The sequence below is a fragment of the Coptis chinensis genome, chromosome 3, assembly GCF_015680905.1.
Source record: "Coptis chinensis isolate HL-2020 chromosome 3, ASM1568090v1, whole genome shotgun sequence".
Taxonomy (NCBI): Eukaryota; Viridiplantae; Streptophyta; class Magnoliopsida; order Ranunculales; family Ranunculaceae; genus Coptis; species Coptis chinensis.
The window spans coordinates 42,671,060-42,743,148 of record NC_141458.1 but is presented as its reverse complement, the minus strand read 5'-3'; the positions used below and the strand labels follow the sequence as shown (position 1 = coordinate 42,743,148).

General features: G+C 36.2%; 3 protein-coding genes and 1 long non-coding RNA gene across 8 annotated transcripts; 1 reads left to right on the top strand and 3 right to left on the bottom strand.

Moving 5' to 3' along the window:
• Positions 1 to 12,680: 12,680 nt before the first annotated feature.
• LOC147509697 (uncharacterized) lies at positions 12,681 to 17,925 on the bottom strand. The gene is made up of 6 exons (XM_086599245.1): positions 17,768 to 17,925; positions 17,357 to 17,683; positions 17,171 to 17,247; positions 14,540 to 15,194; positions 13,981 to 14,162; positions 12,681 to 12,999 (listed from the first exon to the last, which is right to left on the bottom strand). Exons 1-6 carry the CDS (start codon positions 17,832 to 17,834, stop codon positions 12,985 to 12,987), a joined length of 1,323 nt encoding a protein of 440 aa, XP_086455371.1. The 5' UTR covers positions 17,835 to 17,925; the 3' UTR covers positions 12,681 to 12,984.
• A 1,247-nt stretch (positions 17,926 to 19,172) lies between these two features.
• LOC147509696 (AUGMIN subunit 1-like) lies at positions 19,173 to 23,482 on the top strand. Of its 2 annotated transcripts, XM_086601935.1 has the most exons (8): positions 19,173 to 19,313; positions 19,391 to 19,677; positions 19,771 to 19,903; positions 20,074 to 20,208; positions 20,319 to 20,442; positions 20,853 to 20,990; positions 21,117 to 21,220; positions 22,845 to 23,482. In XM_086601935.1, the coding sequence occupies exons 1-8, from the start codon at positions 19,303 to 19,305 to the stop codon at positions 22,915 to 22,917; spliced, it is 1,005 nt and encodes a 334-aa protein (XP_086458061.1). In that variant the 5' UTR covers positions 19,173 to 19,302; the 3' UTR covers positions 22,918 to 23,482. The 2 variants fall into 2 exon arrangements, with proteins under 2 accessions (XP_086458061.1, XP_086458062.1); XM_086601936.1 differs by lacking the exon at positions 22,845 to 23,482 and having other exon boundaries at positions 21,117 to 21,338.
• On the bottom strand, positions 21,183 to 23,893 carry LOC147509695 (uncharacterized). The gene is made up of 2 exons (XR_015218585.1): positions 23,587 to 23,893; positions 21,183 to 22,344 (listed from the first exon to the last, which is right to left on the bottom strand). It is a non-coding gene; the product is annotated as an uncharacterized LOC147509695 (long non-coding RNA).
• Positions 23,894 to 25,874: 1,981 nt separating this feature from the next.
• On the bottom strand, positions 25,875 to 39,571 carry LOC147509694 (calmodulin-binding protein 60 B-like). 4 transcript variants are annotated; one of them, XR_015218584.1, is made up of 9 exons: positions 39,228 to 39,571; positions 39,084 to 39,159; positions 36,365 to 36,423; positions 32,236 to 32,729; positions 31,168 to 31,328; positions 30,850 to 31,053; positions 29,091 to 29,322; positions 26,332 to 27,245; positions 25,875 to 26,180 (listed from the first exon to the last, which is right to left on the bottom strand). XR_015218584.1 is itself a non-coding variant. In XM_086601934.1 (8 exons), exons 1-8 carry the CDS (start codon positions 39,317 to 39,319, stop codon positions 26,659 to 26,661), a joined length of 1,905 nt encoding a protein of 634 aa, XP_086458060.1. In that variant the 5' UTR covers positions 39,320 to 39,571; the 3' UTR covers positions 26,294 to 26,658. The 4 variants fall into 4 exon arrangements, 2 of the variants coding, with proteins under 2 accessions (XP_086458060.1, XP_086458058.1); XR_015218583.1 differs by having other exon boundaries at positions 32,236 to 32,732; positions 39,228 to 39,483; XM_086601934.1 differs by lacking the exon at positions 25,875 to 26,180 and having other exon boundaries at positions 26,294 to 27,245.
• Positions 39,572 to 72,089: the final 32,518 nt, after the last annotated feature.

Sequence of the window (72,089 nt, the reverse complement as noted above, 5' to 3'; positions counted from 1 at the left end):
GCTTTGATGGTGATAGGTTGATCACATGCACGGCTGTACGCATTGCTTCTACCCAGTAGGTTCTAGGTAGCTTAGAGTGAGATAGCATGCATCTCATCCTCTCTACAATGGTACGGTTCATTCTCTCTGCTATTCCATTCTGTTGCGGTGTCTTGGGAACGTTCTACTCATGACGAATCTCATGACTCTGGCAATACTCTTCAAACGGCCCAATGTACTCACCCCCATTATCTGAGCGAATACACTTCAACAACTTCCCAGTCTCTCTTTCCACCATGCTATGAAATTTCTCAAACACGCCAAGTACTTCATCCTTGGTCTTCAAACTATAGGCCCATATCTTTCTTGACACATCATCAATGAAGGTCACGAAGTATGAAGCTCCCCCATGGGACTTCACTTTTATAGGACCATATAAGTCTGTGTGCACTACTTCAAGGACATTGTCCTTTCTGTGAGACAGGAATCTTTGGAAAGACACCCTATGTTGCTTTCCTACCAAACAATGAGTACATGTATTTAAATGTGTACCTTTAATGTCTGGCAAGGCCTTTTGCTTAGCAAAAACTTCCATCCCTTTTATGCCCATATGACACAGTCTCTTGTGCCATAGTTTGGAGGAAGCTTCTTCTCCTACCGCATTCACTTCTGCTTTACACAGACTAGCTTGTGCTTTGTAAAGAGAGCAAGTTTTCTTCCCTCTAGCTGCTACAATGGAATCTCTGCTCAGTTTCCATGCCCCGTTACCAAATGAGTTTACAAAGCCATCGTCATCTAATTTCCCAGCCGAAATTAGGCTTAACCGTATGTGGTAAGTGCTCAAAAAGTACAATTTAACCCTCAATTATGCCTCTTGTTTAGCCATCTTAGTGGACTAATAGTGTTTGTAAGTTATGTTTTATGATTCTACAGGAGAAAAAGTGAGTTTTGTGGAATATTAGAGAAAAAGGGGTAAAATGGAGCAATTCGGAGCATTAAAGATCACATGGGAAGCTCGTGGACAATCATGGAGAAGGCCAAGGAATTGAAGCTATTAAAGATGCGACTTGGACCTATTTTAAAGCCTATTTGGAAGCCCAAGGCAAAAGGATTCGTTTCTTGGACCAAAACCCGCAAAAGAGGAAAGAAAAATAGACCAAAGGTGGAAAAATAGAGTCTCGCGTTTGAAACGCGACTATCGTGCGTCCAAACGTGACCCATGCATTTGGGACGCATGGATCGAAGGCCCGTGACGCATTGATCAAGTCCGGGGCGATGAATAGTGCATCCGACGCATGAATCGAATCATTTCTTGTAGCCAATTCCTTTTCAGTTTTGGAGATGAAGTTGGACTCTGAAAGAAGTCTATTTGTATTAGGAAACAAATGACGGTTTGGAATGCTTCTAGAGCTCATTGTAACCCCTATAAATAGAGGACCTAAGTGCCTCATGTAGAGGACCAATTCACTTATATTCTTGTCTCCAGAACTTGAGGTAGAGAAAGACTAATTTATTAAGACTCAGCTAGTTAAAACCGATCTTTTATTATTAATCTCTCTCTGCCTCAAGTTCTGGAGACAAGAATATAAGTGAATTGGCTAGTTGAGTCTTAATAAATTAGTCTTTCTAGTCTTATGTTCTTCGACTCTTCTTCTCGTTCTTCGTGTTCTTCCTTCTTTATGGAAAGCTAATCTTCTCCTTCAAGGGAGGAGATGAAGCCAGTACTTAAGGTTTAATGATTCTTCTGGTTCATGGTGTTCTTCAATCAGGTTAGTTCTTTATGTTTGTAGTTATTAGTTCCATTGCCCACACCAAGGGATGGAAGTATAGAATAGGGTTTATGTTTTGCAATATTAATATCATGCTAGTGTTCTTTACTTTTCTTCTAGTAGTATAGTTCTTTAGAATTAGGGAAGTATTCTTTGTGTTGCCTTAGAAGGGGTAGCTCAGGGAGTGGCTCACCCTAGGGAAGTATTCTTTGTGTTTGTCTTAAGTGGTGATTCATTGAATGGCATACTATTAGGAAGTACTCCTTGATGTTGCTCTTGGTAATACATTGAATGGTCACCCGAGCTTACATAAAAAGAAAGAAGATATTAATAACATAAACATAAGAACAACCTTAAGTAGAGTTAATTGTTAACGATGTTTAGATCCAAGGGCATCGGACTTGCTCGATTGCCTAATTGTAGTCTACTTGTAAGAACAACCATGAAGCGTAATGTCATAGATTAAAAGTATTGGTAGATTCTAATCTCTTGAATTCCCTCTCTTATAAATTCCCAATAGTTTAGTTAATTTAGTTTAGTTTAGCATTAGAATCTAAATCTCTATAATCATAGTTTTTAATCCCTTAAACCCCCTTCCAGTCCTGTCATTCACATAACATACACTTAAAAGTGGAACGATACCCTACTCATCCTTTACTTATTGAGGGATAATTAGGTTTTGATACGCTTCTTTTTGTTCAACAACCATCATCTATCTACACCATCCATACACATCTACACACACAAAAAGAGGCAAGGTCAAATGGCGCCGCTGCCGGGGATATAATTAATTGTAGCCCTAGAAAGAGACTAGTCAAATGGCGCCGCTACCGTTTTAAGTTGTTTATGTTTAACATTTTCTTTCAAGATTAGAAGTTTGGATCTTGAGGTAATTTTTAGCCGCATCATCCAACCTTTTAAGAAAGAAAGAAGCTTGAAGGACATCTCGAAGACAAGATCTACCATCCAGGTTAGTCGAATCTTCATTCTTTTTATTGCTTTCTTAGTATAGTTGCATCATAGTTTAGTTTTATTACTTTCTACTATAATTGCATTTAGGACCTTTTCAACAATTAAAGTTGTAAGCCAACACAGCGAAACATGAAACTCTAGTGTTTTTTGTCTAAATCTTGACAAACGGACTATCATCTGTGGGCAATGGTACTTAAGTAATCCAAGTGATTCACCATAACCCTAGAAGAGACAGCTTTAGACAACGAGCGAGATACTAGCTGCAAAGCCCAACGCAAAGTTGAAGGAAAGTAGTTTTACATTTTAGTATAATTTAGAATAGTTGCATATTATTCAAGCATTGTAGGATAGTTTTTCGTCATTTTCGCATAACATTTTCTAGTGTATGCCCCGTCGTCCATATCATCGTCCAGTAAGAACACAACAGTGGACAAGGTTTAACAACCGACTCACAAGAATACTAGACGAGATTGAAACAATGGCCGCAAGCAATGATGGAGGTGTTATGAACCCAAATAATCCTAAAAGCTATCCCACCCATGCAAAAGACAACAGAGGAAGAAGGCCGAAAGTGATTTCTATTCACCAATCATTGGAGACCCACCTAGCGATTGTTTTTCTAGAGATAGAAGCTAACCAGTTTGAACTTAGAGCATCGGAATCTCTATGCTTCCAAAGTTTAATGGTTCGCACAATGTTCAAATTTTTATGTTCACATGAACAAATTTCTATCATCCTCGAAACTTTCAAGAACGAGAATATCGGGGATGAGAGTATCAAGTTAATTCTTTTTCCACTCTCTCTCGGTAAAAGCATCCGAATGGTTAACTGCCGCAAAATGATCAATTCAATCAACAACCGGGAGAAGTTGAGAACAAAGTTTATGAACAAGTTCTACCCACCCCCGTAAGACATGATGCCATGCAGCCAAGCCATCAACAATTTCAAAGGGAAGGTGGTGAAGAATATCATCAAAGCTAGGAGAAATTCAATAATCTGCTAGTCTCATGTTCACATTATGGTTATGATAAGAGCACACTGGCTCATTTTTTCTTTCGAGGACTTTCTACTATGAACAAGCAGATGATACAGTCAATGCATCAAGGTAAGTTTACATCATTGGATGGAGAGGAAGCCTACAAATTTCTTGAGAATTTAGCTAAAGACACTCAACAATGGAGTACTAGCAACGAGGATGTAGCTAGAGTGGAGGGGGTGCCGAAGAAATTTGGCAACCAAATTCAAGAAGACCCAAATCAAGCAATGCTATCAATTATGGCAAGCCTATCAATAGGACTTGAAAATCTGAACAAGAAGTTTGATCAGTTCTCCATGAATCCTCCAAAACGAAACAATTTCCAAGCTAAACCTCAGCCATCCAAGCCTTGTTATGCAATTTGTGAGCTATGTTCTAATGAAGGCCACACCAATGAAGAGTGTTCGTACTATCTAGATACTAATGCAGAGGCATGTAGTATCAACTCTTTAGGAAGAAATAACCAGTTCAATCAGGGACATAATTATTGGAAGCCACAAAATACAAATCAGAGAAATTTTCCTCCGTGATTCCGAGAATCGACCAAATCGGTTCGAATAACCAAGATCGGTTTAAAACCGCCAAAGAACCATACAGAAATCAACAGTCATACCAGAACTAGCAATACCAAACCAACACAAACAGAGAGTTAGTACCAAATCTTATGAGTGGATATATTGCCCCTACGCCTCAGTCGAGCAAGGCAGTTACCCCACATCTGGAAGATGCTATCACCACCATTATCAATGAGCTGAAACAAACAAATCAAATAACTCAGAAGTTGGAGAATAACTTTAGTGTCATTCAAGGCCAGATAAGGCAAATCGCTGCCGCCTTGACAGAGAGATCAAAAGGAGCATTACCAAGCCAGCCAGAGCCAAATCCGAAAGGAAGAGGTGTCTTGCAGGTGGATAACCAGGAGATTACTCAGTCGAATGCCCAAGTTAATGCTATCACCACTCTGAGGTCAGGCAAGAAAGTTGATAACAAGATTGTCTATGAACCAGGAAAAGATTCTGTGGAGCCTAAGGTAACTTATGTCCCCACCATCCCACCCAGTTCTAACATTCCAGATATATCTATTGTTGTGCCACCCACTGAAGTAATTGTTGAGAGAGAAGCTGAAGGAACTACTGTGAAAGTAAGTAAGAAGAAGCCATCACTAGTGACTCCACCTGTCACTCCACTATTTGTTACCAAGCCAACCGAAGCCGAAAGAAGAGAACCGATATTGAAGAATCCGCTAGCACCATTTCCTTCGAAACTAGTGAATACCAGAAAGGATGACCAGTACAAGGAGATTTGCGATGTATTTCAGAATTTGCATATGAATATCCCATTTCTAACCGCCATCAAGCAAGTTCCCTCGTATGCCAAATTCGTGAAAAATCTAGTGAAAAAGAAGACCAACATTCCGAAAGAAGCTTTTATCGCTCAACGATGTTCATCATACCTACAAAATCAAGCGGTTGTGAAACTGAAAGATCCTGGAAGTCTAACTGTTACATGCAGAATTGGAGATTCTTTGGAAGAGCAAGCTTTATTAGATTTGGGTGCCAGTGTGAATATTTTTCCATATTTCGTCTACGAGAAGTTAGGCTTGAAGGATCTTAAACCAATTGATGTTACTTTACAATTTGCAGATAGATCAGTAAAGATACCTAAAGGAATCATTGAAGACGTCATAGTCAAGATCGAAGATTTCTATTATCCGGTTGATTTCATAGTACCGACACAACTCCTACATCATTAGGCGCACCATTCTTGCCCACCGCGCAAATGCACTCATCAACCGTCGAAACGGTAATATGACGCTATCCTTTGGTAATATGAGAGTCGAAACCAATATTTTCCATAATGCTACGGCAACCAACCACGGGAGGTGTGTCTTTGTGAAACGAGGTTTGTATGATTGAAGCGTTAGCACGGGATTATCGACTCATTCATATCCCGGCGACGAAGTTGTTGAAAGCTCGGCGACTTCGGACCGCGTGAGGAACTTAGTGTTGAGGCAATGCCCGATGGACCATATAAAAAGCTTAAGAAGGAGCCCTAAGCTAGAATTGAAGCTTTTGCCGTCTACACTCAAGTATGTTTTCTTGGGAGATTTGGGAACCTACCCAGTAGTCATTGCATCATATTTGACTGAGGAGCAGGAATCTAGGTTAGTAGCACTTTTAAAGGAACACAAGTCAGCTATAGGTTGGACAATTGATGATATCAAGGGGATCAGCCCTATGATAGTTCAACATAGGATTCATCTGGAAGAGGATTCCAAGACTTCTAAGCAAGAGGTTGTCAAACTCCTTGACGCCGACATTATCTACCCTATTTCTGATAGTCGATGGGTTAGTCCAGTTCAAGTTGTGCCGAAGAAGTCCGGAACCACAGTAATCGAGAATGAGAACAATGAGTTGATTCCAACCAGGATTCAGACTGGATGGAGAGTTTGCATCGATTACAGGAAGTTGAATAGCGCATCGAGGAAAGATCATTTTCCATTGCCTTTCATCGATCAGATATTAGAAAGATTAGCTGGACAAGCTTACTACTACTTTCTTGATGGTTACTTAGGATACTTTCAGATCCATATTCACCCTGAGGACCAAGAGAAGACATTCACATGTCATTTTGAGGATTGTCTGCATCATCTCTCCTTAGTCCTTAAACGTTGTTGTGATACCAACTTAGTTCTGAACTGGGAAACGTGTCACTTCATGGTAAAGGAAGGGATACTGCTGGAAGGAATTCTAGTAGATCGAGCGAAAATGTCTACAGGAAGTAAGCATGTTGTCGAAAGATCAGTTTTGAGATGGAAACCTAAGTATTCCCCACCTGTTAGTTTATGGGATTTACTCCCTATTGACCTTCAAAGGAAGATTATTTCTATGGCTCGTGCAGGGTTCGGTAAAAGTCCATTTGCACATAAGAGGAGAGTGCGTAAGCTAGGTTGCTTTGTAAGAATTGCCATTCAAACTTGTCCCGGTTACACCCATTAAGAGAAAATTGTTGGTACAAGGTATACTTTTGTCAATCACATCTTTGAGAGAGATCGGAAGAATTCCTACAAAGTGGAACCTAGTGGGTGGGAGTACTAGTCTTGAGGATCTGACTATAAAGGACTCAAAAGTCTTGAGGATCTGACTTTAAAAGACTCACATTATGTCTTGGGAATCTGACATAAAAAGACCTAAAAATTTGTTTCTTGAACTAATTCTGATATTCGGCATCAATGGTAATATCCTACCTTTTTCTCATCCATTTCATTTACTTCTTTATACATTGAGGTCAATGCATGCATAAGTAGGGGGAGGGTGTACTTAAGAAATGAATTTTGAAAATTAGTTTTCAAAAAGCTAAAATATTTTTGGTTTCTATATCAGTAACATGAGAAAAATGAATTTTAATGATGAGTCTGGGATATATATTCTATACTGCTTAGTGTTGAGTTTGACAGATAGTTAATATTATTGATTTCATTACCGCTTAGACTATTTATTATGCTTGGACATAGTTCTTATTGATAGAATTCTTTATCAAGGCACCACCATAGTACTTTGTCAGTTTTGTGTACTTTTGCTAGAAGAGAGATTTAAACCGCTAGTAAACTAGAAGTAGAATTTTTAGACTTAGCCCGTGAGACTTGAGCTTTATACCCATTCTTTGGAGAGTTATTATGAAAAATTCGAGTCTTAGTGACTCAACATCTTTCAGTTCTTTATGTCGTTGTAATATAGTCTCATTATTCGTTGATTTGGTTAATCACGAAGTGACATCAACTGGGGAGATAGCCATTAGGTCTTGTAGTATATTCAAATAGAGTATCATCTTGATAAGTCAAGTAGTGAACCCATTCAAAGATTTATCCCACCTAGTAGGACCATCATGTTAAACCCTTTTGAGCCTTACAATAAGCCATTTTCTTTCATAAAACCCTTTACCCGTCACCCAACTCCGGACAATGAGTATAGCCAAAATCTTTATCACCATACCCATATGTTTTTAGAGAATACGAGGGGCACAAAGAGGGAAGAAAGACCACAAAAGGAAGATTACAAGGAAATATCGAGAGATACAATGAAGTCCATCATTCCGTTCAAAGTGAAAGAAGCTAGTGGAAAACAAGCATATCCAAGACTAATCAAGGATATACCACGAGCTTTAACTAAAAAAAAAAGTTGAACGTAATGGATGGAAAAGCTAAGACAAAGGAAGAATTTTCTCGCAATACGTAATTTGAAGAAATCTTCCAAAGAAAGAAGCAAAACCCTTAGTGTTTTTCAGAAACAACCTTAGAATCCTTTTTACCTTTCCTTCATAAACCAATACCCAAGCCAAGTTACAACCCATGACTTATCACTACAGTATGGTACGAAGTCTAGAATAGGTGAGAGGATGCTAAAGTGAAGGACCTGACACTTCATATGTGATTGACATTCTTTCCATGAGACTACTTTCATTCAAAAGTCTGTTTTTCAAGGTAGTATGTGGGATGTTCGTATGCATTATTCTTTTCCCCACATACATGAGGTAAAATAGTAGACCATCTTCTGAGAGATTCTTTGTTGAGAGTATAACCGGTGAAGATTGAAAGTCGAGATTATCTGTCTAAAGGTAAACTAAGGATTCCGTTTCTTGGATAGGAGAGTATAAGAGATTGACTAAGTACACACATAAGCCTTGATTGAGAATTTTGTCAATTTTTACTATCTCCCATCATAATCTATGAGTCTTTGCAAAGAATGTAGTCAAAGAATGGAGACCGCCTCATTGGAGTAAGCACTAAGTGGGTAAGGAATTTCCCTCTCTGAAAAATACCATCATTCTTGAACATGCTATTGATTGATTTTGTGGGTATATCACCTGAAAACCCTCACGAGACTATAACTCGTCCTTTTTGGGGAACTTAAAGGTTTAAAGCCTTGTTGCATATGGCAAATGCAATCGCGATGCCTGCGAAAGTGAGTTAGGATTTTATTTTTTAGGATGTAATTTTGATCACTTATCTATTTTGTTTTATCTTATTTGCTAAGAGACTAGCAAAAGGCTAGTTGGGAGTTGTGTATGTCAGGGACATGTCTTACATCCTTGAGTGTCAAGGTGTAGCCGACATTGGTTTCTACATGAACATCTCCAATGCCTATAATCTTCGAGACACCACTATTACCCATCCTCACTTCACCATATTCACCACACCACAACCGGTAGTGAAAAAAATCCCCGTCGCGGTTGTGACATGATAGGATGCTCTTGTATCTATCACCCACTCTGTATCCTGACATGAGGTACTAAAACAACACACACCATAATCTGACACAATTCCCACTAGATCGTCGACTAGTGCAGTAGTATCTCTGCCTGTATGTTTCCGTTCTTTTGCACCATGTCTTCATGTACACAGTTATTCTTCTCATCCCTCTTCAGTGTTCTGCACTCATATCTGAAGTGGCCCTTGGTGGCACAATAGTAACATTGCCTATCTGCCTTAGGAGTTCTAGCTTCACCCTTAGATTTACTTCTGTCATCACCTCTAGAACGAGATTGTTTTCTGCTTTTACCTCTCCCCCGTTTCTATGTGAAAAGGATCTCTGAGTGAGAGGAGCTGCCTTTTGAACTCCTTCTAGTCTACTCATTCAACAAAGACATGGTAGCCATCTTCATGGTAACAATTCCATCCTTGGCTGCTCCGTGTAGAGAGACTGCTAATGTCTCCCAACTTTCGGGTAGAGAGCCTAATAGAAACAAAGCCTCAACTTCATCTCCCAAATCAATCTTCATCAAATGCATCTGATTGATGGTATTCTCTGTAATTCGTTAAGATGCTCAGACATTGAAGAACCTTCTTGGTACTTCCGTGTTGGCAAACTTCTTAACGACCGAAAGACTTTGTTTCCACCCGACTTCCTCTCATAAAGGTTTTCGAGTTTCTTCCACAAGCTGAAGGTTGTAGTCTCTTGGGACAAATGGTGAAAGACACCGCCGCCAATCCACCGTCGAATGTATCCAATCGCTTCGTCAAGCTTTTTCCACTCGGCCTCATCAGTTTTTTCTGGTTTTACTCCCCCATTCTCAATGGGTAGTGTCAAGTCCTTGCAGTATAGCAAGTCTTCCATCTTGGCTTTCCAAATAGTGTAGTTTTTCCTATTCAGACTAGTCATGCGAGTGTTCATGGACTTGTCCATCTCTACAAGTTATTTAACTCAAATCTTCTCTCAAGAGTTTTGTCAAACACCTTCCAACCAAGATTTGGATAACACCCTAGGCTAATCTAACCAAGGCTCTGATACCACTTGTTGGGGTTTATACCAATACCAATCGATTCCCCACTACATTACATAACTTGTATTTGAACACAATTCAACTCCGCACAAATTCTAAATATCAACTACAACCTATATTAACATGCCCAACTCGCTAAACAACTATTAACAACAGATAATAATGTAAAGCAGTAAAAGCAAACCACAACACAAAGATTTACCGTGGTTCGGCCAATGATGCCTATTTCCACAAGAGCTAGTTCTTTATAAAGTGGGAAGGAAGATTACAATCTCTCCTTTCAGTCTCTCACCTTACTAGATCACTATTATCTCTTTACAGGGTTATCTCTATGTAAAGGTTATCTTTCTCAATCTTGATAGCTTTCAAGATTGGGTTTTCTCTTTCTAGTTGCTTACTTGCATTAGTCCAGGTTTTCCAAAACCTTGATTTTGTTTTTATAGGAAAAAACAAATTTCGCGGTTACTGTAGCGAAGCCCACGAAATTAGACTTGGGCGCGGGTCGTGCTCGGGTCAAGACCAATCTGAGCGCAGGTCGCGCTAACAGTATTGGAGGTCTTTTACGGCATGGGCGTGGGTCGCGCCTTGGTCAAGGCCAATCTGGGTGCAGGTCGCGCTCTGACATCTCAACACAGAATGAATTCCTTTCCTCCTCATGTGAGGGATACAACCAACAAAGACTACTTTAGGATTTAGGTGTTGATATTAGGGTGCAAATGGATATTTGAATATTCGAATTTGTATTTGAAAAATTAGATATGATCTAAAAATTCCGTATTTCATATATTGTATTTGGATAATTTTCTTGTTTTCTTGTGTCTAAATGGATTCGGATACGGATACGAATTTGGATACTGCCATATCCGCATCCGATAATATTTGATCTGATCTAAAAGGCTAATATTTATTGTAAATTATTAATTTATTCACTCTTTATATTATAAAATATTATAAAAAAAATCATAAACTAATGACATAAATCATAATTAACAAAAAAATTATATTAAAATGACAAATTAGGTATAAATATACAATATTTTATCATGTTAAAATAAATTAAAAAAAACTAAATCTAACTACTTTAAAGAGAATAGCTCGGTGAACAGTGGATTTTATATGGGTTCAATTATTACGATTAAGGTCAAAAGAGTCTTATGTAATAATATTGGTAATGGAGGGGTAAAACCGTCAATTTCTACAGTAAAATTCAGACGTTTTTTCTTATTTTAGCACATTGCCATTAGTTTTTCAAAAAACTACAAAATTGCCACTGACCGAAAATTGGATTTTTGTGGTTGCCCGGCCCAAACCAGCTGACCGCACATGTGATGTAGCACATTGCCATCAGTTTTGTAAACAACTACGATAATGCCACTGACCGAAAAAACTGACCGCACACGTGGCGTAGACACGTGCAAGTGTACTAGTAAATTTTAATTAATATTAATTTTTAGATGGAATATTCGATTAGGATATCCAAAATTGGATTCCAATTCTGACCGCAATAAAAAAATTCGGATTCGGATTGGATACAGCTATATCCAATTCCAAAGCTATCCGTCTGCAAACTCTGCACCCCTAGTTCATATCTTTTGAGGCGCAATCAAAAGTCAAGTCTTTTTAGTATGACAAATTGCTAAGTTCAATCAGGCATTTGCAGTCTTCCATTTTGACAATCGAAGGCTAGCCTGGGCTTAGAGCCTTAGACAGAACAAGAAAGTCATATTACTGATCGTAGATTTTTTAACGATATATATATATATATAGGGAGGGATCAATATACCATGGTTTTCATACCATGGCCTACAACTTCACCTACAAGACGAACTAGAACCTAATTTTTTGCGGATATATCCAACAAACCATAAAAATCACCTCTACAAAATTTCAGTTCATTTGATGATGTTTAACAATGTCAAAATATGATTGCAAAATCGAAAAATTTGAGTCGTTAAAAAAAATTTAAAGTTGTCAACAATTTTTAAATAGGTTAGATATTTCCAAATGAGCCGAATTTTTGTGAAAATCTATCCATAGTTAGGACTTAGGAGATTATATCTACAAAATATTAGCTTTTAACTCATCTAGTAAAGAAGCCTAGTATAAACCATGGTATAAAAAAGCATGGTAAACTCTCTCTCTCTCTCTATTTAAAGTTGTCAACAATTTTTAAATAGGTTAGATATTTTCAAATGAGCCGAATTTTTGTGGAAAATCTATCCATAGTTAGGACTTAGGAGATCATATCTACAAAATATTAGCTTTTAACTCATCTTGTAAAGAAGCCTAGTATAAACCATGGTATAACAACAAACCATGGTAATCTCTCTCTCTCTCTCTGACTTTATGGTATACTCTCTCTCTCTATATATATATATATATATATGACTTTATGGTATAGACCGTTTGAACTTTGATGCACTATTTTAAGGCTCGGTGCATGATGCCACACAATCTTAAAATTCTCACCGGTTAAAACACAGAGGTCTGAATGTTTACAGTGTCAAATGATGAGACTGAGACGGCCATTGAACAAGCAAAACCGTATCAGAAAGAAAAAGTTAATAATGCTACCATCTATCGATTATTATCGAGAGCTATAGATAATAGAGTCTAACTCACTCACTTCAACAGAGCCTTGAGAATGTCCGATGAGAGATCCAGTTCAATTAAACTTAGTTTGTCCTCCATTGGAATTGAATTTATACCATCAGAAGAACTTAAAGTTAATACACTACCAGATACTAAAATTAGAAACATGGACACTATCCACGGTGCCAGATTGCAAATAAACACTAATCTGCAATGAGTTAAGATGCGTGTGAAAACAAAAGAATGATTCAAAGGAGAAGTACAAGGAATGCTACTAAGATCATGAAGTTTCAACAAGCTTTGCTATGTCGGCCTCATGCTGCATCTAGGAGATCATATACAGGATTGCACCACGCTCTAATCACATTGTGACTGAAATTGTAAAATCAGGAAAAACATAAGAGGACAATCAATCTTTATATTGTCGATCTCCTTAAGTAACTGTAATGAGAACCATGAGAGATTTACATTATTCTATCACGGAGATTATAAGAGATTCAGTTCAATCAGTGTAGAAAGCATTAACAATGCATGATTTTCAACAAGAAGGAGCTGGAGGCCGGGCTTCTCAAATCCCTGATTACTTAAAACGGTGTGAGTACAACCAGATTGTGGTTCTGGACCTTTCGACTAAAATTAGCTAATACTGAAAATACAAGGCAACCAGATTTCCACATGTCAAGATATGATCTTATTCTTGATACCCCAGGTGGCCAGGTCAATATGTAACCCCTACAATTAGATTCGATTACTGACATTCAATCGGGTTTCTTTTTTAGCATAAATGAGATCAACAGAGTGGTTGATGAAAGAGTAATTGAATCTACTGCATGCAAGTATTTAACTATACAAGGAAATAAAAAGATTACTTACAAACACAACTACTAGTTGAAGAGTGATAACAAAGTGTCTTACAGCTACTCTGCTACTGTATATAGAGTTGAGTTTATAAATTTGTGCCTTCTCCACTGAAAGCCGGAATATTTTCACTTGAACGAATAACAACTGAATGTCCACTACGAAATTTTGACAGACTAAGCACAAGTTAAGATGAAGCAAAGATATCTCTAGGAGAAGATTTCAACTGCCTGTTTTTAGAGCAGGAGTTTATGTTCGCATCTAAGCTTAAGTCAATTACCACACAAACATATAGTAATACAAACAGAGGAAGTAGCTACTGCAATCCAGCAAAGGATAAGTTAACAATTTTAGTGTTGTTGATCTTGATGACTGTCTATAAGCGTAATTGTATTGTGTGTCAAAGAATTTAAGATGAAGTTTTTTTTATGGCTACTTGAGCAAATTACATTGATATGTTGAGAAAAATTACGATTAAGTTTAAGATGAAGTTACCTGCTTGACAACTGCACTGAGGTCATCATCTGTAGAGCTGCAACTGCTGGGTTGCAACAAGTTATCTGTTTCCATGTGGTTTATAGGTTGCTCATCCATAAGATTATGGCCACTTAGCATGAAGTTCTCATCAATGTAAGTTGTCAACTCCTCATTGAGAATATTACTACTCTCAAATTGCCCTACAAGATGCAAGAACTGAATTAAGACCTAAAAGAAGGTCCAATAATAGTCAGAAAAATAAGGAAACCTTCCTCGAGCTTAAAACATTTTACATCGACAAATATTTTTTAGCTCTGCATTGACAAGGACGATTTCATATATTCATATCAAAAGCACCAAAAATTCATGAGGAAAGTACATATCATGTAAATTAATTTGACACAAAGATTCCAATTTAAATTATTGTGTTAAATAACACAAAGAAATGCAAGCTTAGGCAGCCAAGGATATCAACAGACACATCATGTTCCATAATCATTAGTCAAGCAAGGTAAAGGACTTCCAATCATTCTCTAGTATTAATGTGCACAAAGTTTCTAAGTGCTAAAGAAAGTACCTGGAATAAAATTCTCAATAGCTTCTGACTGAGGATGGGCAGGTATGCTCATTTCAGCTGGAATGACAGCATTAGGAATCAGTTCCCGGTAAAATGAGTTATCAAATCCTAAGGACTCCCCAGAAGGTTGTATGTTGGATGTACATCCAAATATTGGATAACCGCTTGGAGGATGCTCACTTCTAACGTTATAATTCTGAACACTTGATGAAAGCTCCGTGTATTTATTGGTTGGGATGATTCTTGAAGGAAAACCTTGATATCTTAACCCGCTATGTTGTACATGATCCATCTTTAGTGAATTTGAAGTCACGCCTCCAAAAGTAGGAACCTGCATCCTTTGATGGGTATGGTGCATTGCTGGTAAAGATTGGTGATATGGAAGTGGATAAATGTTCTGCTGATTAAAACAATGTGGCGGGAGCTTTGGATTGACAACTGAACTGCCGCAGGTTTCAATATTTTGTAAAGGATGGTTGAATTTAATCATCATGTCACTACTGCAACCATTTCCTTTGAAACCCTGATGAGTTACAGCACTACACCTTTGGTTGTTGAAAGGTAAACGAGTAGTACTTGATAGATGTTCTTCGATCCCAGTAGAAACAGTGTTGTCGGTTAGACTTTTGCTCTTCTTTAACCCATTTCTGAATTTCTATTACAAAAATAAATAAATAAAAGCAAGAGAGAATCAATAGTAGTTCACTATGCACATCCTGAAAAGAAATGTCTGTTTGTGGAAAATTGTAGATGATAGTCAAGAAAATTATGTGTGATGTAATAAAAGGTAATCAACCTAAGGAGACAGAGAAAAAACTGTACCACATGTATGTAAGTTGGGGCTGGCCAAAGATGTATTCCATGGCCAGAGTTTGGTCGGGGGAAGGTATAAAGAACACATAAGTCTCATGCTGATAAGTGATAACTCAAACAGTTTGAGAGCTTTCCGTACCACACTCTTGGGTTAGTATTTTTTAAGAAAAATATATGTACAAAGGGGAGTTTAGGAACTACTGTAATATAATAAAACAAGACCTAAAACTGAATGTCTACCAAAAAATAAAAAAATAAAAAAATATGTGACACTGGGTCGACTGACTAAAATATATGAAAAAGTACTAAAATTAAATAAAGTTAATCCATATTTGTGTAGTGAGACTCTTCTGTTCTTGTAAATTCCCAAGGCAAATTAAAGAACAAGAGATAAATGTTTAATGTGTCAAACTTAAAACCTACCGGAGTTTAAAAACAAAGAAGAAGCAAGGACTGATCCTACACGTAGAGAGAGAGCAACTACAACTCTTATATATATATATATATTATATAATAAAATAGGGTTTTTTATTCTCACTAAAAGACAAAATAACACACAAAGGACGGTCCAGATCAAATCTAGAACCATCAAACGGCTACTGTGCTCTTATTTTCCCCGAGATACATGTTGGCAACTATTAACTAAATGTGTCGCAAAATTGATTCATGAGCCGAATCGGCTGTAACGCCAACAATATTGGTATTGGGGTGAATCGAACTCGGGAACAGTTCCAAAGGCTAGCAGTCAAACAAGTGTGTTGAATACTCACTGATGCAAACATCTTTGAGTAAAATCATCTTATTCGTTGTCTTAGAATTTACTCATGGAGGTATTGAATGCATGCCCAGGCCTTCAATGCATAGGTGAAACGTGCCGAAGGCATGCCGGCCGGTGAGTGTCTTTAAGACACGGGGCATATGCCCAATTGAAAAGTAATTGAAAGTTTACATGGAATTTGGAATTTGGAAAGTTTACACGTCTTCCTCGTGGAATTTGGAATTTCGATTTCATTAGGTAAGTTTACATGGAATTTATTCATAGTAATTGAAAAGATACGTAACATATGCACAAAAGGTATAAATATTCGATATGATCATCAGTTTCTCTTTAAACGCCTACAATGTTACCAAAGTATACCATCTTAAGACATCATATAAGAAGGCCTTTGCTTAAACTCTCCAACAACGTATATACACTTCATTTTCTGCTTAAAGTCTTGGGTTATTAAAGTGAACATTGAAAGATTATATGTATTCATTGAAGCTTTCTTATAGAACACCCCGGGAGCCAAAAAAAAATTAATGAATTGGGTTTGAGCTTAATTAGTTGCTTTATTAGTTGATTATATTTTCTTTTCTTCACAACATTTCATATTCTGATGCTTGGAAAAATATGCCAGGTCTGCATGCTGGGGAAGGAGCTGGAGAATTAAACCTTTTCACACCCTAATATTTTAACCTTTTGGTCTGCTTAATCTTCCTATCTCCCTAACCTGCGTAAGCTTAAGGCTCAATACAAACTAAAATGTGGGCATTCTTAACAGAAAGGCACAAGTCCAGTGACTTGATCTTCTATAGGTACCTTTACTACACTTACATTTACAATATCAAAATCGTTCACTATGCAGATGAGTTATTCTACGAAAAAGGAGTACAAGCAAAAACATTGCGTCTTGAGTGCCGGCTGGCACGGGCATCAACTAGTATATATATATATTCTAGGGCAGGGGCAAGAACTATTCGACCATTTGGTGACTTGAGGGGGTAAAAATGATTATTGTTGACAATAAGGCCATAAAACTAATAAAACTAACATACTTGGAGATGACTGGCAACTTGTTCTCGAGTCAACCCAGGGATATTCATCCTTTCTAGTATCTTCGATGGAACCGCCTCTGTAAAAGATGTGAATATAAGAGTGAATTGTAACAAATGGTTTTTTTCGATAATAAAGAAAGTTGTAAGAGATCATTTGAAATACAAAAATGAATTCTTGCTACTTACTATCTATTTCCAGGTCCTTAACAACAGAAATGAACAGGGCATGGTATTCCTGTTTCCAATTAAACCTCTGTCTCTTCGAGTTTGTGCTTTCATCAATACAAGTGATATCATCCTTATCTTTACTCCTTGCTCTTTTGGTTCCTTTTGATGTCCCGGGCTTTGATTCTTTTGCAACATCAGAATGGTTAAAATCGGATTTCGTTCTCCTAAGCACATGCTGCCATATGTTCTTGATCTCCACTAACCTGATAGGTTTTATTAAGTAGTCACACGCCCCATGATTTATACCCTCCATCACCGTACTCTGTTTGTCATCACTAGAAACCACTGCAATTCCAATGGGAGTATTTAAGTACAGTGTAACTCAGTAGATATTTGAATTAAACTTTGTCTTGATGAAATTTCACTTACTAACTACAGGTATATCCATTTCAAGCCCGACAGTCTCCATGATCTTTAAGCCACCACCACATGGCATGTGAACATCCGTAATCACAATGTCAAAATTGTTTTTGTTTTCCTCCAATAGCTTAATCGCTTTCGCTGGTTCTGTTGTTCCTGTGACTGCAAATCGGTTCACCAGTACACATTTTATTATATATATATATATATATATATATATATATATATATATATATATATTTATATATTTTTTTTTTTTTTTTTTGTACAAAAGTAGTAAATCACAATCTACATTGTACATTTTACTTTGAACTCGTAAAGCTTGGAATGGATCATCCTCTTAACAACAGGGAATATTACAGTTTCACTTGGAAATATCGTTCTGTAAGTCAGAAAATTTGGTCATTGGCAGTATAGAATTGGCGTTGGGGCAAGTTTTTGTAATAGTAAGTAATTACCTAATCTTCATTATGTAAAGATTTTTTGAGCAAAAAATTAAACTTTTCTTAGGGGTAGGATAAAAAAAAAAAAACTTAACCTTATAAATCAGAATATTAAAAGCATACCATATGATTTTAAACAATAAAAACATCAATGTTTTCAAGGACAATAAAGAGTACTAGAACTGTATCAAGATCAAATCTAATATAACTTAACGAACAGGTTTTATAAATGACCTAGTATAGCCATTGCTTATACACACTGAAATCAATTCCATACTAGTTAGTAAGTGTTGAATTCTAAATGTCCTACGTAGTTGGTTTTTGGTGGAGTTTGCAATTATACAACTTACTAGTTGTTCATTTATAATGCTAAGTCTTGTAAAAATAATATCTAAATGTTTTGCCAAATCCTTAGAAACACGTTGACGTCAAAAAAAAAAAAGGTATGTAAATAATCAAAATAATAAAAACCTTTGTAGCGACATTTCATAAGAAGTCTTTCAAGAATCCTCAAGCAAGCCCTATCATCATCGATAGCCAAGACTCTCATTCCCTCCGGAAACTTATTATTATCTTCATGGCTATTTTGTGGTGAAGGAGTGTCATTTGTTTCATCTATTTCTTGTAGCTTCATGCTTTCAATATATAATACCAAACACTTTTAAATGGTTATAGATCATTTGACAAAAAAAGACTATATAACAACAAAGAAAGAAAGCATGTAAAGAAGTGAAGTTAAAAATGATGAATAACTCTACTTTCTCTTCTCATTTTTTATGTTTATTATTTCCTTAATTGAAAATATTACGTAATAGGAAATCAGAGATTAGATATAATGGAAATTGTAAGGTTTTCCATAATTAGACCTTTTCTTGAAGATTCTCATATATTCTATTTTTCACGTGTGCATGGCTTACCCATATTTCAAATTTAAAATACAATCTTTCTTTCTTTTTCCCTCTTTCTTGAATTATAAAAACTTCGTCATGATCTATTGGGTTGGGCTTTAAAACGCCCATGAGTTCGGCCCATTAAAGTTTTGACTACATTGGCTTGTATCTTGCAAGTTGCAATTCCTCTTTGGTTTTTCAAAAATCATATATGATTCGAAGGTTTGAGGATTTTTTTTTTTGAGTAAATGTTTGTGAATATATTTAATGTATAGAAAATGGTTTTCTTGAATTTGCAGACTTCAAACAGAAGAAAATAAAGAAAGGATGAGTGATTTGATTTCAACGGCCGATCCATCTGTAGTTGAAGGGAAGAGTGGATTTGACACTGCTCATATTGCACAAGTAAAAACTTGGCTTGCTTCCCAATTTGAGGCTGTAGGTAAAGATGTGCCAGATTTTGAGTATACACCGCGAAGTATTGCGCATTTACATGCCCTTGCCACGGTCTCTCAAGCAAAGACTCAAGCAGCTGGAATTGTTGAGGCTGATCTACGCCAGAAGGCGGTGGAATATCGTTCACAAGGTTAGTGTTTCGGTGCTGTATTTATTTTTGTTTGTTTAGTCTTCAAATGTGAGTATCTGAAAGATGGAGTGCTTTGTTTATGTCTTAATTCAGCTTCCAGAGTCAGAGAGATACTTGAAAATGTAGGACTCGCTCAAGAAAGTTTACCACAAAATGGAGTTGCCTCAGTGCAGGTTCTCGCTAATGTGGCAAACTTGTTGAATATAAGAGATACGGAGTTAAGTAGGTGAGTATTTATATATCCTCAGTGTGCATATTGGTGTGTTTGATTGACTATAAAGTATTTTTTGAATCTGTTTGCGAGAAAAGAAGCATTTCTGTGTTCATTTGGAGTCTTCTAACAGTAACAAAACACACCCTTAGAGAAGATGTTCTTACATGATATTTTGAATTTAGCTACCTTGTAGCAATGGGAGATATCTCGTTGAGGAAGACTGGTGTAGAGGAGAAGAGGACGAAAGTACAGAAGGAATGCAAGGTTCTTCTGGATTATACTCGCAAGGCAATTGCTCGCCTGACATATTTGAAAAGGTCCGTGTCTTGAAGAACTTCATTCTTATATTTGTGTACTCAAGTGTATCAAGAGTGTGATTTGATTCGAGCAGAATAAACATTCAAGGAACTTGGTCATATTCTTGCAGAACGCTTTCTCAGTTGGAAGATGATGTAACTAATTGTGAAGCTCAAATGGTTCATTGGAAGACAAATTTGGCTATTATGCTCTCAAAAGAACGGCAGTACTTGCAGCAGTATTCTAATTACAAGGTAAATTGCTGACTTTCTTTTTTGTCCTTAGGAGTCTTTTAAACCGATTTGATGTGATAACAAACCTTCATAACACCAATCCCTGTGGAAGAGAAAAGTAGAAGTATATTGCCAACCTTTTTGAGTTTAATGTGCATCAGTGCATGCACCTCCTGCACTGTCAAGTGTCAACATCTTTGACAACCGATTAAAATATGTTTTTTCCTTATTGAATATTCTAGATTAGATCATCATTGAATCAGTAGGAATAGTGCTTGCGTTGATGTTCTGGTAAATAACAGAATGATAATTTCTTTTATTGATAATATTTTTGTTTTGTTGTATTGCTTGAGATGCTGTACTTTCTTCCATTATTTCCCTTGTCTGTTTATCTGAACACAGCTTATATACTAAGTTATTCTTGGGAGCAGGCTATACTAAATCGTGTGAGCTACACTTCGGATATTAGCCACGGCGTGTTGGTTGAAATGGCAGAGCATAGGAAAGAGTTGGACAAGAAGACAAAACCTATCCTGGAGACCTTGAGGAGCTACCAAGACTTGCCTCCTGTATGCATTTGCATGAAATTTTTATCTATTTTTTGACTGATCTTTCTGCATCAACCCATCAAGTCTCAGGCACTTAATGCATTTTAAGACGAAGTCACTTAACTTTTTTTTCTTGTCGTGTCACAGGATAAAGCTCTCGCTGCTTTAGCCATTGAGGACAAAAGAAGGCAATATGCTGCTGCAGAGAAGTACCTTGAAGAAGTCTTACATTCAGCTCTTGCCACTACTGAGTAATTTACATCGCAGTGTATATTTAAATTAAAAGTATGCACCATATCAAACATAAAAACGCATCATTGACACTTATTCAAAAGAAAAAAAAAGTGGTGCCGGACAAGTATTCTCACTGATGCTTGTGTTGGATACACGGACAAGGTGCTGCAAACGATTTCACGTTATATCTTTATAACCCTAAAAAGAGAGGATAAAAAGAGGAGGAAGGAGGTGGTTCCTTCGTCTAGCCTATATCATGTTGGAATTAAAGATATATGTTTAAGGTGGTTCTGAGAACAACATAAAAGTGACAAGTTAAAGTAGATAAATGGAAGTTGGGAGCCAGTCTGTAGACTGATATTATCACAGACATGCCTCATATCAAGTGCTTTGTGGAGAATTATTCTCTGTCAAACCCAAAATACCTACAGGCTGCAGAGAAAATGTCATATATATAGTAAACGTAAACCGCTGCTCAAACGAATTATTCAAAAACTTTCAACCAGAATAAGTATTCTTAATCCCATTAAGCGGGGCTAACAAGTAACAATAAACTAAGAAAGCACATAGTTAAAGGTAAGTTGCTCATGGAGGGCTCCTGTATGCTAAAGCAACTTGAACTGATTTCCAGCTCAGAATCTCATAACTTGGAATGCACTTTCAGTGTCCAATCTAACCTTTGTCTCTTTGAGTTTGTACTATCGTCAGTACAAGCGGTATCCGCTTTCTCTGGACTCTTCACTCTTTTGGTTGCTTGTAAGGTTCCAGGCACAGATTCTTTTCCAACATCTGCTCGAATGAAATCAGATTTTCTTCTCCTAACCGCGTGCTGCCATATGTTCTTGATCTCCTTTCTCCTGATAGGCTTCAGTAAATAGTCGCAAGCCCCATGCTCTATAGTGCAGCTCAAGTGTGCATTTACAACATTGTAAATCAAGATTAAAATTGAATTCAACAGTCTTGAAAAAAAAATTCACGTACTAACAACAGGTATGTCCATTTGAAGCCCGATGTAATCCAAGATGATTAAGCCACCACTCCATACATCGTGCATGTGAATATCCATAACCACAATGTCAAAATTGTTTTTGTTTTCCTCCAAAATCTTAAGTGCTTCCGCTGCTTCTGTTGTTTACTGTAACTGCAAATCGCAATGCGCACAGATTTAAATTTTTTGTTTGTTGTAGCTAAGTATTAGAAGACAATTAAATTCTTTTCCAACATGTTTTGATGCATGAAAAAGGGTCTCAAATTCAAGAAACTTGTCGAATCCTTTGATGGGCTTCACCGTTGGTCACTGTAATCGCATGAAACTTCTGATTTTTCATTATGTAACATAGGTTTTCTAGCAAAAAGTAAAACAAACTCTTGTACGTGCATTTTGTAGACATTAGCATTATATTTCGACCTACCAAAATATAGTCATCGATACACACTCAAATCAGTTCCTTTCTATGCAGTCATCCAAAAAAACATATATCAGTTCCCTTCTAGTAAACTTTAAAATCTATAAATGAGCCATACTTGGTTTTGGTGGAGTTTGTATTATATATATATATTTGAACAACGACTTATTACTAGTTCGTTCATGCATGCAAGTTTTCTAATAAAGTAACAATCACTAAAATTTTGCCAATACAGCAAAGGAGCTAAGCTTAAAGGTTATGAACTCTATGAAGTTGTATCTGCAAAATTGTTTGAAGAAGGAGCATGACTCTATTGAATTGCGAGTTCTGATGGGTAGATTGGGATTGCAAGTGAACTATAGTATTAAGCCTAGTACATGGTCTCAGTGGATCCTTCCACCTGAAGATGTCATTGGCGGTTGGTGAGTTTCATTCTAGGGCTTGGTTGTGCTTTCAGGAATTGTCAAGGTAATGTCTTCCTGGCGTGCTTTGGTTCTTCACCGCAAAACTGTCATAGTTCAAGAACTGAGGGTCATTCTAGAAGGTCTTAAAGCTGCTCGAGACAATGACTTTAGAAGATTAGAGGTGCAATCAGACTCTCTAAGAGCAGTGAATGTAGTTGAGAAGCCACTGTGGTACTACTGCAATTTAGTTGCAGCCATCTTATTGTTCAAGAGATAATCCTTTGTTTATAGGGAAAGTAATCACGTTGCTGACTATCTTTCTAAACTGTGTAAGTCACGAGAAGACTCTATCTCCTTCCTTGTTCCTCCTTTAGATTCTAGGCTTTCATCTTTTGTAGAGGAGGACAGGGATGACACCTTGTTTTCTAAGAGTTTAACTAGTGCAGATCGAGCTCGAGGTCAGCCTAAACCTTTAAATACTTCTCAAAAAAATAAAAAAATAAAATTTGCCAATATAAAACAGAAAGTATTCGACGTCCAAACTTAGATGTAAAGAATCACAAAACAAAGAACCTTTGAAGCGGCACTGGGTAAGAAGTCTCTCAAGCACCCTCAAGCAGACCCAATCGCCATCAACAGCCAACACTCTCATTCCAGCGGGAAACTCATCTCCATCATTTTGAGCATGTACTATCAATGGCTTCATTCCTATCTACAACATGTACCTCTTTCAAAGGTTATTAATTGCTGCAGTATTTCTGCTTGAAAATGTTCATATTCATGTTTAGGAAATGAGAATATCATGTAATAGGAAATGAGAGATTAGATAAAAAGAAGATTTGTACGGATTTCCATATATATAGATTCAGGAGCGACTCTAAAGGACAAATCGGCCAAAAGAGGAACTCTAGAGGACACGTTATTTTTGTAATCACTCACAAGACCCATCACTCACAAGACCCGGGTGGATGAAAGTTCAAGTTTACCCTTGACGCGAAATAAGAACGGCTCAGGTAGATGAAAAGTCAAGTATACCCCTGAAGAAAAAAAAAATGGCCCGACCCAACTAAAACAACCCGGTTATGAACATTGATTGTTCATACTCACAAAAGGTATAAACAATGATTGTTCATTGTTCATACCTATTCATCTATAAACAATAGCTATGAACATTGATTGTTCATACCCCCAATTATAAACATTAGCTATGAACAATGAGTGTTCATACCTATTTGAGTTATGAACAAGCATTGTTCATACCTATCCATATATGAATATTGATTGTTCATACCCACAATAGGTATGAACATCAACTATGAACATTGATTGTGGTTATGAAAACATGAACCCAAAACAGTTATGAACAATAATTGTTCATATCCCAAATTATGAACATTAGCTATGAACAATAGGTATGAACAAAACTGTATGAATAATAAATGTTCACATCCAAAACAAATATGAACATTAATTGTTCATACCTTCTTTATATATGAACAATCCGTGTTCATACCCAAAAAAACATTAACCCAAAACAGATATGAACATTGATTGTTCATATATGTTTTTAAAAAAATCATGAACCCAAAACAGATATGAACATTGATTGTTCATATATGTTTTTAAAAAAATCATGAATCCAAAACAGATATGAACATTGATTGTTCATACCCAAAACAAACATGAACATTGATTGTTCATACCTACTTAAAAAAAAACATAAACCAAAAATAGATATGAACATTGATTGTTCATATCCAAAACATATATGAACAATAAATGTTCATACCTAAAACATATATGAACATTGATTATTCATATCCAAAACAAATATAAAAAATAAGTGTTCATACCAACAAAAACACATGAACCCAAAGCAGATATGAACAATGAATGTTTATACCCAAAACAGATATGAACAATACGTGTTCAATAGTAAAAAATGAACAATCATTGTTTGATTAACATTAAAATTTTAGAGGATCTTGGTGGAATCGAACCACCATCACCTTTGGATATCTCCAAAGTGCTCTCCCATTTGAGCTAAAGATCCATCAGGGTTTAATTAAAAAATAAAAATAAAAATAAAATAAAATAAAATGATAATGGTGTGATACTTCATCTTCAATGTCTTTGATTTGTTGGATAATTGTTACCATATTTGTTCAACTTCTTTAAAATAACTGAAGCTTCGCATAACTTCGTCTATTTCTCGACTTTGGTTTTAGATTTTTTTCTCTCGTAATTTCGTTTGATTAAAACAGGGAAGGGGTTTTGGGTTTTCTCTCTCGTAATTTCGTTTGATTAAAACAGGGAAGAAATTCAATTTGTAGTTTGATGAGGTGCATCATAAATCAAAAAGTAAAGTCAGTTGGAGAAGAAAGGGGTTTTGGGTTTTCTCACTCGTAATTTTGTTTATTAATAGGAAAGGATAAAAGTAGTATTTAAAAAATATAAAATAAATCGGGCCAACTTATTTTGTTATTAAAATCAAGAAATTGGGTCCGTGAGTTATTTAATTGATGAAAATAGTTTTGTGAGTCATTATCCCAAAACTCACCAATTGTTTTGAATTGAAATTGGACCTATTTCTAGATATAGATTTACATGAAGATTCTCAATATTTTTAGTAACATTTTCATGAACACATTATTTTTTACCATTTTCATAAAGATTCTTTGTCTTTTGATCTCAAACTAGGCCATGGGATTTAAAAAGCTTTAAATGGGTGGGATCTAAGCCGCATCAACGAATTCACGCAATCAGTATGAAGCAACCGAATTGTGTTCGATGCTGGTAAGGCGTTTGGTTCCGATCCAGTTAATTCCGCACCAAACAAAGTATACTCCAGCGATCTTAGATTGTTTGTCCTAGTCCCCTCAATTATTAGTATTCTAACATTAGCCAAAGGAAAACGTCAATCAACAAAAATTTACAACAAAAGTTATCATGGTAAACCATACATAGAAGCAGAAACTGCCACCTTCCAACTTCATCAGTCACCGCATTGGAGAATCCCTTCCGTCAAAGACAGATACTGTGTATCTCACGATAGTGTTCAGAAACAATTAGTGTTTTGCTTATACTCGTAGTCCAATACTCCAATGTTGATGTCTAATGTCTTCTCTACCGCATCAAGCTAAAATAATAGCAAGTATACCATCAAGCTACATACAGCAAATGCGGCGTAAGAAAACAATACTTAGCATCTTTATGTGAGAAGAACTAGCACTAGCGAATGACAATCTTGAGTCTTGATGATTGTTTAATGCTTCCTAAATGAGAGAAATAAATTAAGATTAAAATATTAGAACTTACATCAATCAGTCTTTTTAACATTTCAAGCGCTGAACAATGGCCCCGTCCAAAGATGTCAAGCGTTGGCCAAATCAACCGAAATGCAACAATACACTACATCCAGAAAAGGTACGGTACAACAGAATAACATGGAGTTACAAGGAAAGAAACTGTACAACAACCCCCTCTCAGGAACAGGTAGGCAGGGAAACGTAGCAGTCGGCCAACAAACAACATAAGAACAGCACAAGGTTGATTGTGACTTCTGAGTAGAAGTCCAAAGGAAGATTTGGTAAAGCAGAACGGGGAAAGCAGACCCCATAATCCCATGGCATGAGTAGCTGATTATTAATCATCCAGCTCCACAAGCTGCGCTCTTCGCTTTACAGCTGCTTGCTTCCTGATGAAGATGCCCCACCTCAAAGCTGCCTTCAGCTTGAGCCATCCTACCACCGCTTTACCTGATGGACGAGTGTGGTCATCCTCATAGCTGTAGTTTGTTGATGGTAAGGGAATGAAAGGCGAGAAAGGGTACAAATCATCTGATGCATTTATAGAACTATGGCCCATACTGAAGTTACGAAGCAGATCTTGCATATCCTCATTCTCAAGCATCGCGTGACTTCTCATGCGAATGTCGTCCTCCGTGAAGAAGTCATCTACTCCTCTGTTGTCACGGTGGCGGGACCAGTCATCATAAGAGACATTTAAAGGATCCGTAGAGGAGCTCACATTCTGGAACACCGATGGAGATGGTTGAGGTGGGCCCAGGGCCAGCCCAACCATCTTATCATTTCTTGTTATTGGAGTTTGCTGTGAGGCGATTGATGGGTTCTGTGGAGTGTAAGCATCACCTAACTGAACATAGGAGTTTGAATTTACATGTTGGGAATGCGTCAAGTATCTGGTTGCCTGATTGCCATAATCGCCAGGAGCTAAAAAAAAAAACAACAATCAATACTGGACTTGAGCAATATTTGGGGTTAATTTGAAGATATATGTGATAAGGTGGTTTTGATTTTTGAGAACAAATAAATCACATCTTAAAGTTTATTAAATGGAGCTGTGAGCTAGTCCGAACACAGATCATAACACAGTCTGTGTCCCCATCTTAATTTTGAGTGGGGGATTATTCTCTGTCAAACACCGAATTAACTACACGAGTCAAATACTTGTATATGTACTCGTGTCAAGCACAGGTAGGGCTGGCAATGGGTTTTATAACCCGATAACCGACCCAAACCAAACCGATAAAAAACGGTTTGGGTTTTGATAATTTGGTTTGCCCTCCACCGACCCGAAACCGAATCTATACGACATTGGTTTGGTTTCAGGTTTGCCCTCCACCGAACCGACTGATATGAACCTGAACCGATAAGATGGCATTTTAGTAATATTTATGATTAATTTTGTATATATTTATCAATTATGTGACTGAAATTAATCAATTTAATTGATTTGATAGTTTTCGGTTCGGGTTGGTTCGGTTTACAATATATCTTATCGGTCCGGTTTCGGATGAAATATAATATTATCAGTTCGGTTTGGTTTCGGGTTCCCAATTTACTTACCGGTTTGGGTTCGGATTTTCCAGAACCCGACCCAAACCGATCCATTGACAGCCCTAAGCACAGATACATGTACTTGTGTCAAATACCGACACAAGTGCCCATTCTAAAGCACTTAGCTTACTGTTAATAATTTTTCTTTTCAAAGAGCAACAACTGAAAATTAGAGAAAATGACATGTCCTGTGTAGGTCAACCTTTGGTCTTGTGTATATTATGTATAGTTAAATGCTTATCATGAAAGGACTCAATTCAACAACTTTAAATTGAACGTGTATTCTTTCACCCCCTGAACTAGGGCTCACTTTACAATAAACTAAGACCATATAAATAGTTACTATAAGTTGCTCGTGGAAAGCCCTGCAGAGTTTAACAATTTGAAATAGGGGTGACTTTGAATCGGATCAAGGGCTTTCGGAAAATTTTCCAATTTTTTTCGAATGGCAATATCCTTTTCAAATCCGATCCAATTATTTTTTAGATGACAATTTCTTTTCCAAATTCGGAAAGCTCGAAAAATCGGAAAATTTTCAGAAATTTCGAAATCGGCAAAATTCGGAAGTAAATCGAAAATTTGAATTATATAATCAGATTCTTTTAGGTTATCCAGTTAATACATTCATTTAGCAATCATTTTAAAATGTATTAATTCAGTAAACAACTTAGACCTTTTAACATGTTCATTCAGCAAGTTTTTTCTTCATATTAATGTATTAATTCAGTAAATAAGAAGATGGGAGAAAGAGAGACATACTAGAATGACAATATTGATTTCTTGAAGTTATGAGAAAGACAATGTTCTACTTCTCTAGGGTTTTTATTTGGTTTGTAAACTATATGTAGTTTTAATTTAATAACTATATGAAAAATACAGATATATGTTAAAAATTCAGAAATTAATCGGAAATCGGATTGGATCGGATTTTGAAAACACATCCAATTCCGATCCAATTATTTATCGGAAAAATCGGATATCGAAATTTCAGATATCGGAACACAAATATCATTGCCAAATTCGGAAAAATATTGGATCGGAATTCGGAAAATTTGGGTTTTCGGAAAAAAGTGGCACCCCTAATTTGAAGTGATTTCCAGATCAAAATCTCACAATTCTTTTTTCTAGTATTTTTTGACACAGAAGATGATCTTTAACAGTGAAGAACTATTACCAACACTACTGTTATACTTATTAGTATTAGGAAAAAATTATTACCTCCAGCACTCAAACTTGAATGCGACAAAGGCTGTTCTGATGGATCTGGAAGGAGCGGACGTAATACATTCTGATCAAATGATGAAGCATAGTCTTGTGCACCTATTGAAACCTCAGATTGAGAACTACTTGATCCATTGCTCTGCTTGAAACTAAAAAATCCCTTGCCATCATACTCAATGATATGCATCCAATTATCATATGCCTTTTTCACCAAGGCATCCACATAAACCTGCACCAACATAAGCATTCTATTCAACTCTTCCTGTTTATAATTTGGAAACAAAGGCTGGAAAGCATCAAGGGTAAACTGTAATAGAAGTGTCTTCCCACTTAGCAATCTGTAATACACGACATTACCTATGGAATATATTATTAATTTTTCACTTCCGCAGCTGACAAATTGATACAGACTAACGGGGGCTGTAGATGTATAAACTCGGACAAACTCAGGGTGACACATCCAAGTCATACAGGTTGGACTTAATTGTGCGAAATAATTCGTTTGACACACAACTCACACTACTCATGTAAAGTGTCGACTGGTACAGTTACAAAGTTTTCTGCATCAATCAATAACTCCTCCAGTCCCTATCAGTTTTCCTTACACTTTTCAATCCTTTTGTCCCGTTTCCCGCAACACCTACCTCACACCTTTCAATACCCCATCACAACCATGCCAGAGAGAGAGTTGATCACCATTCAAGTTCTTCAATAAATCAGATGTGTACACTCAATAAAAGCATGATACTGATGAACCAATACTAGGTACTGAATATCGGGTATGGCAGGGTTCAAAGTATCTAAGGCCAAATTTTTTTCAGGAAATTGGTGTTCTTTGAGAATTGGAGACGACAGAAAGTAGATATTTATATACGAATTTCACAAGTGAAAAGAGATATTAAGAAAGAGAAGAAAGTAATTTAGTGAAATTGTATTTTCAAGGACCAACTTTGCAATACAGTGTACGGTTACATGTTCACTAAAAGTATGGCCTTCCCTTTTTAAGGAAAATATATAAGGGACATATACACGGTTCCCTACGCAGTTTCACTGTACGAAATATTCGTCACTCGACAAATTCTAAACAATGGCAGCACCTATGAAGTAGATGTAGAAAACTACGTGCTGTGGAGGATAACTTACAAAATTACCCCTCGAATATACATCGGATAACACACAAAACCGCTTTTACCACTCTTCCAAATGCAAATGCTAATTTCAGTAATCAGTGAAAAGTAAAAGAAAACAAAATAAAAATCCATCCATCTGAGTTTTCCCTTATCCCCTTTTGATCCTGTCTGTTAACTTGCTGATATCACATCTTTTTTCCCTTTCTTTTTCTTAACCTACTACAGACAATAGTTAACAGTTTCGAAATTTCATGGCCTCAAAATTCAGGAATTCTGCTCAGAGTTTCCAGGTCTGCGAAAAGTCTATGTTATTGCGAATTGAAAAAGAAAAATGTTTTTGTCCCTTCTTCCTTTCGTTTTTAAATTAAATTGATGTAAAATGACCAAGTTGCTTTTAAAAACCTTAACTAACACACTAGCCTCTACACAAGCTTTACTTCATAACAATCAGATTTACTCAAACCAACAAACCTAAAATGGAATCAGAAAGAAGTCCATGTATTGGAATCCCTCTATCACCCTATGGACCACACTTGCCATGAAAATAGGCTAGAATCACATTATAGGGTTCAAACACAGAAAACACAGCAAAGGATTGCATCCCAATTAGTAAATGGGAAACACACCTTTTGGCTATCAGAAAGAGAATCAGCTGGACAATACTGTTCACCAGCAATAAGACCAATGAACTCGTAGATATTGTTGAAAACAGCGCCAACATGCTTCGTGTCATCAGCATAATAAACATAAATCTTTCCACCCATACCACAAGTCTTTGCATGCTCTATAAGGACCTCCCACATCTTGTTTGACATACCGTTGCCAAGGACCTATATAAGATAAGAAGGGGAAACAAATAAAAGAACTGAGAAATATAAAAGTCAACAGGCATGGAGATTTTAAAATGCATACTTTAATACAGCAAATGTATACAACACCCTTACAGTTCGCAATCTTTGAGAGTCCCGAACTACGAGCCGGAGAAAATCTTCAACACTGTATATCCCGGCCTTATTCAACCTTTTGTGGAATGACCCATCCTTGCCAATTTTCTCCAATCTCCACACGTCGTCATTCAATGCGGGAGGATAGTGTTTCTTGTATACTGTGGAGTATGAGTAAACATATCCAAATTAGGCCAACATCACAAGGAGAAATTGCATATAAAATTTAGAATTGACCACCAGCCCTAAGAGAGAGACAATCATTCCGTTATCAAACTACAAAAATGGATGGCCCCATAGCTATTTATAAAACTACTATTCATTAGAGTCTAGAAGTTTTGGACTGGACTGATTTACAAGTATGAGGTTCAGAACCACATGATTATCCTCACAAAATAAATCAATAACAGCTTCTTTGGTGAGTCTGTAAATCATGTCCTTCTTTAGTGCCCTTTTTCTTGGAAAATATGGTCTGCTTTTCTTCTAGAGTCTGGAGTGACTTGGGTATGCCCGGGCCAGGTATTGGATTTGTTTAAGGGTTGGGGTCATGGTCCATTCTCTTCTTCAGGAAATTGTCTGTGGAGCTTATTACCTTTTGCGATCATGTAGGGCATTTGGCTGGAGCAAAACCGTCGTCACTTTGACGGCATCTCAGTTTCGTTTAAGAAGGCGATTCTATCGATAAAAGCCTTATTATATCAATGATCTAAAGTCTTCAAAGAGTTTAGAAGATGTTTCTTTGAGTCTTTTGTAGCTAGGTGGGATCGTCTTATGTTCTTAGACATGGGGTGATGGTGGAGTTCTTGATTTTTTCTTACGTAGTTTCTTTTATTGTAAATGTTTTCAGTTCTTGATTCTTTCTTGTAATGTAGGCCTTCTCAGCCTACTTCTCCTTTATTAATGATATTTCACTTAACCGAGCAAAAACAAAAAAATAACAGCTTCTCCATTTTGCTGATGCAATGTGGGTCCAATGACAGTGGGTAAGAAACTGAGGCAATTATACACAAATCTACTCAAAACTATGTAAGCACATGTATGTGTATGTATAGCAATAAATGAACTTACATTCTCCTCTATGATCCTTCACAGTGAAAGCATCTGTTTTAGCCTCACGGATACGTGAGCCCTCACAGAAGCCTGACGCAACTTTTAGCCCAAGCCTGAACTTCCTGCTACGAATCCAGCTTGAGTTGTCAGTGAATGTGAGTTCACCCAGGGTTCCTACACCTTCCTTCAAAGTCACCTGCAGGTCTCCCGTCAGAAGAGGTCTCTTTCCTTCACGCTCTTTGACAACATGGCTTTCAAATTCTTGCTGAGTCCAACTCTCGTCATCTTCATTGTTGAAATCACCTTCAAGCACAACAACATCCAATTTTACTGAAGACTCTGGTCCTGATGTTACAATAAGGCCTGTGTTCACATCAAGCAAAACAGCATGGATTGCAGCCCCCTGTTCCCCTTCTACTTTGCCTCCTGTAAAGAGCGAGAGGGACAATCTAGACCTGAATTGCAGCTGCAAGTTTCTTCCACCGAGACCTTCTATGCGTCTTGGAGAAGACCTGCTGCACCAATGGGTTAGATGAACCACCCGTGGAAAAAAAAAAAGAGCATCAATACCCCTATTGAATTAAACAGGACAACAATTCTTACATGCTATACCTTCAATATTCATGCACTGAGACCTAACGAAACAAATGCGACAAATCCATAGTTATCAAAGCATATATCTTATCTTGTATCATTTTTCATTTTAATGTATCGAATATTGAATTGTATCGTGATACACCTCATTTTTTTTAGTATAGTTTTATGTGCTTGTGCTTGTGCATGTAAGTTTTATAGATAAAAAGTCTCACCACACACAATACTACTAGTGTATGGTACAAAATGTCATCATTTTCAACTATTAGGCCCAAATTAGTATTAGACATAAAGGGATAAGCTAGTTGTTAAATGAGTAAGCTAGCTGTTGTTTATCATATCCTAAAACCTTAAATGGCTTTCTAAAGCTAATAAAGGATAAGAAAAAATTAAATAAATCTTAAAAAATCTTTTTCAGGTAAAAAAAATTCAACATTTCATGTGTTTGAAGTGCATCTAATCTGCATTAGTATCGCTCGATACAGGCTATATCGCTATGGTTCCCGTATCGTGTGATACATACAACTTTCGGTACAGTAGTGTGATACGTTTTGATTTGCTTTCGATACGATATGTATCATGTATAGTATGATATTGATAACTATGGACAAATCTATCCTAGACAGAGCTACCTAAGTAAAACAACTGGAGTTTGAAATATGATGAAAATTTGGGAGTTACACAGTTCATTCAGGGGCATAAGCGCATAAGGTGCAAAGGGTCGGACTTATCAATTTGCATAAGATGCACTGTAGTTGGCCTGCACCATTTCATAGTAATTTAGACAGCAAGTTATCAACTTATCATCCACCCTCTTTCTAATAAGGATATTTTCTAATAAGGCTATACGGATTGGCCATCTTGATGGACACATATGTCCAAGATAAGACTTTGGAACGTAATTCCAAATCCTACATCAATTTATGGGTTCGACAACTTTGTGCCTCACAAAGAACACGAACTCTAAACAAGAATTTTACACAAAGAAAACATTTCTCTAGACTCAAAACTTTTATTAATCTTTTTTTTTTTTTATCCGTAAAAGTTAAATTTCATTCCCAATAATATTAAGAATGTTACAAACAAGATAGCTAACCTTAGTGAGAAATTAGGAGTCGCTAACCACATCCCACAAGACTCCCAAAAGCAAAATTACAACACTAGTGTATCCCAATTACAAATAAAATCAAGAAATCTCAACTCATTCTTTGACCAATTATACAATAACTCCTTAATATCCACCAAAATCTTGTGTATATCATTTTCCTTGTTCTCAAATACTCTCCTATTGTGTTCCAACCAAATCCCCACACTATTGCCCAAACTCTTATTAATCTTCAACTCTAACTATGACCAAAGGACTACAACTCTATTTATAGACTCAAGCAACTATTGAATTTAGAAGCTAGACTTCTAATTCAATTTGGAACTAAAAACATCTTATTTTCGGAATTGAATATAAGCCTAAAAATAGTCTATGCTAAAAACATCAAATAAGCAGCCAAACATGCCTCTAAAATTCCCTAATAATACATAAACAAATATGGGACTAAAATCAAGGTTTTAGAACCCTAGATGCATCATGTCCTCTACCAAAACCAATAGTTTCGTTGCTATAGAAGGAACAGAATCTGAGGATTCTTTAGCAAAAGGATAGGGGTGCATACAATCTTTTGATGAAAGACAAAGAGCTTAGAAATTTGAGGCTTTGTCACTTTATTTTATTGTAACTTTTTTACTTTTTTTGCTTAGTAAATATTTCCTTAAATTAATTAATAAAAATAGGCCAAGATAGCCTACAATACAATAGAGAAGCATTACTTTATAAAAGGTTTTGTCATTTTGTATGTTATTGCGATAGCATTGTGTTATAATTTTGTATTTTGTACTTAAGTGCCTTTGGGATGGGTAAGTGCCTATTCTTAGCATCCTCGTAAGGTTGGTTTTGAGTATCTTACTGGGAATGAAACATATCTTTTAATGATTTAAAGAGCTCTGCTTGAGTTGGGTTAAAAGCTAAGTTACATTGACACGGTCGTATCCGACACGGCAAAATATCAAATATCGAGGTAAATCACATACAAAATGTGTCTGATATGTGTCCAACACGGACACGTGGATACGTTTCTGACACGGAATTTTTTCAAGATATGGCGTGTCCATGTTACAGAGGTTAAAAGCACATAATGTGTTTGCACCGTCACCATCTTCGAAATAGGACCACTTAGATCGAAATAGGACCACTTAGATCGAACCAACTGTGCAAGAGCAATACTGACAGGCTAACCAATTTTACTAATTACTAGTATCAAGTTTTTATGACATGGATGTGTGTGTATCCAACACAGATACAAATTATCTGACACGGTGAAATATCAAAAGGTTAAGTATATTATATACAATATGTGCCCGTGTGTGTCTGACACGGACACGTATCCCACATGGATTATTTTTGAAATACGTTGTGTCCATGTAACATGGAGTCTTTCTCATTCACGGTTTCACCTATTTGCATCTTAATTTCAAGAAACAGTAAACGTCTTCGGACGATCATTTGGTTTTTCTGCCACAAAAGAGAACGTTTCGAAAGGGAACCAAGTTACTTAGTTGCCTAATAGGGAAAAATAAGGTAAAGGTGCCTAGTTAGTAAAGTTTGTGATAGTAGTTACTAGACTTGGATCCCAATAGTTTTTACCTATCAAAAAATAATGATAGCAAGTTAAATAGCAATCCTCGACTGTCCATCAAATGCACATGGAAAAAAGAAATTGCTTTCCATATATAAATTATGTAATAAGACCCTAACGAAAGAATTTTCCACCAGTAGAGAACTCTTGGTTTGACTTTCCAAAAGGCAACAAAAAAACCACTTCGTTGGTGTCTGTCCGTACCCCCCTTCTTCTTTACTTGCTCAACCCTCCTTCTCAACCAAACCCAACCCTCTCTCTCCCCACGCACAAACCCATCTCTCCTCTCTCTCCTCCACCCTCCACTCACGCCCCCACTTGCTCGCAGTTATCTAGTCAATATATAATGGCACATATGGTGTCAGTAGAAACCAAGGGTAAGAATTTGTTCCATAAAGGCTACAAAATCAGAGTCCGGCAAAAAAAATGTTCAATCACCTTAATCGTCTAAACTCTAAGTAGACTAGCTCATATGCCTCAAGAGCTTGTACTAGTCTGCTTCTATTGGTGTGGAGAAGTGTACCTTTCTTTTACAATATAATATTCGTCTTAAACGGACACATGATGATGGGTGCACAACAAGCAATCAGATGAAACAAGTCAAAAGTCAAAAGTCACGTAGATCTAATATACTATCTGTCTACACTTCACACTTAGCTGCAAACCCCCTCAACATAAAGAATGTCAGTAAATATAATAAGTTTATAATAATAATTATTATATCTCATATATGAAAACAGAACATGGCTACTGTATTTGATACAAATTATGTGAAATGTGTAAGAATGTTTGTTCAGAAGATCCGTGCCTAAGACTAAGTATCTAATATCTAGGTTCCTGACAAAAGATGAAATGCAGATCTGCACCTTCCATTAAGCTTTGCAGGACCCAACTTTGCAAGAGCACGCTCAACTTCCTCACTAACCTGCTTAGCAATCAGAGGAAACCACTTAGTTAAAAGATCTAAGAGGGGGAAATAACTAATGAAAAGTAGAGGCCTGTTGACTCAACATATTCCTGTGGAAGATTTAGATCTTCCCATAAAATTACTATTATATCATGATTAATTGCTTATCAATAGGCAGAAAATTTTCCTCACTTAGTTTTTACCTTTAAACGTTTTCCTACATAGTTGCCCCCATCGCAAATTTTTCTTGCGGGAAAATGAGGGTTAATATCCTTCAACAATCACATGTTTTTCAGAATTTAAACTCAACAATGTAACAAATCAAAACATCTTCTTACTGAAAAATTTGTTGCTATCAAATGTTGGACATTCAAAAATGCATATCTTATAATGTGCAATGATAATCCGTTTTCTTTGGAATTTTTTCATGAGTAATATTTCGATTTAAAATATTCATTCGGGAAACTCTCCCAGCAATGAAAGGACTAGATGAATATATATATTAAAAAAATCAATAGTTACAGAAAACATTCCTCAGTTGTGTCAAACTTGCAGATACTAAAATAACTTATTTGCCTTCAAGGCAATGTTACTTACCATTTTGACTATTTTCCTACATGAGGGGATTCAAAATTGATCACCCAGTAATGTCTAGGCAGTTGATCAAAACTTAACCGTATGCATACATTTCACCGTAATATTAGTTCTTTCTCATCCTTCTAGTTATATTTTTCATTTCTTTCTTAAATACGGCAAGAGAACAGAATTTAACTTAAGAGTACTGGCATAAAGCAAAATCACAAGATATCCTGAAAAGAGGACATAGCACAATAAGTTGATGCCTACATCATCCCAAGAATTCAAGTAACAGTTGTAAGCACTGATGAAAAGGCTACTTCCATAAACTTACTTTTTAGATGATTCTAGAATTACTATGTTTTTACCTAATACTACTCACACGAACAACCTCCTGGATGCAAAAAACAAGATAAATATCAAATGCTCAGTTGAGTAAATTAAGAGATAAGCATAGTTTCCCTGGCAAGCTGAGTTCTTTCCCTTCGAATGCACTCTCAGCTGTCTATCTTCAACATCTAAATGAGTCACCACCAAAGTTAATCTGAATTTTCTTTTACTGATTGATTAAAGAAAGTCTGACCCTCGTTCCTTAGGAAGGCTAAAGCATTACAATCCAAAACTTACTACGTGTCAAAAATATTTAACTCCATAGTCCATACAAATACAAAATCTTGGAACCTGTATCTCTCGCAAGTCAGATTTCCCATTCCTAACCAAACAAAGTCTCCTGCACCTCAAGAATAACCAATTGTAGATCTCTTCATCATGATCAAAACTTCACTTATGCCTTCATTATGCAAGAATAATGAAAGCCTTCAGTATGTGGTCCATCAAACATCTCATATTTGTCAAAACACAATGAGTGGATCCATAAGGGAGGTGTCCACGATTGATTCAATAATGATAAAAATATGAGCCACAACTCCGCCGCAAATGGACAAGACACAAGACGATCCACGTCTTCTCAGTCCTTGTAAAGGGCTGACGAAAGCCTTACCAGCACAATATGCCATTAAATGTGCTACTTGGTCTCCTTGTCGACATTTGAAAGATCTGGCATCTTTAATTTCTCTTGGGGGCAAGTTGAAAGTCTTGTTCAAGTTATTGATAACTTAAATTATTTTGTGAAATTCCGATCATGAGAAGGACACTCTAAGGGGGACGGAAATTGCACGAAATCTGTTTGTGTCATGGGAAAAGAGCCTCAGAATATCATGAGCATAAAAAGCCTCCGCGATATGTTGCGTGGATAAAGCTTGGTAAAGATTCCCGTACATTCTTCCCAGTTATTTTTTGGTTTTGTAGCCAACACCTTTTATATTTATCCCAAAAAAAAATCCACCTTGCACTATTAATGAAGCCATTAAGAGAAAAAATATTCAAGGTGTCTTAAGGTCACATTGCATTCTAGGCCGTCCAACATACCACCCTTGAGGCCACATTGCATTCTAGGACGTCCAATTTACCACCATATTGTCGGAGATAAATGCATCCTTATTGCAAGCTAAGTGATATATGTCACAAAATTGGTCTGTCAATGGTTGTCCCAACCAAAATAACTCTCCAGGAGGAAATATGAAGTCTTTGTTCCAGGTTCTAAAGAGAAGAAACTTGACAAGCTTGGGCCACAAGTCAGTTATAACTCCCTAAAGGGTCACCCTAGAAGTGCTGCAACTCTGCAACGAGTTATGAACTGCCATGACCAACTTTATCGATTATCACCTTATGCCAATATCAGGCTTTCCCTTACAATACACCCCACGACCATTTATCCAGGAGCATTGCTTCATTGGCGACAACAGTATATCTACGCCCCAAGAAAAAATAAAGTCTTCCGGATGCCATCACGAAAAAGAACAAACAAAAACTAAATTGAGTAAACTTGAGTTTTTCATTTTTCTAAAACATTACTTGAACTCAAGTACAACTTAACGAGTGTTTAAACAAAACTGATACATGAATTGAAGTAGCTGGTAAAAGGTAGTGTCACATAGAATAGAATGAAGAAGTTTATGTATCTAATTTCCGATAAATGTAAATAGTGATAGATTTTATGTGACATCAACTTTTAATGTATAGTATAAAAGGATAAATCTTACAACTCGGCGTAGAATAGGTTCCAAGGATGAGCAAAGTCTCTGCAGACTATCGACTTTCAGAGCTTCCACTATAACACTGCAAAAACAATATAATATTAAATTTCTAAATAAAATTTTAAAAAAATTACCAAAATAATAAGTTACCTAGCGAGAGCGGGGCGTTTCTTTTCAGGTTGATCAGCAGCGGCTTCACCCTGGTTTGGGGTTGGGTCCCGCCCACGTTTGTCCCGGCTCATAACAACAACAGATCTGTTCTAATGATTTTTTGCTTCTCAGAATCTCAAGTAACCAATAACCAATAACTAATTTAACTGAAACTCAACCTGAATAATTAGAAACGTGGATTCTGAATCTGAGCTCTCAGAAGTCAGAAGCTGAAATTTCGATGAAATGACTGAAAGGGTTACTTTTTATATCATTTTTATGTCTTGGAGACTTTTTTTGTTTTTTTTTTATTACTTTACTATCCACTTACTGTAAGTCCTACAGTGAGTGGTATTAAGCCCACGTGTGTTTTTGGTATCTGCGCCATCGGTTTTGACGTAGGTTGGACTCTCACTTTCATGTTTTGCCCACACGGTTTTTGGATCAGACGTAGTACAATATCTTTAGCTCATTTCCAAATCTCAAGTGAGTGCCCGTACATTGTCACGAAGAGTTGTCCCAAATTAGAAGTGCATTATAAGCACGCCCACATCCATTTCGTTGAAAGTCTTGAAACACGGCAAAAAGTGGTAGCTAGCAATTCACCCAATTATTCGCGAATTATAAGGTTTGGCAAATAAAATGAATAAGTTAGCGAATTTTTGAATAATACCGTTTAATTCGCAAATTGATTGGGCTGGGCTTATAATTGCCGAATTATAATGTCCAGATCTTTGAAATTCAAAAAAACGGACTGGACCGTAGTTGGAACCAAAAATAAATGTGTTAGTAATAGGAAGTAGAACCAAAAATTTGATATTTGTATTATTTTTTCATGAATAAAATTGTAAAAATAAAAATAAAAACGTTATGTACTTATATATCAAAGTTTTAAATATAAAATATATAGCCAAATTTTAAAGGAATGCATTCGTATTATACTCGTTTGAAACACGTATATCGTATTTTTACCGTTAGGGTTTTATTGGACCGAATATTTAAAATATTATTGTTGAAAATTTCGAATCGTAAGCGAATAATTGTCGTATCAAACTTTTGCCGTCCACGAATTTACTAGCTATGCTCAATTCTAATCGACCCAAAAATAGGGATTGAATTTGGGTCAGATTAGCCCAAGCCCAATGGGTTAAAATTCGATTTTTATTGTTTTGGGCTAATATTTCATATTTATGGTCTGGGTTTGGTTTTGTAAAATCAAAGCCTGACTCAATTTTAGATTGGGATCGGGTTAGAATATCAAATAACAAAAAAACCCAAGGCGTGTGTATTTATGCATGTATATCTTTTATTCCTTCTCTTATATTATACTGGTCACGACCCATGCCTACGGTACTCTGAATTTACAAAAGTGCATAAAATTTAAGTTTAATCTCATTTGTAACCAAGACCTGCTACTAAATATAAAAAGGTTTTACCAATTGTATTTTCCAACCTTGTTACAATGCAAATATTAAGTTAAAAAAGAAATATTAAGTTACATTGTAAATGTAGTTATAGCTTCAAGCAAGAGCTATTTTACAATATATTAAAAGGTGATCTAGAATGGTGATGCATCAGATTTATCTCTTAAGATATGCACTAAGAAAATCAAAATTTTAAATTTAAAACCCAATCTATTTGTTGATTCTTAAAATCCAATCCATTGAATGAGGTTTAAAGTTAGAATCGATCGAAACTATTGCCTATTTCAAAGTGTTCGAGCTTTCTGGCTTTGGATTAGCAATAGCAACTAAGAATTGGCAATAGTTTGTAATAGTCTTTTAAAAAATTATTCTAAGAAATTCTGTAGAATAAATAAATAAATTAGTCAACATCCACTAATGATTCAAAACAAGGAAATTTGGTAGAAACTCATCTTGTTTTTTGTCCATAAACCAATGAGTCAATGCTATATCTATACTATTGCTTGCACAGATTCACTCAAGACTGTAAAACCTATTCTGTAAGAAAACCAACGACAGTAAACCTCACTACAAAAACAAATCCATACTATTACGAAACCCGAACGAATTGAATGACGCGCCGCCATCCTATCCATGTTAAGCTAGCATCAGAATTCAACATGAGACAGAATAGTGTATGTATATTAGAGCAATATAATTTTAATTCTTAAGTAACAAACTCCTCAAATTTCCTTCAACATACTCTCAAGTCTCAACCCCTTTAACCCCACTTACAAAAACACCAAACCATTCATCAATAAACTCTTTGTTTGCTCTCCAATTAATAAAACCACACCAAAACCTACCACTTCAAAATCCACTGAAAAAACTATATCTTTTGATGGCGGAGATTTCAAAATATAGGTTCATGACTGGGTATACTTCAATATGATGTGTATTTAAAATCTAGAAGACGTGTCGAAATTCAAAGAATTTTTTTATGAAAATTACAAGTGGCAACAAACCCCACTCTCTTTTTTTGTTTGGACTGCCACTAATAATGTAAAAAGAGGACCAACCTGGAATGAAGAAAGAGCTCTTTGATGTATGTAGTTATAGCTTCAAGCAAGACAATCTATTAAAAGGTGGAAAAAAGTTTGTAGGCGAGTATCGAAGAATAGGGGTTTTAGAATTCAACTATTAAGTCTAGAAAAAGAGTAACTAACAGGAAAGTTAGAATATAGAAGTTGAGATTTACCTAATTAGGGATTGAACTTGGGAAGTTGTATTAGCACAAATCCTGAGAAAATCAAGGTCAGTAATTAAGCATTTATAACTCTTTTGAAAAACTGAGTTATTTTCTATTATAGAAGATAGATAGATTGTTTCCTTCTAGAGATTTATTCTTGTCAAAATTAAAGTTATGAATATCAATTTTAGAAAGAATAATGGAATCAATCAGGTTCGTTTCCCTTTTAAATAATCAAATCCATTTGATTTAGTTAAAAGATTGCAATTTCGGTGTTATTTACCTATTTAACAGTGAAAAGGCACTAATGAGTTCTTCATTGAAACACGATAAGCTTGACCAACCCAACCAACTAACCCGAGTTAGGCTTGGGCTGAAAATTTAATGACCGACTAGGGCTTGGTCTCAGGCTCGGGTTGAAACATTTGAAACTCGAGTTGGGTTCGAGTTAGGCTTCAACCCGACCCAACCCGCCCGAGTTCCATCCCTACCCAACAGTTTAACTAAAATATCAAGGATACATAACTTTTGGTCACTAGTCAAAATATCTTTATTTTACCCAAATATAAAGACATGGCTAAATATATATCGTTATTTATCTAAATATCGGAGATATTAATAAAATTATATCAGTGAATTGAAAAGGCCAAAGAATATATATTGATTATATCGAAAATATTGGGGATATAAATTAAGATATATAAAAACAAAAATGATCCCCGATTTTTTTTTTTTTTTTTTTTTTTTTTTTTTTATTTTTATTTTTATTTTATTTTTCCATTGATACTATGAATGGTAGTCACAGTAACACACTATCACACACTAGATGGTAGCTCTCATGCGATCACCCAATGTTACTAAAACTCCAAGCGATGTATCTTGCTCAAGTGGAAGCTCTACATAAATAACACCCTATGTAGAAGGTTATATATATTGTAGCTAACAAAATAATGTCATGCCCAATGAGGGTATTATCCTGGAACTTAAGGGGTATTGCTAACAACTCCAGTCACCGTGTTTTGAGAAATTTGTGTTCTGAAAGCAAGCCAGATATTGTTTGCCTGTCTGAACCATACTAGTTGTGGATTTCGTTGCAATCTCTGCATCCACTTGATTTTTGGCGTTCTTTACAAATGAAAAATGGTGGTTGGTAAGTACGGAGGGAGTAATTTTTCCAACTTAAGATTCACTTTATTTTTGACTTTTCTGTTTATAACACTATCAATTTCATGTCGGTTTTAATTGATCTAAGATTCCATGTGGATGCATGAATGAATGGAAGTACGAATTTCTCAAAGTTGGAGTATTTGCAATTTTGGAGAGTGCTTAATTGTTTGCTTAATGTAGTTCTTTAAGTTCTTAGGCTGATGAGTCCAATGGTTGAGAACTCCCTATCCATATTCCTCTGTAAAACAGTGTTATGAGGATATAAAGTAGTAATTGTTCAACCAATGGTGTGAAACATTCTACTCCACTCCAACTGGAGTAGTTTGTTACCTTCCAATTCCAAATTTGGTGGGGACACAAATAATACTACTCCACTTCAAATGACGCCATTTGTGTTTTTCCAAACCACTCCAATTGATCTTGCGTAGAATGCACTCTGCATTTCTCAAAATCACTCTCTATATATAGAGAGTGAAATCCGGATGGGGAGTAAAAACCACCACTTCCTACTCCACTTTTAAGAGGATATGGGGCCATTGGACTCAGCCTTAACAATTGATAATTTTGACTTTTTGAGGGTTCGACTCTTAACTTTAAATTTATTTAACTATAGTGAATCATTAGTTGAACTTCCACCAACTTTGTGTGTGCTCAGAGGTAACATTCCTTATAGTTCACCTTTATTTAAATAATTCATTGACTCTCCCACGACTATTTTCGATTTCTCCATGTTCGGTTGTCCATTTTTTTTGGGTAAGGTTTTTTTTTTTTTTTTTTTTTTTTTTTTAGTGCAAATGGGTTTATCATTTAAACATTTATAAACAGAGAACCGCCAGAATCCTTTATATAACCTTTTAGCTCTCATGTCATTTGCCTCCTAGAAGTAATGGATTAGCCATAGCTAGAAAAGCTTTGATTTAGTATGACTTCTCATTGTTTGTACTAGATATTGATTCCCTACTACATTTTGTATTATAAGGTCATTATTTCTATAGTACTTAAAACACCACTACTTATAAAACACTGGGTATGTCCCTCATAATACGACTTACAAATGATTATATCATCTATAGACATCAGTATGGTCATCTATATACATCAGCATTCTAATGTGTACGTCTTTGGATGTAGTGCACAAACATTGTATGTAGTGATTTATTCATGGTATTACTTGAAGTAACTTGGCAAGCCCCATGTAATTCATTTTTTCGCAGGTTTTTCATAGCTTTCAATGTCATGAAGATGGACTTCGCCTAACCTAAAAGTAAATGAATGTGATCGGAAGAGTTTTATGGAGCACTTGCAGTTTGTTTTCTGGAACTGCAGTTTTTAAGAAAGTTGGTCCAAAGAAATTAAATGAGTTACGTCTTCTGTGCTAATGGATTCTATATTGGTGAAAGAAGAACTGAAGAGCTTAGAAACCATGGAGTTTCCTGCACGTACTATGCACTCTAAGGTTAAGCATTTAACCATATCATTGAGGATGCGTGTTCCAAATAAGAAGAGCCCTTTTTCTCCAGTATTTTTAGCTAAATGAAGATTTACATCAACTGGTGACCTTAATTTTTGGTGTGGTGTTATATTTCTTGAACTTTTCAAGAATCGTCTCAATGTAATGAGATTGTGATAGAACAAATCCATCATCCGTCCTAGAGATCTTAATTCCTATGATAACATTAGCGGCACCTAAATCTTTCATGTCAAACTTATTAGCTAGAGAACATTTGTTTTGTAGATTTTATGACATCCATATTACTACCTAAAATTAGCATTTCGTCTACATAGAGACAAACAATGACACATCCCTTTTGAGTAATTTTGACATAGACACACTTGTCACACTCGTTTATTTTGAAACCGTTTGAGAACATTGCATTGTCAAATTTCTCATGTCATTGCTTAGGTACTTGCTTTAATCCATATAAAGATTTAACAAGCTTGCAAACTTTCCTTTCTTGTCTAGGAGCAATAAATCCTTCATTCGAGTTGTTCCATGTATATTTCTTCATCTAACTCACCATTCAAGAATGTCGTCTTTACATCCATTTGATGTATCTCAAGTCCATGCATTGATGTTATTGTTATTAGCATCCTTATGGAAGTTTTTCTTGTAACTGGAGAGTAAGTGTCAAAATAATCCAATCATTCCTTTTGTCTAAAGCCTTTGACCATAAGTCTAGCTTTATACTTGTCGGTTGATCCATCAGTCTTAAATTTCTTTGTGAATATCCACTTATATCCCAAAGTCTTGGAACCTGGTGGTAAATCCACCAATTCCCATATATGATTTTGCATTATGCACTATAAGAAACAGAGTGTTTGGCGACAAAAAACAATGTCGCTGAAAATTGTAGAAACGTTGCTAATGAGATTTGACGACGTTTTTTGGAGTGTCGTGTCATCATCGCTAATGATATAGTCGGCAAAGATATAGAGCGACAATTATTTAACGTTGCCAAATGTGAGATCTTCAACGACGATTCTTATTGTTGCCGTTTCTCTAATTTCGTTGCTAACCCATTTTTACATTCTCAATGGAAGAACGTCGCAAAAGATAAACTTTTTGCGACATTTTCAAAATCGTCGGTAATTAGGCCTTACTAGCAACGTTTCTATTGTCGATAAAGGTCAACAAAATTTGAAAATTTTAGTGTTATTAACGACGTTTTAATCATCGCTATAAGTCCAAAAATTTAAATGAAAAAAATGTTATTAACGACGATTTTAGTGTCACTAGAGATATCAATGATTTGAAACTTTCCTTTTATTGCTATAATTCTATCGACGTTAAAGATCTAAAATATTTAAATTTTGTGTGTTTTTAGCGATGTTTCTATCGTCGACAAATGTTCAATGGATTTAAAAATTATTTAAATTTGTTATGATGTTTTAGAGTATCATTTCATTGCCAATTGTGTACCATTATTTGTTCAAATTATCCCCCTCGATTTTAAAATTTCTATATGTTGTTCAATGGATTTAAAAAATTAGTGTTATAAGCAATGTTATGATCGTTGCTAGAGTATCATATCATTGCCAATTGTGTACCATTATTTGTACCCCCCACCCCCCACATAAACCTAAAAGAAAACAACCATAACATCAATTTAATAATATGTAATAAACAGTAAATAAAAATGAGTCAATTTACTACAATAGAAACAAAAGAGAGTTACATCATCCCTTTTCATTAAATTTTTCTGAACTCTGTCTTAATAAAAGTGTTAGGTTAAACAAAAACATTTCTAATTAAGCATCCCTTGAGTAGCTTTCGAATGAAACTGTCTTCACAAAAAAAATGAGATACAATAGCATTTAGATTCGGCCTCTTGCAATTTCAAACCACCATTTCTTCACAAAGAATAGTACCAAACCACTTCTCTTTTGACGTAAGATTAGATTATCTGCACACAAACATATTATCCATTAGTCCACCAAAAAAATGGGAAGCCAAAAATATAATAAATTCATCACGTCATCAAAATTAAAATCCGATGAACTATTAACAATCATGTAAAGTTGAAGACGTATCCAAATAAGTTATCAATGTCCTAGCTCATATTAGCAATAAGAAACAGGGATAGTAGTAGTAGTAAGGGTGAAAGAGTTCAGTGAGGGAAGAGACAACATTGGTGGAACCGAAAAGCCGCTGCCAGACACACACAATAGCCTTATGTACTCCTTACCATTCAAGTCCCTTTTAAGTCTATAACACCACTAAAAAAAATACTTTGATACTTTTCAAACCAACAAACTCCCCATTAAATGCAAACATGAGTCTACAAACTCCCTATTAGAACAACTAAATGCAAACAAGTGATACAAAACTCACGAAATGACTTGGTGACTGATAAAATCCTCCAATACAATATCAATTCTTATGTGTTTCGAAATTATTATGATTGAACTACACAAATCCAACATATACACTAGCTAATACAGTGGGGAAAAAAAATATAATAATATGACACCCATTGTTCAAAAAACAAAATTTAACATGAATCGCGGGTAATTAACGTCAGATCCAAAATGTAGTAAATTAAAGGCAGATCTATAATGTCCCATTACACACATACCATCATTCCATAGTATACCTTCCACTACATCATGAAACCCTAATTATTTTATATAGTGTACAAAAGGACAAAAGTAATTTAACAAAACCAACTGAACAAAAGATACACAATCAACAAAGACACTTACAGTGCTTTTGGTTATATTTGAAATGACCCAACCAGTAGAGAAGTGTTGAAGACCCATGATTTAAGAAGGAAAACAAGAAATTGTTATTTGAAATTAATTTTATAATCTGCTACCATCTTGAATAGCTTGTGTGAAACCATACACATTTGAATAATTTGATTAATAATCCCCCTTCAAAAACCAGACAAAATTTCCTTGACAACTACATCAAGCAAACAAAACCCAACTAGACTTCGACCTAATTAGTATGAACATGGACTTAAAAATGTTATAATTAAGCCAAATTCTATTAAAAATAAAAATCTCTGATAGAGATCTAAATACATGTATTCCCCATCTGTAGAGTCTAGAACACATTGATATTTGGTTCATTCCAATTGGCTGCATCAAAGGCAATCACCGATAAGTCGTTCGAATACATATATCATAATCTTCTATTCCGGCACTTTAATATGCGTGTTAGTCGGGCTACTAATATTTGCCACGTTTGCAAGCAAAAAATAGAAGACATTCTGTAAAACAAAAGTTCAAATAGATATAATAGCTAGTAATATTTACCGAAGTGGCTTTCAATTTTAAAGCAGCCCAGACAAATTAACAAAGGTACCCTATAATACATCTCATCTTGACCAAGAAAAGAAATACTAAAACCGTCACATGGTTTAACGAAAAAAAACAAACGTCCGGTTATCATTATTAGGAGGCAACCTAACAAGCTGATTACATAACACAATCTGATTGTGTGTGTGGGGGGGATTACTTAGAAAATAAGTCTGAAAAAGAATTTGATACTCTAACTCATAGCGATCAACACATTGCACATTTACATTCAGCCCAAAATCAGTAATGCCTATTCCCATCACCACCAACTCTACACCATTGGTGTCTTGGTAATACCATTGTAGCCCAAAATCAGTAATGCCTATTCCCATCACCACCAACTCTACACCATTGGTGTCTTGGTAATACCATTGTAGCCCAAAATCAGTAATGCCTATTCCCATCACCACCAACTCTACACCATGACTCTTAACAATGCTATAATGGTATTACCAAGACACCAATGTACTCAGGTTTTATATAACTTCATAATATAAAATACCCTACCCTACAAATTCCAACTATATTTTTTTACATAGTATATAAAATGTAAGGACAAAGGAGAAATAGGGTTCTAATATAACTCGTCAAATAGCCAAAAAGCTCAAAATGTTTCTCCACTGTCTCAGTTTGAGTCATTTGAGTAACATTTCCACTTCTTCATCAACTAAAATAGAAAATAACAACTTGGGCATGTTTGTTCTTATACAATTAATTTGCAGAATGAAAGAATAAAGAAATGGAAAAAGAACATGTACCTACAACAAGTTGGTTTCTAGAAAGTTTTCTGTTTGAGAGACCAGTGAAGAAACCTTGTAGTAACAATTTCTGTAAGAAATTTGTGAGAAACCTATGACTGAAAAAAATAGTAGAGAAAAACAAAATGTGCAGCCAGAATTAAGTAAACCCCCTATAATGAATTTCATTTGCTAATCGAGTTGGAAACCCCAAAAATCAAATTTAAAACCCTGAGAGAATAGAGTGATGGAGAGTGTACCTTCTACTGAAATAGTTCTCCGATCTGATGGGGGGAGGGTTATTCACATTGGTTGAGGTGATTTAATAACAGGTGGTGGAGGCGAGAAGAATGACAGTTCAGTGGGAGAGAGAGTGTGTGAGTAGTAGCTAGGTTTTTTTTTTTCTTTTTTCATTTTTTTTCTTTTTTTCTCTCTTTTTTTCCTTTTCTTTTTAATTGGATGAGCGTGAGATGACCGAAAAATTTGAGCCTGAAATTTTTCGAAACTAAAATTTTGACTCGCTGAAATCATAAATTCATAATTGGTATCGTCGCCTGATAAAACATAAAACAATAGTTTTACCTACTCTTAATTAATTACGCTATGAATAAGTAAAATTAAAATGGATTTACACTAGATGATCAAAGTTTTCTACTCTCGATTATCTTACGATATTATGGAGTAAAGAATTCATTCCACTCTTAGTTTCTTAGACATAAGTTTCACTAGTTTAATCGATTCTAACAAAATTAATGAGAGTAATGGATTGTGATTATACTAATATGGTAATTGAACTAATTAAATTGTTCTAACTTATACTATGACAATTAAATACTAAGATGTGAATATGGAGAAATGATTATGGGGGATTTAATTCCACTTTGATTGATTCCTAATATGCTAGTGTAGATTATTGCAATCCTAACCAATATAGAGTAAGTATTTGATCCCTAATTATTCATGGCAATCTCTACCAACTAATAATTAACATGTGAAGAAGTTTAACCCATTCTCATGGTGAATAAATTAACCTACTAGAGTGAAACTCTTAATTAAGCAATAATTCTAACTAACACATCAAGTCTTCATCAAACCCCTCTAATGGAGGTTTAGCTCAGATTCATGAGACTATCATTAATAGAGAAATAAGAAGAAAACATAATGAAAAACAATAACTTGGCTTTATTAATCTAATGGAAGAGAGTCTAGGAATTGAAAACTATATTAAAAACTAAGTACTTGAATAATTAACTAAGTCTATGAATTAATAACTAAGTTCCTAGGTGAGTTTAAGAGTTTGGCCTTAGTCCTTTTTATATAAAAGAGGGATAGGTCTACAATTTCATGTATGGGCTTTGAAGCTATGTTTTGGGCCATGAAAACAAGCTAAAAACCTAATTACATATGTCCAAAAAGGGATTCTCTGTTAGATATTACTGCAATAGCCTTTTTATATACTTCTGCTCCTCTGATTGGGTCAAGTCCTGGACCATTAGAAATATCTTTCCGAGCCGGTTGTTTTGATATATAATAGGCCCAATTCCGAGATTTGAGTCCAAAGATACGACCTGCGGAAATTCTATTGACTTTTCTGCTATATTTCTGTCCTTATTGACTTTGACTTTTCGGCTTTGACTGGGCTTTAAAAAAGCTTTTTCTCCTTGAATCTTAGCCTTTAGTCATAGAACTTCTTAGCAACTAACCTTTGCTCATTTCTGTTGCAAAAGTGACATGTTTCTTCATATATTTGACTCCAAGACCTGAAATACACAAAATCACGTAAACAGTACTAACTCTTATTTATTATACACATAATTGGTTTAAATGTAATATTATTAAGGAGTTAAAACTACAGTTTTTGGCTCTTATCAAACCATCCCCAAATAGCATTTTACTTGTCCTCAAGCAAATATGAGAAATTAAAATAAGTGACCAAAATGGAGTTCTAACTAATCTCGTTTCGCTGAGTGCGATTGTATTATCATATACAATAAGGCCTTAAATCACTAGGAATTCCCTAGTGGACGAGTTATAGCCTCGTGAGAGTTTTCCAGTGAAGGTACTCACAAACTTTATTTATACTACAACGACTAAGAAATAAACATTACTGTTTCCTAATTTATTCTCAGATATCTATACATCTTACTAGCAATGAATACAGAATAATCAATTTGAAATCTAAGCTAATACGTGCATAATAATCAATCATCTATGGATAAACATATATATAATGAACTATGCTATGAAATGCAATAACAGGTCCGTTTTTGAAACTTTGGAATAATGTCCTTAAGTAGGTCCTCACATATATGTCAAGACAAAAACACTCTGATTTTTCAACTCAAGTTTCACTCACTCCAGTGAGTAGTGGGCACACTTTACCTTACAATCTCAATGACACACAAGGAAGCCAAAGCCGATCTAACACATCTGCTACTTACTATCACACTAACCTATTCCTAATTGAGCTAGAGATTTTTATTAGGTGTTGTGGGGATTAGGTGATGATTTAAGAAGGAAGGAAATGGATATTCAAAAAGGACAAGTCTGAGATGATAGAGTCTTCATATTATGTAACTAGAGAAAACCTTGTTCTTACTTTGCTTCTACACTTTGTTTCCATCCTTAGCCATTTTTTTCTTTTTCTTTTGGCTTTTGACTCCTTTGATTATATTTTTGGAGTTCTAACTTTTTATTTTATTTATTTACTTTTCTTTTTCTTTTCTTTGGATGGAAACTTTCTTTTCTTTTCTTATTTGAAGTAACTAACAAATTCTTGGTGATCCACAAGTATATCTCTTTTCTTTTTCATCTCTATTCTCAGACTCATTCAAAAATGGGTAGGCTGATTTTTATTTTTATTTTGTTTTGTATAAAAGGGTTAAGGATTTGCAGTTTATGAAAGGCTAAAGAAAGGCTTAGAGGGGCGACTAGCAGAAACTACTTTTATCTAGGTTTGAATTTCTGGCTATATCGATTAAAAGAGGGCCTAAATTCTTACTTAGGATATGATATAGTGATCAAGCAAGTGGACGTGTGATTTCTCTATTCGGAATTTACTTCTCCCTTGTGTCATTTCTCAAATATTTCACTCATATATAAGACTTTAGGCTATATTCTCATAGGATTTGTAGAATAAGTACTTTAACCTAGATTTCAGAAACTTATTGCTAATACAAACATAGATGCTCATGCAATATATTTATAGAAAGATGCAATGATTATTACCTACATATTAACCTAAATTTCTAAAAACTATTCTAATTTAAGAGTTAACGTGAAACTTCTAGATTAATATCATACATGTATTATCCTAATAGGTGCCTTAAATTATGCGTGTTTCTATGCCACCTCCAAATAAGAACATGTTTTGTCGTCAAAGTATTGAAATAAGAAGGGTAAAAAATACCATAGAAATGAGTGAAAATGAAGAACACCTGCAAAACAAATTTAGAACATACTAATATCGATAAATAAAAATTGACGCAACTCTATATGAGTTTCACTCGTTATGGGAATAATAAAATATAAATTGCTTGGGACATAAGTAGAGACTAACAAAAAATAAAATGTACCTCATATCCATCATTTAAACGTTGTCCTCCTCTTCTATAAAGAATTGAGGTTCTTTGGCATCCTGCCACACCATGATAATTTGCCAGGCCTCATGCCATTTATTATCTACAATTGCTAACATGTTAAGCACCACTTGGTCGGATAGAGTGTAAGGGGCAACCCAATTAGGTTGTAGCCTCCACCCTGGCCAAGTCATTGCACAAAATGAGCGTCACAACACCATAATAGGATATTTGCAACACGCACCTTTTTTACTTTGCTACGGTTTTTTACCGTTAGTAAGTTGCCAACGCTATATAAGCGTTAGCAATGTTGTAAAGCGTTACTTTATTTTGGTGAATTTTCGGAATTAATTGCTAATGCTTGAAAATCGTTGGAGAAGTGTTACAAATCCAAACAACCAAAACAATATCAAAATTTCGAAAAGAGGGAAAAAGAAATCGCGCTCGGTATCTCAAAATAGAAAACCTCTCTTTCTTTCTCACAGCCGCTGGGTTAGAGTTTTTTTATCTTTGCTGGTGACCCTTGTTTCTCTTTCTCTCCTTCAACCCCTCCACCTCATCCCCAGAACAATCACTTCCTACCTTCTTCTTCCTTTTCTAATTCCCAACAAATAGATTGTGTTGAAACCAAAACTTTGAAAACCAGTTTTTGGCCTGAGATGTCTACTTTGAAAACAACAACAATGACAATGAAGATGTTCAAGAGAAAGAGAAAGACTTTGTTGTTGAAGATGATGATGAAGAAGAAGAAGGGTATTCTTCTGTTTCTTCTCAAGAACATGACTTGAAAACTTGTTCTGATGGTTCCAAAAAGCGAACTCAGTGTTCCAGTAAGCAATTTTAAATAAAGAAATGGTTTAAAGGGGGCAAGGCAGAGATATGTTATTAGTGAATGGAATCAAAGACAGCTCTTTTTTTCTTTTGTGGATTTCTAAATTATAGGGTTAACTTTTTTCCCTTCTCTACTTTACCAATTCCTTCTACGCATTTTCAAGCTCCATGCTTTATATATTTTTGGCTGATTTCATCCTCTTTGTTCTTGGCCTTGTTACTGTTTCAGATTTGGTTGTGTTAATTGTTTATTTATAATATATATACGAGTGGTTCAATGCATTAAGCATGTCTAGTGTACAAGGACCACCTTCAAAGTATGCATGTAGTCTCCTTGCAGTACTCTGTAGAAAACTTAAAGACAAACAAGAGGATGTAAAGAGATACCCTTTTCCCGAGCTGACTTCTTCGGGTCGTTTAGAGGTACTAATTTTGCTTTTGTTTTAGTTTTAGTTTCTTATTATTGATTAAGAATTGTAATGTGTGGTTATAGGTTCAAACATTGATTAATCCGACAATTGATGAGTTTAGGCAAGTTATGGAATCATTAAAGCCTAATATGGTGTACTTGCTAGGAGAACAGTTAGTTAATGAAGAAGGAATTGGTTCACTGGTTTGGGGAGGTGTTGATTTGTCTATTCCGAAAACTATACCTGGGATTTTTAATAGCACATTGCCAACTACTGTAAGTGTTTGTTACTTGGATTGTTAACTACTTATATAGTGCATGTATTATACTTTGGCTTGCTTTGGCTATTTGTGAATTTACACCCTGAGAGAGACATGAATGCACATAGGAAGCATTGGAAAAACATTTTTGTTTGTTGTTTATAATTTGAATATGCTTTAGTCTTGATCTGTACGAGCTATTTATAACTTTTTCAATGCTCTGTCTCAATTCACAATTAGAGTTAGAGATTCTCTGTTGACGTTAAAATGTGTTTGAAATTTGAAGAGAAAAAAGGATGATCACTTTGCTATTCAGTCACCAAATTAATATGTTTACCTCCAAATTGTCTCATGTGGATGCTAAATCAACAATATAACCGATAGGATTTGCATATCTTTGTCCTAAGCTTATAAATGTGCAACTCATAGTACTGGACTCCAACTCATCATTTGGATGGCTATTTATAAAAGGCATTAAAAATGAATCGTTTAGGACTAGGAGCTTACTCGTTCTGAGTGGATAAGTTCTTTCAGCAATATATAAATAATGGTTGATCATTACTTACTATATTGTAGCATTTAAGCACATCGGAGGTGTTTGAGATGTCAGTCTGTTACAGTTTGAGGCCCATCTTCTTGTTTTTGCAGCTATTTGTGTTAGGTTTCTTGATCTCTCTAACTTAAGAAGTATATATATTTTTTTGTAATCTGCTACTGTGTGTTTGAGCTTCACGTTGCGAACTGCATATAGTCATAATAACTTATACTCTGTACTCATAGTTTTATTGTTTTCTGTAAGTAAATGTTATCTCAATGGAATTTTAAACCCTTAGCTAATGGTGAAGAATAAGAAGTTAATAATGTCTGGTCTTATCTGATCCCTCTGCTAAACTTTGTTTTAAGTAACTACTTTAACGCTCCCTCTACTGCTTATAAAGCTGCACTTCCTGGTCCATTTCATTGAGCCTAGGGATTTACATGTTTTATACTTGTGGCTATGCTGGATACAAGCAATATTGCTTATTATAATGTCTTCAAGAGAGTAAATACTAACAACCAACCCCGCCCTTTCCAACAAACTGATCATTTTAATCTCCTTTTGTTTTGGCGATGATCAAATTAATATCTTCTTTTTTCTGTTTTAGGAAACGATTAATTTTATTTATATAATCAACTAGCACCAATTACATCAACCCATAACAGTAGCCTAGCAAAGCCAAGTAGCTAGCTAGTTGGGGATATCTTGCATCTCAAACGCAGAGACGAATGATAAGCTAGAAACAGACACAAGTTCAAAGAAGAGTGCTCCTAAGGTAGCCTGCTTGTTATGTTGTGTTGCAGTTCTTTATGTTCCATCCTTTAGATGCATGATGTCAATTGTAGCTGTGTTAAGCTCTTTGGTATGGTTGTTGTAATGTCCACACTATGACATCTTGTTGTGTTTGTTTGGTTCTTCCAGAAAAAGGGTGGGTCAGATGGTAAAGTTACCGAGGAGAAGAAAAAGGCACCAGAAAAAGAATCAACTGCGAAGGATGTCGAAGTTAGCGTTAGTTTGCTTAATATACAAGTTGGCCTTATTAAGCAAAAGCCCGGAAGCATCCATCTGCGCACGGTATACCCAATAGTTTTCCTCTTGTTTTTCTTGATTTAAAACTTGTTTTTACATTTTGATAATACCATGGAGGCATGAAGTCATTTCATTATGGCAATTTGTGTACATAACTACATATCGGTAGCGTTCATAGTATTATCTTGTAACCACCTGAATATTACACAGTTTACTTGTTGAGGAGATAGACTTGGGAGACGGTGGCATTTGTCAAGTGGTTAGTGGTCTTGCAAAACATTGCAGTCTAGATGCATTGATGGTAAGAATATAAATACTCCTGTCGCAGTTAGCCATTAAATCATTTTTTTGGTTCTATCAAACTTTTAATTGATTTAGAAACTTCACTAGACTTTCGGCTTTTGGTTTGTTAATTGATCAAGTTACATTCCAAAGTTCATTTAAGAATGATCTATCTTGCAGAACAGTTGAGTTGCTTGGTTACAAACGTGAAGCCTGGAAAGCTACGTGACGTGGCATCTTCTGGACTGGTATGTCTTTTTATCTCGGCTTGTCTCAAGTTTGCAATGTGAGAAGCCTTTTGTATGTGTGATAAAGCAAAACTTTTCCCTTCTTAAGCCATCGATATTCCTATACAAGTTCTTTCTAAATCCTTAATAACCCTTTCATAGATTTTCGACACATCTATATTCTCAACCAAAAATGATTAGTTGATCCTTTCTAATTGAGTGTACTATTTTATATAAAGTAATGCCAACATGATGAACAAACACGGTTAAGCTTGTACATGTCATACTGACCACCTTTAATTTCAGTGCTCTCAGGCTTCAAATTCGAGCGGTTGTTATGGAACCTTTGCTTCCTCCAGAAGGGGGCCAAAATTGGGGAGCGTGTTACCTTTTCAGGGTAAGCCTACTTCCAAAATTACACACTTAATTACATGTTTATGGAAGAAATTTGAACTTGAATTTTAATACATATTTGGCCGAAAAAAGTCCATGTTGAAACTCATCTGACAAAAACCAAGTCACAATGGAATAAACCTTATATAATAAAATTGTGTAATTAAATAATTTAGTGTGATTTCGCCATATGTTGATATGCGAAGAAAGCTACACTTGCTGTTTGAACATATAATTACCTTGACATGTGCAATAATCTATGAATATATGGCCTTACGAAGGTTCTAATTGTTAGAGATATAGGTTTAGGATAGTCATTTATGTCCTATGTTTGTGCAATATTTTTTTTAGCTATAGGTTGTTTTAGGGTTTAGTTCTCAAGCCTTTTAATAGAAGATTGTCAGTTATCTTTATCAGTTTAATAAGAATGCAATGTAGTCCTATACATTAGCACTAATAAGTACCCTCTAACAATTTACTGATCTGAGAGTGCGATGAGTTGAATGATTCATTAAATAGAAGAAAGTGAAGTCAGATTTACTTTGTTGAATAACTTCTATTTGCCTAAGCCATTTATTTGGTTCCCATGTGAAGTTTTAAAATTGGTGACAAGTGTGGGACATGTGCCACAAAACTCCTAATCAATATCTCCCACCCTTTTGGCTAGAGGCATCCATGGCAGCAACCAAGACTTCACTTCTCCACAATTGCTCCTCAAATCATTTCCTTGATACACCTTCATCATTTGTTTAGTTTTCCAATTAATTTCTTAGTTGCTAAATATTTGCAAGTAAAGCTTTTGGTTGGACTATATATTTAAGTTGGATTTGTGGAGGTCGTGTGGAGCATCACTGTTACTGGCTTTACTTTCTTGATTTATTTCATGCCCAATTACTACAAGTTTGAGTTGGGAGTTTAATAGGTTAGTAGCTTCAGTTTAGGTAAATGGTTTCTAGCTTAGTGCCCGTGTTTGTTCCATTTTCTTTTAATATAAGATTTCGGGTACTCGCATGCATTATATTCTTGCTAAAGTCACATATTACGTATTGAATTTTTGGGTGTGTGCTTACATGTTGTTTCCAATAGCTTAAAATAGGTTCTATCATAGCTACTTGCATTTTAGAAATTAGACTTGCTATTACAATGTCTTTGAGGATTGAGACTTGTATGTTTGCTGAACTAGCCATACAAGTTTGTGGTACTAAATAATATTTATTCTAATGCGACACATTTTCATCGAGGTTTCTCTTTTGAAGAAAGCGGTTCAAGAAACAGATACTTGCAGGAATGACCTATCAGAGAAATTAAAGCAATGTACTCAAAGGAATATATGTTGAACTGCTCTCTTTCTTTTAATGGACATTTCATTACATGTTAGCTGTATTATGGTCTTGCTAACAAATAAGAAACTACTGTGCTTTGTGCCTTTCTTTACCATGCGATTGGGATCTTTGGGCAAGAACAAGAACACCGAATCGATCACCGGCAGCTATTACCGTGGTGCACACGACATTATAGTAAGTGAATCCCGTAGTTTTAACCTTACTTTGGATATTCTTACTCTAGTACTGGCTCATTGTGTTTGTATTTGTTTGCAGGTAGTTTATGACGTTATAGACCAGGAGAGCTTTAACAATGTTAAGCAATAGTTAAACGAAATCGATCGCTATGCTAGTGAGGATGTAAACAAGCTTCTGGTTGGTAACAAGTGTGACCTAACAGATAAAAAAGTGTTGTCCTATGAGACAGGCAAGGTAGAACTTGTTATCCCTCACATTTTGTTTTTAATGATTACTATTTATCTTTTTGTTGGAGAACATTTTCTCCCAATCCCTCTTTATGTTATCTCAATTTTCATTTGTATAATATTAGTATATGGAGAAAAAAGGTCAACTTTGTCTAACATCTATTCTTACGTGTTTAGGCTTTTGCTGATGAAATTGGAATTCCATTCATGGAAACCAGTGCCAAAAGTTCTACAAATGTAGAACAAGCTTTTATGGCCATGGCTATTGAGATCAAGAACAGGTACTTATTTTCCTTTGCATTTTTATATTTGAGGATGAATGTTTAACTAAAGGGCTAATCTACATTACTTATTCTCAGAGTTTTGGGTTGCACTACTAGATACGATGCTTTTGTGGATGTTTAACCAAGGTTAAACAATGCTAGGCCTCCTACTGTTCAGATCCGAGGACAACCTATTGGATAGAAGACTAGCTGCTGCTCTTCTTAAAGGAAGTATAAGCGGCAGGAGAATACAGATTTCTATCTTGACCATTTGCACTGTCATGGCATGTAAATCTACCCTACTTTACTGGAATGAAAGACTGGTCAAACCTCACCTTGATTTTTGTTCTTTCTTGTTATTTCAAATGTTACTGAAATTCAATTCTTTGTAGGTTATTTAATTTTTCATTTTTATGGGTATTCAGTGACACAAAATTGTGGATGTCATTCATTTTTTGTAAGTTTAGCGGGTCTCGCTACAAAATATGAGATTTTTTATTTTTATTTTTTTTATTTTTTTATTATTAACAACACATCAGCAACGGTTTATAACCGTTACAAGCAACTTTTAAATTATTTTTTTAAAAAAAAAAATTAACTAACAACTTTGCAATGGTTAAGATACGTTGGTAATATTTTTAACATATTACTAATGCTTAAAAAGCGTTGCAAAAGTTTCCAATTTGTATACATACTAGTTATAAAAAACGTTATAAGCGTTGGACAGTTCTGTTTGCAACGGTTAATAACCGTGGGAAATTTCTGTTTGCAACGCTTATTAACAGTTGCAAATATTTCCAACACTTTACCCATGCCGCGTTGCGAAAATTATTAGCAATGGTTTTTTGCCGTTGCAAATAGCCTGTTATGGTGTAGTACGTATAATGTAATTGGTGGGTCGCACAATGTCAACCCTAACCCAATCCGTGAAACGGGTACAAAACTCAGGAAAGAAACATAGCATTATGTGGCAAACTAAGACAAGCATAAGAATGTACTTATGCCTCATACTATGGGCTCGTGCTAAACTAGACACTAAGGTCTGGGGAAGGTCATAGAGCATACGTTCCTCAGCTAGAGCAAGGAAAGCGTCACAAGTGGCGTCATTCGCAGAAGAAAATAGCCATTCCCCTAATATGTTTAGCATGATAAAAAACATCACCGTGCCCACGTTAAGGGACAAGCTACCAAGGGCTACGTTATATTGCCCTCGGTCCAATACACGGAAAATCCCTGCCCCATTGGTCTCATGCAAAAACTCATAGTTGTAGGCATACATATTATCAACTAAATAGCCCCATGAGTCTTGGGTTTCAGCAGGCATAGAAAGTCCAATAGCAAATGCCAATAAGAACTTGGTTATGTCCATTATTTCATCCTTAATGGTGATAGAGAACACTTGTTCTCCATCCAATCGATAAAAGAACTTACAATGCTCATAAAAATACGTTGTAAGTGCAGAAGAATACAGTTCATCAGAGCTTACCATTAGAGGCTTCCATCTTGCCTGTATAATCAAGTCGCGGAACCAAGATCCATACGTGTCACTCATGAACAAATCTTCAAAGGACTGCTCCGGTGTGATCTGAGGAGACTTTATATCAAACAAACACACTACGGAACTCCTGGAAGTGATTGCAGAATATCTTACAAATCAGAACTTGTGTTGTGATGAGGTGAAGGCGCGGGAGCGCTTCGAATAGCCTATAGAAAGGCGCGTGCGTGCTCTAGCTTGGCAAGATTTCTAGTAACTTTGGGGCGTGCATGCTCTGAGTATAGCCACAATAAGGGGTGTGCGCACTCCATGTAATAGATGTGCTCTGAAGTGAAATTCCTTATAAATGCGAGAGGTGCAAAGTGAGAGGTGTGGTGTTAAGTTGAGAGTGAACCCTGTATTTATAGAGGACTAGTTTCTAAGTTCCACAAGTTGCCCAAATAGTTAAGGCAACATGATGGAAAAAGAACTTTTCTAAATCTAAAATAGAAATAGACCAGATGCATACTCCAAAACCAAACCAATAGCTTTTTGGCTAGAATTAAAATAACAATCATCTAATCACTACTCCTTGAGGTTGCACCAAACAACAGTAGCTAATTCTAGCTACACCAATTTAGCAACATACTCACATAAACCAATCATTATTAAGCAGAAAATAATATTTCAAAAAAATACGTGGATATGATTAGAGGCATTGCTAAATAAATAAGTCAACCCCCAAACAAGTTGGAAAGGTGGGATTCATGATACAAAACATAGCATATGCCGGAATTTAAAACAACTTCAAATTTAAAATAACAAATATATAATTCAATATTAACTACTTAACTAAACAGTTTGGAATCAAAATCTACTAAAAACAGGGAAAATAATCTTAACACAACAATAATACAATAAAACTAGCCACGAGACGAGGATGGGCCAGAGTCATCCGTCCTGTGCCGACGACGCTCATGCCTCCCAGATTCATCAGAATAAGGTGAGGTGGCAAGCGTCGTAGAACTTCTACTTGAAATCTTTGTTGTTGCTCCATAAATGCATTCATGGTTTCCCCACGCTCATTATCACGCAGGACGAGAATCTCCATGTTAGCGTGGAGATCCTTATGACTATCCGCTAGCAAATGAAAATTGTTTTGAAGCTTGGTTTGGTTATGGGTAATGTTACCCTGCCTCGTCTGAATCTCCTCATACTGAGTATGGAAAGTTCACATGCCACGATGAAGTAATGAGGCACGAGCTTCATCCGTAGTAGCCCTTTCCCAAACTCCGGCATCAAAACATGACGTGTTGTCCTCATCATCCTCATCCGATACTGTCTTCGCAGCCAAAACCTTAGGAACATTCCACCTCTTCTGAATACATTCCTTATAAATCCATGCATGAGAATGCACCTTCAAATTAATCCTATCAGTCTTCGGAACATAGTCCCATAGTATCATAATCTTGGTAATCAATGTAGGGAAAGGGGCGGTATATACACCAACTAATCTAATCTCACTTAGCAAAAAGTCGAGGATACAAAATTCATACATCTTATTATGAAGGATCTAGAGAACGTGCAGGCAATTCGTATTGACATCACTCACTTTCATGGAGCCAGTAATATTCCTACCAACCCATTGAGCGACAGCCAATTGGTTTTTTCTTAGAGACGTCTGTCGGGCATAATGCGAGCCAGCATTGTACTGTCCTTCCAATACGGTCTCCGTCATCAAAGTACCAATCCCACCAAACTGGGATTCCTGCAGTGTGAGTACAAGTGGCCTTTGCCCAATGGCAAGAATCTCAGACAACACAGCTATATCTAACTCCCTCCTACTACCACCCACCTTCACAAAAATCTGACGACCCTAAGTCTCCCTCTTCTTATAAAAATTATACACCAAGTCGGTGTGATAAAAATCATCTGTCGAATACCACAACTTTTGCCACTTCCTACTAATCATCTCGTTACCGTAAAAGGGTAAGAATTGATTAAATTAAAAACTTGTTCTGGAAGAATCTTGGGTTGTGTTGGAGCCATTGTGTGGATTTCGAAAATTGAGGTTAATGCAAAGAGGGGTTTACTCGATCTAGATTTGAATAAGGGTTGTGTGGAGGTTAAGGCGCGGGCGCGCTCAAGTTGGTCGAGACACGAGGGCGTGCACGTGTAAGCTTTTCTGGGTCAGTTTGTTCTTGAGTTTTGGTTTGATGGAGGCGTGGAAAAGAAGAAAAAAACACGTGGGATTTTAAAAGGGTGTCAAGCACGTGACCGCGTAGGGTTTAACTTGTTGGGCCTAAGCCCAACACAACACAAATAATACCCATCCTGTCCCATGCCTTGTATATCTTAAAACTGAAATATCCGATTCGTTAACGGTCTGATTTTTGCGAATGAGCTATGAAAATGATCATCAAAGAGAGTACAATCCAATGATCTATAAAAAAACTCAAATATAATAGTGACTGACATATAAGAAAATGAAAAAATGCCTCAAAGTGCGTGAATGAAATAAGTTATGCGATCAAAAAAAATCTACATTCATAGATAGTGTCAACCCGAATCAAATACGACTAAACAACATAAACAACAAGAATATAAAGTTGAGAGATCAAGAATGGAAAGACCAAACACCCCACCCCCAAACAAAATTTTGAAAACAGGGTTTAGAAAATTTGTTTAAACACGTGGGTCTTTTAAAGTCAGATTCCCGAGACTTGCTAGATTTTTATTGTTATGGTTTTAATATATTTTTACTTTTTATGAATAAGGTTTAATATAAAGGAAAACAATAAAACAATAAAAACATAATTCACTCTGTAGAGAAATATGACTCAAAAACTGAGAAAATATGCAAGAGTGGAAAGCGTGAATTACATTAAACGTGGACTTAAGATCTGGTACTTACAGCCACACACTCCAAATGGATGGCCCGGTTACCTTAATGGTGTAGTTACCAAAGTATGGAAATGGGAGGAAGTACACCAAACATCAAAGGTCAGGCTTCATAGATAGGGTCCTATAAAAGGACATCCTCCACCTGTGAGGACATTAACTCGTGAAAATATTTTAACCGTTGGCTATTAACTTGAAAGGTACTGTTATCCTTGGGATTTACCGAGGTGATTGCCCCATAAGGGGTGACTTCAGTAACCAGAAAAGGACCAGACCAACGGGTTTTTAATTTCCTTGGAAAAATATGCAAACGAGAGTTGTAAAGCAAGACCTTTTGGTTAACCACAAACTCTTTACGCAAAATCTGTTTATCATGAACACGTTTCATGTTAGCTTTATAATCCTTCGCGAGATCGTAAGAATCACTACGAAGTTCTTCAAGCTCATTTAATTGCAATTTGCGCCTGACACCTGAGTCATCAAAATTGAAGTCAAGGCTTTTTATAGTCCACATAGCACGGTGCTCCAATTCAATGGGCAAGTGACAAGGTTTTCCAAACACAAGTCTAAATGGAGACATTCCTATAGGAGTTTTAAAAGCTGTCTGATATGCCCATAAGGCATCAGTTAGACGCTTAGACCAATCATTCATATCAGGATTTACAGTCGTTTCTAATTTTTTTTTTTATTTCCCTATTAGAGACTTCTATTTGGCCACTAGTCTATGGATGATAAGGAGTAGCCACCTTATGGGTAACTTCGTACTTCTTCACTAATGAAGCAACAACTCGATTGCAAAAATATGTTCCGCCATCACTAATGATGGCTTTAGGGAAGCCAAAACGATAGAAAATGTATTCTTTAACAAAACACACAACTGTCTTATGGTCATTGCTACAGCAAGCCATGACCTCTATCCATTTGGAAATGTAGTCCACGGCAACAAGAATATAAATAAAACCGTGGGAAACAGGAAAATGACCCATAAAATCAATGCCCCAAACATCAAAAATTTCTACCACCATAATGGGATTTAAAGGCATTATATTACGTTTAGTGATACACCCAAGTTGTTAGCAGTGAACACACGTCTTACAGTGGACTTGTGCATCTTTAAAAAGGGTTGGCCAATAAAAACCACATTGCAAAACTTTAGCTGCCATTTTCATACCATTAAAATGGCCACCACACTCTTTGCCACGACATAAGAATAAAACCTCATTATATTCCCACTGAGGAATACAACGACGAATAATCTGATCTGCACAATACTTAAAAAGGTAGGGCTCATCCCAGTATTATAGCTTAACTCTGGTCAAGAATTTCTTTCGTTCATTTCTTGACTAAACATCAAGAATAATATTAGAAGCTAACTAATTCACAATGTCGGCATACCAAGGTGCAGAAAAAAGAGAATAAAGATGCTCATTAGGAAAAGAATCAGGTATGGACTCAGAATCACTATCACTGTCATTGGTTAGTCTAGATAAGTGGTCGACAACTTCATTTTTGACCCTTCGTTTATCCTTAATTTCTAGGGTTAACTCTTCCAGGAGAAGAATCCATCGGATCAATCTCTGTTTAACATCTTTCTTGGCGAGAAGGTACCTAAGAGCTGCATGGTCAGTGTAGACTAAGGTCTTAGAGCCAACCAAATAAGGGTGGAACTTATCTAAAGCATAAACCACAGCTAAAAATTCCTTTTTAGTAGTAGTGTAATTTCGTTAAACATCATTTAAAGTCTTACTAGCATAATAAATAACAGTAGACTTATCATCTAGTTTCTGGCCTAACACAGCACCAACAGCATAATTGCTAGCATCGCACATAAGCTCGAAAGGTTTAGACTAATCGGGAGGCTGTATAATCGGTGCAGATGTTAAAGCGGTTTTTAAAGTTTCAAAAGCCTGTCTGCAGTCATAATTAAAATCAAATAAGGCATCTTTTAAAAGCAGATTAGTTAAAGGCCTAGCTAATTTTGAAAAATCCTTGATAAAACGCCTACAGAACCCTACATGGCCTAAAAAGGCTTTAATGTCACGGACAGTCCGGGGTATGGGTAGGGACACTGTTTTATCTAATTTGGCCTTATCTACTTCTATGCCGTCACTAGATACAATATGACCAAGCACTATTCCTTTTTTAACTATAAAATGACATTTTTCCCAATTTAAAACCAGATTCTTCTCCTCACACCGTGTCAACACCTTAGAGAGGTTAAACAGGCAGTCACTGAAAGAGTCTCCATAGATAGAAAAATCATTCATGAAAACTTCCATGAAATGCTCTACTATGTCACTAAAGATATGAAGCATACACCACTAGAAGGTACTAGGAGCATTACAAAGGCCGAAAGGCATTCGTTTATAGGCATATGTTCTAAAAGGACATGTGAAAGTAGTCTTGTCTTGGTCATTAGGATCGATAATAATCTGAAAAAATTATAATAAGCATGACCAACTAGACGTTCGAGCATCTGATCTATAAAGGGTAAAGGAAAGTGATCCTTTTGTGTCATAGCGTTTAAGCGTCTGTAATCAATACATATCCTCCATTTCATAAGAACTCGCATGGAAACATATTCACCCATAACATTATGAACAACAGTAACCCCTGATTTCTTAGGGACTATGTGAATAGGACTTACCCATTCGCTATCAGAGATGGGATAGATGATACCCGCATCGAGTAACCGTAAGACTTCTTCCCTGACCACTTATTTCATGGCAGGGTTCAAGCAATGCTGAGGTTCGTATGGAGTCTTTGCATTATCCTCCATATGTATGCGATGCGTGCATACACTAGGGTCAATCCCTTTAATATCGTCTAGGGACCAACCGATTGTGGAACGATGTTCCCTAATCACCCTCATCAAACGTGCCTCTTCATTAGCAGATAACTGAGAAGATATGATCACCGGATGACTACCATCCGAATCAAGTTGGATATATTTCAACGCAACAGGAAGAGGTTTAAGCACAGGGGTGGGATGAATGGGTAAAAAGGCTTTTGGAGGGTCCTCGTCTTGAGTAGTGAAGACTTGTTTAGGTAAGAGGTCTTCAAACTCAGAAGATAGAGCTACAGAAGGATCTAAGATAGGAGTAGACTCGAAAAGGGTGTTGACTTCCTCTAAGTAGGAGTCATCATCGAAGTCTGAATTTCCGAAGGAAAGGAATTGGTGCATTTGATTATCTAGAAACGTATTGTTGAAATAATCTTGAGATAAACTCTCAATCATGCTGATAAGAGCCCAAAACTGTAGTTTTAACTCCTTAATAATATTACATTTAGACCAATTATGTTTATAATAAATAAGAGTTAACACTGTTTACGTGTTTTTGTGTATTTCAGGTATTGGAGTCAAATATGTGAAGAAATATGTCACTTTTGCAAGAGAAAGGAGTAAAGATTGGTTGTTAGGAAGTTCTATGATTAAAACCCAAGTTTCAAGGAGAAAAAGCCTTTTTAAAGCCCAGTCAAAGCTGAAAATTCAAAGTCAATGTGGGTAGAAAAAGAGTAGAAAAGTCAACAGAACTTTCGCATATCTTTGAACTCAGACCTCGGAATTGGGCCTACTATATGTCAAAACGACTGATTCGGAAAGATATTTCTAATGGTTCAAGCCGTGACACAATCAGAATAGTAAAAGTAGACGAAAAGGGTGTTGCAGTAAATTCACACAGAGAAACCCTTTTTGGACTTAAGTAATTAGGTTTTGAGTTTGATTTAGTGGCCCAAAACATAGCTCCAAATCCCATGCACGAAATTGTAAACCTAACCTTTTCCTATATAAAGAGAGTTAAGGATAAACAAAACTGGGCTACTCCCCTATTTAGTTTAGTTTTAAATTAGGGTTCTCTCTCTCTCCCTCTTTAGTTTAAGTTAGGTTTAGTTAATTAGTTTAGTTTGTAGTCTCTATTAGAACATTTTAATAAAAACTTTAGTTTATTCAATTTAATTGCTTCTTATTTATATTATGTTTTCTTTTCATTCTTTTGTTCATGATAGTCCCATGAATCAAAGCTAAACTCCCATTAGAGGGAGTTTGAATGAAGCTTTGAGAGGACTTGATTTGTTAGTATAGATTTGTTGTTTAGGGTTTTAAGTTTAGGTTTTTCTTGACTTAGAGATAAGAAGAGTTTAACCTAAACTAGAGAATAGTGAGTTTGCCATGAGAATGGGAACAAGCTTTCTCTCATGCTAATTAGTTTATGACTAGAGATAGTATAAACTAATTAGGGATCATTAAAGATCTAGTCTTTATATTTTAACCATGTGTGAGAATATCTAGACTAGGGTTTTCTATACAAATCTATGTTAGCATGTTAAGAAATTAAAAAATGGATTTCAATATCTCTCTAGCTTTCTCCATATTTGATTAATCTATATTTAATTACTTTAGTTAATATTAGTATAAGATCAATTGATAGTATTATCTCGTAGTATAAATTCACATCCATAATTATTGCTCTCATCATTGTTTCCTTGTGTTTGATTAATTGGATTCTATTTAGTCTTGGTAGTTTAGGAGTGGAACGAATCCGTACTCTATATATTGCATAAATATATATGTGAGAGTAGAAAATAAAATAATTGATAACGTAAGAATAAAGTTAGAGAAATCTAGTAGAGTTTTTATGTTTATCAAATAAATACCGGCTTCTTTGGGGATTAGGAATTTGAGGGGCGACACTTTCGACATTGGCCTTGCCGAGCCTTACCCCGCATGCCTTTTTTCAGCAGAATTCTATTTTTGTGAAACCGTGAGTTTTCAATATATGTTGGGGTTTTTGGCAAAACCTAACACACAAAACACAAAGAGAAAACCCAATCTTGAAAGCAATCAAGTTTGAGAGATAACATTTACAGAGAAACTAGCCTGTAAAGAGAGAGGAGTGATCTAGTAAGGTGAGAGACTGAAAGGAGTGATTGTAATCTTCATTCCCAGTTTATAAAAGGATTAGCTCTTGTGGAAGTAGGCACCATTGGCCGAACCACGGTATATCTTTGTGTTGTGGTATGCTTGTTCTTCTCCTTACATTATTATCTATTATTAATAGTTGTTTAGAGAGTTGGGCATGTTGGCTAAGTTGTAGTTGATATTTAGATTGTTGTCTGGAGATTGTTATTGGTTCAAATACAAGTTATATGTATAGTGGGGATCGATTGATATCGGATTAAACCCCAACAAGTGGTATCAGAGCCTTGGTTAGATTAGCATAGGGTGTTATCCAAATCTTGGTTGGAAGGTGTTTGACAACATTCCTGAGAGAAGATTTGAGTCTAAATAACTTGTAGAGATGAACCATTCTATGAACACTCACATGACGAGTTTGAATAGGAAGACTACACCATTTGGAAAGCCAAGATAGAAGACTTGCTTTACTGCAAGGACTTGACACAACCCATTGAGAATGGAGGAGAAAACCGGAATCGGTTGCTGCGGCTGAGTGAAGCAAACTTGACAGAAAAGCAATTGAGTACATTCGACAGTGGATTGATGATAGTGTCTTTCACCATGTATCCCAAGAGACTACAACTTTTGGCTTGTGGAAGAAACTTGAAGACCTCTATGAGAGGAAGTCGGGCGGAAACAAAGTGCTGCTTGTTAAGAAGTTTGCCAACACGAAGTACCAAGAAAGTTCTTCAATGTCGGAGCATCTTAATGAAGTACATAATACCATCAATTAGTTGCATTTGATGAAGATTAATATGGGAGACGAAGTTGAGGCTTTGTTTCTATTTGGCTCTTTACCCGAAAGTTGGGAAACATTAGTAGTTTCTCTACACGGATCAACTAAGGATGGAATCATTTCCATGGAGATGGCTACTGCATCTTTGTTGAATGAGGAGACTAGAAGGAGTTCAAGAAGCAGCTCCTCTCACACAGAGATCCTTGTCACAGAGAAATGGGAGAGAGGTAGAAGCAGAAAGCCATCTCATTCTAGAGGTGATGATAGAAGTAAATCTAGGGGTGAAGCTAGAACTCATAAGGCAGAGAGGCAATGTTACTACTGTGCCACCAAGGGTCACTTCAAGTATGAGTGCAAAACTCTGAAGAGGGATGAGAAGAATAACTGTGTACATGAAGACATGGTAAAGAGGAACGGAAACTCAGGCAGAGATGCTACCGCACTAGTCGATGATGGTCTAGTGGGAATTGTGTCAGATTGTAGTCAATGTTGTCTTAGTACCTCAAGCCAGGATATAGAGTGGGTGATAGATACAGGAGCATCCTATCACGTCACACCGCATAGGAGATTCTTCACTACCTACAGCTGTGGTAAATATGGTGAAGTGAAGATGGGCAACAGTGGAGTCTTGAAGATTGCAGGCATTGGGGATGTTCATATAGAAACCAATGTCGGATACACCTTGACACTTAAGGATGTAAGACATGTTCCTAACATTCAGCTAAACCTAATTTCCGCTGGGAAGTTAGATGATGATGGCTTTGTAAACTCCTTTGGTAACAGGGTATGGAAATTGAGCAGAGGTTCCATTGTAGCAGCCAGAGGGAAGAAAACTTGCTCTTTTTACAAAACACAAGCTAGTTTGTGTAAAGCAGAAGTAAATGTGGCAGAATAAGAAGCTTCCTCCGTACTGTGGCACAAGAGACTGTGTCATATGGGCGAAAAAGGCATGGAAGTTCTTGCTAAGCAAAAGGTCATGCCAGACATCAAATGTACACATTTAAATAGTACTCACTGTTTGGTAGGAAAACAACATAGGGTGTCTTTCCAAAGATTCCTGTCTCACAGAAAGGACATCGTCCTTGAACTAGTGCACACAGATTTATGTAGTCCTATAAAAGTAAAGTCCCACAGGGGAGTTTTATACTTCGTGACCTTCATTGATGATGCGTCAAGAAAGGTATGGGCATATAGTCTGAAGGCTAGGGATGAAGTACTTGGCGTGTTTGAGAAATTCCATAACATGGTGGAAAGAGACATAGGGAAGCTTTTGAAGTGTATTTGCTCAGATAATGGGGGTGAGTACATTGGGCCGTTTGAAGAGTATTACTAGAGTCATGGGATTCGTCATGAGCAGACCATTCCCAAAACTCCACAACAAAATGGTATAGCCCAGAGGATGAATCGTACCATTGTAAAGAGGATGAGATGCATGCTATCTCACTCTAAGTTACCTATAAGCTACTGGGTAGAAGCAATGCACACAACCATATATGTGATCAACCTATCGCTGTCGAAGCCTTTGAATAGTGATTATCTAGAGAGAGTATGGTTAGGTAGAGATGTTGATTATGGATACTTGAGGGTATTTAGGTGCAGGGCATTTCTGCATATTCTGAAGGATGAGAGATCCAAGCTTGATAACAAAGCCAAGCAGTGCATTTTTCTAGGTTATAGGGATGAGAAGTTTAGCTACAAACTCTATGATCTGATTAATAAGAAGGTAATCTGAAGTCGAGATGTTGTGTTCTTGGAAGACCAAACCATAGCAGATTTTGAGGAGGGTGAGAAGCTACAAGCTTTCATTAATGATCTTGTTGATTTAGAACCAAAAGTTCTTACTGTGGAACATGCAAAAGGCATTGAGAATGCAGAGAACCATGAGCCTGAAGCTCATGATGAGAATCCTATTGCTCATGATGGGATAGAACCTATTGGTATAGAAGATGCAGATGAGATGCATGAACCACCACCAGAGCAAGCAGAAGTGCATCCTCCTGAGGCACCAATAGATGGGGCAAGGAGGTTAGACAGAGAGAAACTAGCTTCAACCAAGTATCCACCACATATGTACGTGCTACTATCGGATGGTGGAGAACCTATGTACTATCAAGAGGTACTTGAGGGTATAGACAAGGAGAAATGGTTGAAGGCCATGCATGACGAGATGGATTCTTTGCATAAAAATTATACTTAGGAGTTAGTTGAGAAACCGCAAAGACGAAAAATTCTCAAGAATAAGTGGATATACAAAGTCAAGCATGAGGAGAATAATTCTCACCCAAGGCACAAATCTCACCTTGTTGTGAAGGGATTTAGTCAAAGGAAAGGGATTGACTTTGATGAGATTTTCTCTCTTGTAGTGAAGATGACTTCTATCCGGGTGGTATTGGGTATGACCCCAAGTATGGACCTGTAGGTTGAGCAGCTAGATGTTAAGATAATTTTTCTTTATGGAGACCTTGAAGAAGATGTCTATATGGACCATCTAGAAGGGTTTGAGGTCAAAGGCAAGGAGCACCTAGTATGCAAGCTGATAAAGAGCTTGTATGGGTTGAAGTAGGCACCAAGGCAGTGGTACATAAAGTTTGATTTCTTTATGGCAAAGTAAGGATACAAGAAGTCTGCTTCCAATTATTGTGTGTTTGTTCAGAAATTTCTAGATGGGGATTTCATAGTGCTCTTGTTGTATGTGCATGATATGTTGATAGTTGGCCCAAACATCAACAAGATATCCAAGCTGAAGAAAGACTTTAGTAAGTCCTTTAAGATGAAGGATTTGGGTCAAGCAAAATAGATACTTGGGATGCGGATCACTTGTGACAAAAAGAGTGGGAAGTTGTAGCTTTCTCAAGAAAGCTACATTGAGAAGGTGTTGAAGAGATTTAACATGGATCAAGCGGAGCCAGTTAGTTGTCCGCTTGGTGGCCAGTTCCACATGACCAAAGAGATGTGTCCAAAGGGTGAGCATGAGCAGAGTCAGATGGAAAAGATTCTTTATGCATCCACAGTGGGCAGCTTGATGTATGCAATGATGTGTACAAGACCAGATATTGCTTTCGCCGTTGGTGTTGTAATCCAATTTCTGTCAAATCCGGGTAAAGAGTATTGGGAAGGTGTTAAGTGGATATTGAGATATCTCAAGGGCACTTCCAAATCGTGTTTGTGTTTTGGTGGCAGTAAGTCCTCACTTGAAAGCTACACTGATGCAGACATGACAGGTGATGTTGACTCGATGAAGTCCACCTCCAGTTATTTGGTTACTTTTGAAGGGGAAGCAGTTTCTTGGCAATATAAGTTGCAAAAGTGTGTTGCCCTCTCCACTACAGAAGTCGAGTATATTGCAGCCACAAAGTGTTGCAAAGAGATGCTATGGATGAAGAGGTTATTCGACGAACTAGGGCTAAAGTAGAAACAGTTTGTAGTTTATGTGATAGTCAGAGCGCCATAAATTTGAGCAAGAATCCGAGTTTCCATTCTAGATCCAAGCACATACATGTGCATTATCATTGGATTAGAGAAGTACTCGAAGACAAGCATTTATGTATTGAGAAGATCCATACCGACAAGAACGGGTCGGATATGACGACCAAAGTCTTATCGAAAGGTAAGTTTGATGTTTGCTGTGCTATCTTTGGAATGGAAGCATACTCCTCCTGTTGATTTGGAAATTGCATGGAGATATCCCCCCTCACTGTTTAGGAGGGGGAGATTGTCGGTGTTATCCCTCACATGAGGAGAAAAAGGAGTTCAGTTTGCGTGGAGAAGCCTGAGAGCGCACGTGCTCATATTAGTCTTGCTCAAAGCGCAGACGCGCCCATGCTGTGGACAACTTACAGTGTTTTGAGGGCACGTGCGTTCGACATTGGCCTTGTCGA

Coding starts and splice junctions, on each gene's coding strand:
- LOC147509694 (XM_086601932.1), bottom strand. CDS start 39,319: ATGAGCCGGGACAAACGTGGGCGGGACCCAACCCCAAACCAGGGTGAA. Junction 39,160..39,227: donor AAACGCCCCGCTCTCGCTAG/GTAACTTATTAT, acceptor TTGTTTTTGCAG/TGTTATAGTGGAAGCTCTGA. Junction 31,329..32,235: donor GAAGGATCATAGAGGAGAAT/GTAAGTTCATTT, acceptor CATACTCCACAG/TATACAAGAAACACTATCCT.
- LOC147509697 (XM_086599245.1), bottom strand. CDS start 17,834: ATGCCATGTGGTGGTGGCTTAAAGATCATGGAGACTGTCGGGCTTGAA. Junction 17,248..17,356: donor TAAGGACCTGGAAATAGATA/GTAAGTAGCAAG, acceptor CATCTTTTACAG/AGGCGGTTCCATCGAAGATA. Junction 15,195..17,170: donor AAGTTGCCAGTCATCTCCAA/GTATGTTAGTTT, acceptor TTTTTGTAATAG/AAATTCAGAAATGGGTTAAA.
- LOC147509696 (XM_086601935.1), top strand. Junction 19,678..19,770: donor GGTGGAATATCGTTCACAAG/GTTAGTGTTTCG, acceptor GTCTTAATTCAG/CTTCCAGAGTCAGAGAGATA. Junction 20,991..21,116: donor GCTACCAAGACTTGCCTCCT/GTATGCATTTGC, acceptor GTCGTGTCACAG/GATAAAGCTCTCGCTGCTTT.